The 70,728-nt window shown below is 32.4% G+C and overlaps 1 protein-coding gene and 1 pseudogene across 1 annotated transcript; both read left to right on the forward strand.

The window, feature by feature from the left end:
* The first annotated feature begins 3,750 nt into the window (after positions 1–3,750).
* LOC127712935 (NAD-dependent protein lipoamidase sirtuin-4, mitochondrial-like) lies at positions 3,751–17,602 on the forward strand (annotated as a pseudogene).
* A 4,049-nt stretch (positions 17,603–21,651) lies between these two features.
* Positions 21,652–59,247, forward strand: LOC127710754 (NAD-dependent protein lipoamidase sirtuin-4, mitochondrial-like). Its single transcript, XM_052216716.1, has 4 exons — positions 21,652–21,799; positions 49,162–49,792; positions 55,925–56,074; positions 57,496–59,247. The coding sequence occupies exons 2-4, from the start codon at positions 49,184–49,186 to the stop codon at positions 57,637–57,639; spliced, it is 903 nt and encodes a 300-aa protein (XP_052072676.1). The 5' UTR covers positions 21,652–21,799; positions 49,162–49,183; the 3' UTR covers positions 57,640–59,247.
* Positions 59,248–70,728: the final 11,481 nt, after the last annotated feature.

A 70,728-nucleotide genomic window follows, 5' to 3' on the forward strand; every position in this document is an offset into this window, starting at 1 on the left:
ATCTAAATATACTTAAATTCAGCATATCCAAGAACACAAAGCATTTATTATAATCAATTTGTCCAGTAATGAACAATATCAGCTAAGTTTTTAAAATGCTCCATAAAGGAAATTAGCTGTAATTGGTAGGAAAATTTTCATTAGATTAATTGATAATTTTTTGGTGTTTGGATAACGCTAAGTGGGGTACAAATGGATGTGTATGGTAGTTGAGGTTAAGGATTGCAACTTTGGATATATTGTGATTTTGGGCGATGGGAAAGAGTGGGAAATTCATTGTTCGTGACATTGTTTAATTGTTATCATTTAGAAATTAATATTGATGTTTTAGCGATTTTAGGAATGAATAATGTAGTGGACATGAAATTCTGTCTACGTTAAAGATAATAGACTTATTATAATGAACTAAAGATTTCGTTAAATAGTATGCAAAATAGGATAATAATATGGAATAAAAGTGAGGCATGAGTTGGTAATTTGTGGTGTATGGGATTGTAGTTATAAGTGGTTGGGATGTTATTTTAACTAGATTTGTGAATTTGTGGTTAGAGTTTTAATCCGAAAAGTGATATCAAAAGATGACAATAATGTTGTGTGTTTTAGAGAGGATTATCATTAAATTGTGGTTTGAGTTATTTCCCTTTGAAGAGAAATGTCAATATGGAGGAAAGGTTTCAGATTCAGGATATTGAATCCAATCAAATATTAATATTGCACCTTAATTTTGAACCTCTTGAAAACACGGCCTAAAATCTAAGTTCTAAATACACGATAAGATAAAGCATTTCAAAGAATCCCAATATTACAAGATTATTCAAATCCTTTTGCAATTGGTCAGAAATTAATCAATTCAAACAAAGTTTAAAACATTGCTTGTTTTTTTCCCTTTTTTTTACTTCTTATTCCTATGCGGATACGACCATAACTCATAATTGCAATCAACCCATTCATTTTGTGGTATGCAGTAGCGTAGCTTGCCTTCTGTTATGACCGAGGCAGGGGTTTTGGGGGGCTGCGCCCCCCAGAAGCTGTTGAAGTTTTGCAATTTGAAAAAAAAGAATCTATTAAAAATAAAAGCAGTAACTGTTGTTTTATTTTACTCATTAAAATAATGTTAATATGCCTTACACTAATTTATACTACAGATTTTTGAATTGATTACTGGTACCTACAACATTTTCAATGTTCGGATGAATACATAAATGTTCTCAATAACATTTACCACTTTTTTCAAATTGAATCCTTCCAGTGAACGTCCTAAATTTTAAATTCTTTACGAATAAAAGGAAATGAGTATGGGGTTTATTATAATGTTACAGATGGTCAACAATACAGCTGAGAATCCTCAAAGAAACCATATCAACTGACTAACAGAATAGTGGACTTAACAACAAGATTCAAAATGTGCGCTTTGCAATGCAGATATATGCTCTTGATTGGATTTGCTGTAAGCTGGTTTTAATACCAGAAACATTACCAGACATCACGCTTGCAGCATTTCTTGATTAACTAGGAAATAAACACATGCTACATGTGAAACGCACCACGGCACTTTTATTGGTTGTGTTTTGTCCTGATATTTTTTGGATGGTCTTCAAATTTTTATACGGTTTTGAACTTTTTCCCATTGTGAAAATCACAACCGGTGAAGTACTAACGGAAAAATTTACGTTTTTTTCTGAAGTCTTCATAATAAATGAAAACAGTATTCGGTTGAAAATTTTATATAGAAACTGATATATATTATTTATGTCGCTGGAATTAATGACTCCTTCAATTATTTAAAATTCCCTGCTAGTGAAAAAACTATAAATTTTAAATAGTGATAACAAGGATTTGTATAGTAAGACACTATACAAAACAATACTTGGTGAGAATAAAACTTTAGAACAACATAGCAAATTATTTTCTGTGCATGTTGATTAATATTAGTAATTTTTATTTCAATTGGTATCAAAGTTAAATGAAACTCAATGTACTAGCTGAAGTATTACACGTCGGGGGAAATGTCAACACACAACGAAATTTCAATTTTAAACGTTACCAATTATATATGAGGGTTGGTATGGGCGTCCTCAAATATTTATTTTTAATTCTTTTTGTCCATAATGTGATTTTCCTTTGTTTTATATTTATCGCCATTCAAATCTCTATTCTTTTACGTTTAAATCAATTTCAGGATATTTTTCTGTATTCTGTAAACCTCACCCAGACCCTCATATACTAGAAATTATTCTTGCAAAAAATTAATAATTTACCTGAATGGTCAAGTGATTCGATCGGAGAAGGCTTGTGAGTTGGGTAATCATCTATTCTACTGATTTTGCTTGGGGTAGGATTATATAGATGTGCCAGCTTCAATTGTGTCGATTTCTTTGACTTCGACATATTGAGATTACTGAAAACTATCGCAAAGGGATCGGGATTTCCAATTAGAGGAGGAAAATGTTTCCATAAGTCTTGAACTCGCAAAGGGTATGAATAAATAACGGTAACAAGACGATACAAGTCGGTACTTCAACGTTTAGTAGCGAGTCTGCTGCTGTGAAAATTGTTTAAAAGAAAAGTTTTTTGTTATTTTTTATTTTTTTTTACCGAAGCAACTGCCTCGGTTGCCTCAACGTAAGCTATGCCAATGGTATGGAACCTTGTGGTATAAATTCATACAAATCCATACACTTATACACAAGTTATTGTCCGGAAACAAAAACTATTTTTATATTTGGTTTCTTGAACAAAAATTCTTAAGCGGCTAGGGCAATAACCCCCAAAATCAATCCCAACCTTTATTTTGTATCATGGAACCTTGTGGTATAATTTCATATAGATTCATACCCTTATACTCAAGTTATTGTCTGAAAACCAAATGTCTTCGGTTGACAACGACAACAACATCGCCATACTATTATACAACCGCAATTTTTTTCGATGGCATAACATTTGTCATCTGCTACAAAAGCATGAATGAAACATTTTTTTTATTATCTGGTAACGATAAATCACAGTTTTTTTAATTTGTAATTGATAAGTGAATATGATTCATTCAATAATAAACCAAAGGAAAGTTTGGATATGGTATATCATATATAGTTTTCAGATGGTATATTATTTATCATAAAATTTGCTACAAAACACACACAAGTTAACATGATATTGTGGTGTTTGCTAATAAACGAAATGATGATTTTAGCAGACTGTTCAAACCTGGACAGTGTAGTCACCAGTATTTGAATTCGGTGTATGTCTTCTCCTATCAATTGGAGTGCTTGTATATTTTTGCATTGAAAAAGCTACAAGCCACACAAAATAAAACTGAATCAGATAAAAGGGTTATTGCCTTACAAACGCTGCAACCATAACGGCAATTAAAAATTGCTTCAGAAAATTAACCAAGACAATTTCAAAGGTCAATATTAATACAATAGAGAATGGAAACATTGTACCACAGACAACAATATATTGAAGTCAATGCTAACCCAAGTTCAGAAATCGAATCAAGCAATACAGCTGACTTGTTGAAGTAATTACTGAATAAATGATGAATTACTAAAACACAAAAAAACATTTATATTATCCTCTTTTATTAAAGGTTGCGACATACCTACTTGAAATTATACTTCAAAACTGTACTATAAGAGGAAACCTTAGCGACATTGGAAAATCATTAAAGTCATATTTTTTTGGCCATCCAATGACAACATGGTTAGGTTGAATCCAACATTGTTATGAGTAGCAATTCAAGTTAAGGGGATGTCAGCAAGGCAGCCAGTAGATGCTAAACAGAATGACATGGCCACAGTGATTAATTCTATGCAGAAGTGTCTAAACATGTCCAATGATGCTGGGTTTGATAACTCTATACATTTGACTAGCAACTGTATGAAATGTCAGAGCCTGACATTTTCAATCGCCAAATTCTCAGGCTTGTTGGTTTCTACAACTTGACGTATATTTTTTCTTAATCTCTATCGGGAAACTTTGAGCATGTGGCAGTGTTCGCGATTTGTTGGTTGACTCCAGTGTGTATGCTGGAAATCCAGCTGAACAGTGGTGAATGGTAAATAATTAAATAGGCTGTCATATGGTTCACACTTGTGTTTGAATCCCTTCAAGTTCTATTTATCTCGGCATTCATACACGGGTGTAGGACCTTTGATTACATCGATCAGATACCATCTACGTTCTGAAATGCGTTGAAAGAGTTCAATTCAAGTAACTGTGATCAACGTGATGAAACATCAGTACTTATAACTAGACTAGAAGGATTATTTGAAGACCATTTGCAGCCTCTAATCGATAGCATCAGAATATAGGGATACGATGTATATCCTACTTTCAAGTATTAGGACATGTTTCTGGTTGCTGTCCAAATTATTTTGTCAAATGTACGAGCTGAACAGGAAGGTAATTGGTCGGCACAATCGATGTTTCAATCTAATATGCTGCACTATTTTGTCATTTCCAACCTTGCAAATTAGTTTAATGGGCGCCTGTGAATATTCTTGACATGCTCGAACTTCCAGCAGAAATCGGTGTTTTTTTAACAAAGAAATTTTTCTATCAAACAAACATCAAGCACGTTCAAAACCTTCAAAAAGATTCAAGGTTCCCATGTGGTATCGTAGGAATAACGTTAACTCATCATAATTTGCTCTGGTAAGGTGAACCCTAACTCGTCATTTCTTAGTGTCCTTTAGTAATGCATTGAATGACAGATCAGCTTTTCATGACTGATTCCTCTGTGTAGATGTCCGACCTCCTTGTCTCATTATTATTTCTACAGGTATGCATGCTAATAGAGAAGAACAGGATTTCTTGCTTGCATTTGTCAACGAACGGGAAAATGTGTGCAATCATATTTTTTTACAGTGCCTTATGAAGGCCATTTTGGGAGCTTCTATATGCCTATTATCAAGTCCAGATTGAATATTTGAACACATGAATGCCGTGACAACCTTAAAGTGTAAATCTTGCGCAATCATTACCGGTCATATCAATGCAGAAATTGTTCTCGGGCGTGTACTGTTTTTAGTTAACAGAAGAGATAATGTCACGATCGACAGTATTCTTACACACCCTCTGATGTCTGTCCCTGTTTCTTTGTTCCATGAAGATGAAACAATAAGGAAATTGTGTACAAGTGTAAGTGCTCCCTTGGCATACTTATTTCATGACCGGTTCCTTGGAAGATCCCGAAAAAGCTAAAGTTATTTCTGATCTGGAAATAGTTGAATATCACAATATGCATGAAGTGTTCTTATTAATTTTGATTTGAGGAAAAATACATTGAAACAGTAAAAGATCTTCTAAAAACTTAAAAAGTTGTTATAATGGAAATTTTAGTGGCTATAATATATGCATGCATTTATGTAGAAACACCATGTAGAATTTGTTGGGGTTCTGAACGTACCAGTATATATTTGTTTTATTTACCATCCTCGTAACAAAATCAAGTCTTAATTGCTTTAAATTCATTTACACCTCACAAGAGAGAAGTATTGTATAGTACGTCACAAAATAAAGGTGGATAGAATAGAAATTAACTGGTGGAATATTGTTACGAATTTGTCAAAAAAAGGTTCAGACTTTTGTCAGATCTGGTTCAGACATTGATAATAGGTAAAGAACGGGTACAGGTCGAGGAGGGGTTAACGCTTTTTCAGATTCATTTAGCACTAGTTCAGAAATGAAGTATTTTCAAGATAAGAATCGATTACAAATCATTACAGCCAAGAATATTTGAGAAAATGATCAAGTAATTTACCGTAAAATTCAGACTAATTCAGAATGTTCGAGAAAGGATCACTACAATCGAGTATACATTCTACACATTTCAGGAAATAAAAGGATAAATGGAAATGTTTGACATGTAAACAAATCAATCTTCTACAAAACATAAAAGGTACAATAATGCTTTGCCATTGCAACAAAAAGGAACATGTAGCCCTCGAAAAAGAGCATGACGCTAACACGTTCACATTTCTGTAAATAACACACTCTATAGGGATCGAAATAGTTTCCCAACACAACCTTAAAGTAACCCAAAATAACCCCAAAACATACACAATATTTCACATTTCCTTAGCGTTTGCAAATTTGAAAACGAATAAAGATATTTTGTTAATTTCAAGCCCAACATTTTCATTTGATGTGTATTGAGTTCACCTCAAGGACAGTAACTCTGTCATGTGGTTTATGTATATATACCTACTATGTCATATGTTTTTTTTTTAATCAAAATATTTCAAAAGTAACTGCTCTCATCAGCATGATAAGAAAAACATAATAAAACTATATGTTACATTCAGTTTGGAAAATAGGAGAATATAACCAACATCTTATTATTCAAACAAAAAAGACATAGAAAAACTCGATGAATTCGGCATAGTATATTATAAACTGTAACATATAAGCTGTGGTATAAACAATGCTCAACTTGAATGCTACATGTTTGTGAATGTGAAAACAATTATTGAATCAACCCAATATATATCCTGGATAGAATCAAAATTTGGTAAATATAGATATTTAACTACATTTCTAATAAATGTCCGCAAAGTTTTGTCGTTTCCAAACAATATCAGAGGAATATTTCTAAATAAATTAACTGCGTTAGTATGGCTCTTTTAGCTACACGTATATATAATCTTGGTGCTATAAACATGTTGATTGCATGAAAGCAGTGACAAAACAATATACAGATGTTCAATACAAAACTCTTATTTCAACAAACTTAGTAATTGGTGTGCTTTTTTTTTCCAGCTAGAAATTGTATAACATATACAAACTACATGTAAGGAAAGAAGTCAGCTAATGGTATACACCAATTTCTAGATCTCCTATAAACAATATTAATATAACATACACGTAGAGTGAAAGAATTTATTCATAATTCTAAAGGACTGTTAGTTATAACAGGTGCTGGGATATCAACAGAAAGTGGTATTCCTGATCTGAAGAAGTTGGACTATACGCTATAAGTTTAAATAAACCAGATCAGTATGAAGACGTCAAAAACAAACTCAATAAAAGGAAAACATACTGGGCAAACAGTTTTGTAAGTTGGCCTAAATTTTTATCTTTTTCTCCTGATAAGACACACAAGATTTTGAGTGAATGGGAAAGAAAGGATAAGTTTCATTGGTTAGTTACTCAAAATGTCGATGGTCTACATTCCATAGCAGGAAGTCAAAATTAGACGGAACTAAATGGAAGTCTTTATAGAATTGATTGTTTAGAGTGTAAACATATGATACCTAGATCCCAACTTCAGGAAATGATGGAGAGACAAAATCCTATGTGGAATTCAGAATTAGTTGACATAGTACCTGATTTACATGGAAAAATCAGTGAGGAACAGGCAGAAATATTTGAAGTAGGTAACAAAAGACCTGGTATTAGATTACATTTGTATATCTCACTCTGTGTGCATATGTATTTCATATTTTATTTTTACACCAACCACATGCAAAGTTCCTAAAAAAATTTAAGGTTAGAACAGATGTTTGATAACTTTAACAATATCTTGCGTCAGGCTTTACATGTTTAGATATAAAAACTAAAATCAGCTTTCATAAGTATAGATAGTTAATGTGTTGTTCCGTTTCTGTCTTATTGATTTGTAACATACTCTCCTGTTATTCAAAACTAAATGATATAGTAAACCAAGTTATTTTGGAGGTTGACAATACTTGGTTTGTTTACAGTGTACGGGTGGTTAGAGCCAGTGACTGGACAAAACCTACCCTCAAAGGTTAAATTATGCACTGCATACTACATATCAGCATGTAGATGAATCAGGAGTGTTTCGGTTATATTTCGTATCATATATGGCCTTTTAACTTTTTTTATTCGAACGTCACTGATGAGTCATTAGTAAATGAGACGTGCGTTTGGCGTACATAATTTAATGAGTGTTTTTATATATATATATGATATTGACATGGCTTTTTAAAAACTTGTTCACATTTATAATACATGTAACAGAAATTTAGAAAGTTGACAAACAGTTTTTCTGTTTCTGGAAACATTGGTTCAAGATGAAGAATAAGACATTTGTCAAATAGAAACCGACAATGGAAACAGGACAATAATTTAACGTGTTTTAATGTTTCCGTACCCACTTTTTTATCCTTAAAAATACTGTAAAACAGAAAATATGGCGATGTTTTTATTAATGCGAAAAATGCGATAGTTATATCGCAACTATAACAACTCGCAATCATAATCTCAGTTGTGATTTTCCTGCAATCATTTTGCAACCTCATTACCTAAATTTCGCATTTTTTGCCAATGATCAATGACTCGCAAAAGTAAATGCACGCATTAATTTTGAATTGACAGTCATTATGATAAATTGTTATTGGTACTTTAGGTAGTGAATAATGTCGAAATTACAGGTGATCCCTCAATAAATATACTCAAAAAACATAACAAATTGAAAAAAATGCTGTCTGCCTACCTTCTTCTACTTGACATGATAAGGTTGGAGTCCTTGACATATATATTATTGTGTTTGGCCCTATTATCTTTATTAAGAAGACAACATTTCTGCGCTTTATTCATATTGCTTGTATACAAAAAGTCATCAAAGATACCGGGCTTATAATTTAGTACAGCAGACGAGCGTTTTGTCTTCATAAGACACACTGACAACGATCGAATAAACACAATTGGATTGTCAAATCAAATGCGAAGTTAAAGGAAAATAAAAAAAAACTGAAAAGTTGTTGCAAATATGGCGATAGCAATATATGCATGGGTTTGAAAAAAGCAATCTCTGAATGTGTGTAGAAAGACATTAGTCTTGAAAATAATTCAAAAATTTTTAAACAGTTAATTTACAAAACAAATAACATATCAATAATATTTCATGTCAACAAAAAAGGTTTGGACCGGTGACACCGGCGGGGAAAGAATTGAGTACACTAGACACGCGTTTCGTCCACATAAGAATCAGCGGTGGCCCTAACAATAAACCAATACTTCTGGAAAGCAATGGCACATACGGCTAAGCCAATTTATGCCTAGTGTACAAAAACCTAGGGGATTCGAATAACTCAACTATTACTTCTCTTATGTCAGGTCCCATCATTTTACCAGTGTGGTGGAATGTTAAAACCAGATATTGTATTTTTTGGAAACACGGTACCAGATAGTCGAACAAATTTTGTATTAAAAAAGGTAGAAGAATCAGACAGCCATCTTGTACTTGGATCATCACTTAAGGTAGGAATATGTTTTGTAGGAATAATTAAGTGGCACTACTTAACGTAAAAAAACATGCACATTTAAAACCTTGCAAGCAGACAATTTTTTTTTTTTTTCACCAACAAATTTCAATATTTTCGTATTCTCATTTTTTAATTTTCTCTAGTTGCATAATTGTTTGAAAAAAAGATAATTTCAATCAGTTGCATTTAGGTGTCAGACCATTAATCCAAAAACTCCGTTATAATCAACCAGACTTTTAAATTTTAAACAGCTTTCTTAATATTTCATCTTTCTATATGACAATTTTCAACCAATGTATAATGTCTTGCAATGAAACAACATTTTTCGGAAGGCAAGTTAGACGAAAAAAAAACGGGTTTTCTGGAAATCTCAAATAAGTATACCATGGAGAGCATTACTATTTAGTTTTAACTGCAAAATCATAGGCAAGTAAATTTTGGTTCAAAATGTATAACATGTATAACAAATCAAAATTGAAAACAACGTTCAAACATATGATTGCGTTGGATAAAAACCGCATTTTTTATAGGTGTGCATTTAAAACAAGTTTTTGGTAAAGGGGTCTATATACAACACAAACAACATTTTAGGAAAGACAAAAAAATTAAAAAAGTATATTTTAACAAAACGCATTTGACTAGCAGGTCGAACAACGGATGTTCCTAAACCTGCTGACTGCTATGGCGATTGCCAAATAAACGGTTCACCAGATGTAACAAAATGGATCTTAATTATAGATTTAATACCAAAAAGAAAACAATAAACTTGCGGAAAAGATGGTATACCGCAAACATGAGGTGCAAAAATTAGTACACCATATCCGGATTTCGACAATTACTCTCTCTTCAGTGATATTAGGAATCGAAACGGTATTCGGAAGGCCATATAATTTACCTCAATTTAGGATAGACTCTAGAATTTTGAAGAGTCGAAATAGAATGAACGGATTATATAAAACCGAAGGCAAATATAATACAAGCCCAAACGAAAAAGTATAAGCAAGTCTAAATTGAAAACAACGTTAAAAACTATGATTGCGTTGGATAAAAACCGCAATTTTTATACGTGTGCATGCAAAACTAATTTCTTGGTACAGGGGTCTAAATGCAGCACAAACAACATTTTTCAAAAGACCAAAACAGTGAAAAAGTATATTTTAACATGTACTGTGGATTCATTATTATTCGTTGGATACCAATTTTCGTGGATTTCGTGGTTATATGTTAACCACGAAATTAAAAGTTCAACTTTCTCTTTTACCAAAGTTTCATTTTTGCAAATTTGTTTGTTAGCTCAAATAAACAATGACACTACAGGCACTATCTTATGACAAGAGAAATTGAAGTAGGTGAATTGGTGGTCTGACACCTACAACCAATCCGTTGACAGCCTCGGATTTACTGTGATAATGAATGTTACCCAGAGAATGGATGAGGCTTGTTAAATAAATAGATTTGGTAAATCTCATTTTAAGATAGTGCTGTAAACTGCAGTTTCTAGGCGTAATTTTCAGCTGCTTTTTTAAAAATATTGTTTTCGACCGGACGTTATTGTTTGTTGTAATATTTCGGTTTTCAGATATATTGCCTTATTGTTCCCTTGATTATTGTTCGCTAGTTATTGTTCGTTAGCTTCATTTCGAACGACTGTTGTTCATGTTGTTGTTTGTTGTAATTTTTCGGTGTTTTTTTAGATACATCGCCTTATTGTTCGCTTGGTTATTGTTCGCGAACTATTGTTCGCTAGCTTCAGCCTGGTTAGCACTTGTTAGTAATCTACATTCTGAAATAGACATTACTATTTTACTATTATGCATCCATTATTTCCATAATATTGTTCAATAAAGAAAGACATATATTTCAAGGAAAGCGAAAGACGCGAGAAAATAATAAATGAAAAGATAACGAAATAATGATATAACCACAAAAAGTAAAGAATTAAAAAGGCACACTGAAACTTGGATTCTTGGCAAAATTTACTGTATGTTGGTCACATCGTCAATGTGTCTTACAATACACCATTTAACACACTTGGCAAGGATGATTTCTGTTGTAAAAATTCATACAAGTACAAACAGTTATTATAACATTCAAGTGGTTAAAAGCACAAAAAAGAACAAAAACACACAAAACAAACATGTAACAATATGATATATAAACATATATGGTGGTTGGGGAAGGCTAAACAATATACACAGTAATGCTACAAAAGGTACTGCTAAGTTATTTTAGTAAAAATTATTCTAGTAATAGAAGCCAGGGTTCCCAGCAGAGATTGTTTCAATACGTGAAAAGGCTTAATTCTAAAATATATATTCTTTTCTAGTATTATGGTTTTTTTTTTAAATAGTGTTTTAGTAATAGTAAAAGTTCAATGATAAGTTAATATTGACATTAAAAGACCTTCGAACAAAAAGGGATGTTGAGATTTGAACAGCCCATTTTGTGAGAAGGTCTTTTAATGTCAATATTAACTTAATCATTGAACTTTTACCGACTTACAAACCGTCAAAAACATACGAAAAGTACACACAAACGACTTGTAGAAATCTAATTACCCTGAATTGGACGAGTCTAAATATATTCAACTTAAATGATAGTTAAACAGTACTCAGACTGATATATACAAATAACAGTTAGCTAATTGCATTGGAAACAGACCGATAAAATGGCAGTACATCATTTAATTATTTATTTATTATAATTTGTTTAGCATTAGAATAACACCATTGGATAGTTTTATTAGATTAAGGAGTAACTTTATATTTTTTAATTCCAACTTTTCAAAATAACGATTTTTTATTTTATAAATGAGTAGATCAAAACCCTGGGCAGACCTCATTTACAACTGACCAACAAATGTTCTGCACAGAAACATTGATGTTGTTAATCTGTCAGTAATCATGAAATAGATTCATGAAAACCAGACCATATGAAAACAGTAAGTAAACTCTTCCAACAATTAGCTATTTAAACAACTTGTTTCACAACTTCTAATCGAACACACCTAGATGCATAAAGTATTTCACAATATTCAGGTAAATGTTTATTTTGGTTTTGATTCTGTAATTTTCCTACACTACGTTACATGCAAATGAAAATGGAAATAGTGTTGTCTGTTCAGTCCAATTAATTAATAAATCTTGTTTTGTTCGGTTTTCTTTTTAATAAAAAAAACTATGCCTGTAAACTTCAATGCATAACATCGTTTTAAATAGCCTAACTGTAACATCTTTAGCATCAAGTTATGTAAGTTTGAGTGGCTCGATCAAAACGTGCATAGATGAGATATTTTTGCAAGGTTGATCAGCCCTCTTTAATTGAAACACAATATATTATTACAAACACTTTTATTTTAGTCGTCCGTCATTCCCTTTTCCCGTCTAAATGAAGCATAAATACCTTGAAAAAACTTTTTACCTATCTCAGTTTTATAATCGCCTGAAATAATCATATATTATAAATCGTATTAAGACAGTAGATAAGAACCATAGTAAAAAAATATATTTTAAGAGTAAGAGCACAGACTGGTCGGCTCGGAGTCAGAAATGTGTCCTGGTAGGGTGACTTTTCTTCCTGCGAACAGTTAGCTAGTGAACTTGCACGTTAAAAATCCGGCTCTAAGTGTCGGTCTAGTACAACGCAGGGTTAATATTCATATTATATTTACATGTTATCGTCCTGAATATGCATTTGATTCGCCGCTGGACGTCATCCATTATCTTCATTTATTTTACCGCTACTATACAGTGAACTGTTTTTCCTCTACTGGTTTATATTACACCGATCGAAATTAAAAAAGGACAGGTGATATTTTTCAACCAAACACTTAGGCCTGTTGGGATATCTTTGACGGTAAATATTATTAAATTAAATCCGTTTTTTTTTAGTCATGGGCCGGTTTTGAGCTTATCATTCTGCATAGGCATCTTTCTGTTACAAAAGACTGTATGTTGACTCTTAATGGTTTGATTTGTCTATGTCGTTGTGTTGCTGTTGCATTAATGTATACCTTTTTCTCCCTTTGTTCAAAACCAAAGGACCGCTTCGGTGGTTTCGTGATAGCGTGTACGCCTCGAGTGCGAGAGGTCGTGGGTTCGAACTCCGGCCGGGTGAAACCAAAGACTTTAAAATTGGTATTTGCTGCTTCTCCACTAAGCATGCAGCATTAACGAGTAAGAGCAAAGACTGGTCGGCTCGGAGTCAGAATAATGTGTCCAGGTGAGGTGACATGTCTTCCTGTGGACTCTTACCTTGTGAACTAGCACGTTAAGAATCTGGCTCAGCGTGTCCGTCTAGTACAAAGCAGGATTAATATTCATATAACATAAGCATGTTCTCGTCCTGAATAAGCATATTAATTTGCTGCTGGACGTTAAGCATCTATCCATCATCATCATCCAAACCAAACGATTGACTTGGGTATAGAAATATTGACATCTCTGAACTTCTCCCGTCCGACAGGATATCCTTGATAAAGGAGTCGTCCGTTTGGCTGTTCGGATGTATAAATAAACAGCTTCGTCCGGTCGAAATAGAAATGTCGAATATCCAAAGCCTGTTGTAGTGATTCAACAGTTTCATGCTATCTATACGTGAAAGAACCATTTGAATAAGTCTTTGAGGGGGAAATACGGTCTACGCACAAGTTAAATGATTGAAATCTCTAAGCAACAACAAAGGTCATCTAAATCTTCAAATAAGTCTCATGGCTGCTTTTAACACATTTTTGCGCCTTTTGCTAGGACAATTGTATATGAAAAAAAACTAAAAAAACTTTAAATAACAAAACCGATCAGTAAGACAATATCTAAAAACTAAATGAAACGGCCAAAATAAATTGAATCCTTATATAAATTATTGTAAACATTTTTTTATCCATTTTTACTATACCAGATATAAAAAAAAACTTGAAACAGCAAATTTTGTCACCTAGACGAGACTGACGTCGTTGTACGCTTCAATACATGTATATGTGGTATGCCACTCAATGAAGATCTTTTTTTGTTCTACTCCCCTCCTCCTAGTTTGGCTGGATAGGATACAATGTAACCCCTGATGTGGACTACGTTATTTGATGTTAAAAAAAATAAATGCAAAGAGAAAAAATGAGGAAAGAAATGCTAAAATTTACGCTTAAAAAATCAAATATAAATAAAAATCAATGTATAAAAATTGGAAAACTGTTTGAGACAATTATCAACTGAAGACTACTTATTATACATCACTAAATGAAGCTGATTAATTGATTGCTCCCTTAATGTCCAGTGGCAAATATGTCATGCATATTCATGACGAGGTGCAAAGTGGATCGACCTGAAGCAAATGATAACAGCTTTAGAGTGACACTTTAATAAGATAGAGCGTTGGCTAGATGTAAAAGGTATACCATACTAGAATAAAGTTGAACCATGATCAAAGTTAAGCTATTAGCTCCCCTCCCCCCCCCCCCCCCCCCTTTTTTTTTCTCCATTATAGACGAATGCCAAAAACAAAACGACATGAATTTACAATCAATAACAGCTACAATAAGTAAATGAGATATGGACTTATTTAAAAAAAAATCCTATTGCAGCCATTATTTCCCGATTTCGGACAGGTTTGTATCTCCACTCAAATACCATCTGATTATTGACCGCCGATATGAAATTTTGATTCTCTGAAACTGTAAATTATGGTATTTCGCTGGCTGTTTTTTCCCGATCCTATTTTGGACCCCCTGAGTCTAAGTGGGCGTGTATAATTAGTCATGCCCGAATAACTTTTAGTAAATTGAACCTCAACTTAAAGACCTCCACCAGGTTAATAAGTTCGAGGTACAACAAGTAAACAAAAGAGATCCTTTGTGAAATGAGATCGTCCCAGGTGTCTTAGATAATTATTTTGCGATGAATAACAATGAAAAATGCACGAACAGGTTTGTAAGCCTTTTAAAAATTTACTTGATTTTTACATAGTTTTGTCCTATAGATAAAGAATTTGATAAGAGTATTTTTGATTTTCTTATTATTTTCTGTTTTTCCTACATTTCGAAATAAGCTTATATCCAAATTTAACGGAATTATTATTTGTGTTTGATTATAAATTTGCTATTTTATGGCATGTCCAAAATATGTACTCAATATCTTATTAGCTTTGTTACAGACAGTAAATTTATCGCTTTGCTTTATCTTAATCTTGAATAAAAATGTATGCGTGCCCTAGATTCAGTTTATTATTTTATTCTGGAACCAATGATGGTTTGAGTTTTTTGGTGAAATGAAAAGGCATATTATCGCTTTTTTTCAATCAAATTTTTTTTGTTCAGTCTTAAGGACTATTTACCTTCGCAGTTTAGTAAGTTTAACCTAATGAAAGATTACACTTATCTATCAAGCTTTGTTTGGTAAAATAATATTCTTATATTTTTTGAGTTAATCAAAGTTTGTCTAAAATAGATATTGTTACCGAGAGATTGTTTAAAAAGACTTTATTGTTGAAATTATTTCATTATGAGTAAGAAAGTTTGACCTAATTCTACAGAAATTTGGAATTGTTTAAAACGTCATTAGTTTACCCTCATCATCTAATAGATCATGTTTCAAAAAGATCCCTTTATATGCGAAGTTTCTATAGAAAATAGATGTTGTTCATAATTTAAAAATTTCACTTTTCCATGTCGAGTCTGATACGAAGTCTTGGACAAACTTATTTTGTAAATCTGTGCAAGCTTTAAAAATCTATTCCCAAACGGGGTTACTATATCTTTTGTTAAGCCTAAATGTATTAAAGCTTTCAAAACAATTTTTTCAGTATTTTCTAATTGATTAATATTCAGTTTTGGGATTGTCGAATCCATGTTAATTTCAACTCTTTAATATATTTGCAAATATCTAGCATTTTCAGCCCTACAAGTTTGTGTTCAAGTAAAAGTATTTCTCTTTTTATTTTGCCTGGTTTGTTTTCCTAAAAAAATGAAAACATTCTATCAAATAGTTGTTTTAAAGTATTTTGGCATGGTGCTTGTAATGTTAAAGAGATGGTTTTATTTTGAAATAATTGGTGTCTTGATAATTGATATTTTTCCAAGTGGTGTTAATGTTTGTTTAATCCGCGTTTTTATTTTATTTTTTCAATTTCCTTTATTCTTGAACCATAATTCAACAATTCCAATTCATGCAAATTGACATAAAGGTTTATGCCTATTAGTTCAACCTTTTGGAACCCCATTTCAATCCCCATCTTACATACATGATGTCTTGACTATATTTCTTATTGCCTATCCACACCACCTATGTTTTGTCCAGGTTCATATGGGGACCAGACATTTTTTTTTTTTGCAGTAAGCGAAGAAATGATGTACTTGGAATTTAATAAATTAAAACATGTCACAATTTGGTTAATAAAAATGGGTCTATTTCAAAAGCCTTATTGCTAGGTGAAACAAACCACTTCATATGAGTACATTGTCGGTTCTAATGCCAGCACAATCAGGATATTTTGTCAAGATATGCAGATGATTTTGCGCTAAAGATTCGCAACCCCGCAAATCACAAACAGGAACAGATTTCGTCACAGAAATACATATACATGGGTGAACGTTACATTAATAATCACAAATTTGGAAGTTTCATACTGTTTAAATTAAATAAACTTTTTACAAAATCGTTTTATTTTTTGCGACATACTAAGGATTTTCTACCCTTGAAATACATTGCATAAGCTGTTATAGGCAAAACATCTCGCAATGATGGGTCCTCAAACTGTTTTTATTCGAGCGTTACTGATGAGTCTTTTAAAAACAAAACGCGCGTCTGGAGTAAACCTTTTTTAAGCCTTGTATCGATGATGAGTTTTACTGTAAGAAGAAAACTGTTATACAAAATATTTCCCCTCTCTTCTAGAGCTTATAGACATCAAGAATTTTCCAAGATCTATTTATTTAGTTGTTTAATTAATTGTACATGTACATTTACATTGTACTTTCGAAAGTTAGAATCGATACATTAAAAAACTGCATTTACTGTAGACAAATCATAGTTACATAAAACTATGAAAAAATGGACCTGAGAAGAAGTGGTACTTAATATACTGGAAATTGGGTGCACATTTAATCTGTTTATGCTATGTATACTGGTAGTTAAATGATAATTTTTCTGAGATATCGATCTTTCTTTCAGGATATTTAATTGACTTTCTTTTCTGTTTTAAAGGTACACTCATGACACAGATTTGTAAAGAAAACCTACGAACAGAAAAAACCCATAGCTATTGTTAACATAGGACCCACAAAGGCAGATATACTGGCCGACATTAAAATAAACACTAAATGTAGTGAAATTCTGGACTGTATACATGATATGTGATTGAAAGTAAATAGATGATGATATTCTTTAAATCATTTTATTATTTTATTTTGAATATTGGTGGAAATTTTGTTGATATCCATATCTGCCAAGGGTATTACTTATACAAATCATTTTTAGATTATTGACGAAGATAGTTATACTATTTCTGTAAGAAATTTTGTAAGATAACATTTTTCTATTTTGTTCTTTCCATTTTTTTCTATTAGAACCAATGAACCATTAAGTCTGAAGATCTTGAGCTGTGAGGTCAAAACATGCCTAAAACATTTTTGTCTGAATTTTTAGTAGGTAATTTTTATAAGAGTGTAAAGTTTTATCTCAAGAACTAAATTAAGAAATCTACTGTACAAATCATGATTTTTTTTCTACACCATTTACAATAAGTCCGAAGTAAAGAGTTTCTTTTATATTCATGATATTCAAGATTCTAATATAAAGGTAATGAGATGTGGTCTGATTGCCAATGACAACTATTCACATAAGTCAAAGCTATTTGGATTTTAGCAGTACGGTGCACAAATGTTAGGTAACTTCATAAGGTCTTCACAAATTGCTTCCTGGGGGATTGTAAATAGGCAGTATTTTGACAATAGCTGACAGAAAAGATATTCACTTTTCATGAAATTATACCATTATGATTAGTAAAGACAATTAACACTCTATTAAAGCAATGTAGTGAAGAGATAATCAGAAAAAGAAGAAGAAATTATTTTTTTCTACTTGTACGATCAGCTATAATACCACAAACGTCAGCAATAAACAGGTGTTTATAATTTTGAAAAGTAAACGATTTACAGAACTGCCGACTGACCCCCTCCCCAACTTTAGCGGATATTTCTTTTCAAATTAATAAATTTTGCCAATTGCTTTTAGAACTATGTATAATAAACGAACAGAAACTATAAACAAAAAATGATAATTTAAGAAAACTGCATATACGATTGTCTACAATAAAGATATATGGTATGCAACCCTTCCCTTTTTAATTTCGATCAGTTGACTTATCAAAAGAACGAAATTCTCAAGTTGTTTTCTTATAATACCGTGCATCTTAAGCTGTGACTGCATGCTTAAGGTTTTTTGTTGTTGTCGTTTTATTGCATTTTCAACAAACACCATTTTCGATGCACAAAGCGTTTACTGACTTTCCTTCTGATCATGTAAAAAACTGTTTAAAACTATATTCTCACCAATTTTCTATATCATCCTTAAAGGCTATAAAAAAAGTGGGTGCCTTTGCTTTTTTTTTTATCTTAGCAGATACAAAAATCCTTGCCCATGACATACTGCTGCAGTAGGCTCACCTACAACATATAAAGAATATTTGTTTAATACAAACAGCCATGCAACATGACAGATGGATGCAGTAGGCTTATCTATAACATATAATGAATACTTGATTAATACAAAATTCCATGCCCCATGCAAGATGGGTGCAGTATGCCTACCTTAATCCTATTAAGAAAACTAGTGCAATAACTTTAAGATACATTTATGAGAAAGTATCCACTTTGAGCAATATTACTAGGAAAATATGCAGGAAACCAAAAGAAGAAATAAAACATTACCCTCATCACGGTTGATTGATTTTGAAAATTTTGCATAGTTTGCATGTTAAAGTTGGTGTTATGTTATAATTAAAGGGGTAAAGACATTTTATCAAAATATGTTAACTGTATTTAATTATGAGGGATCTTGAAACAATACAGTCTGTAAACAAAATTATGTACCAGTATATGTTCCGGACCATATGATTTGCACTTTACACGAATAGTCATGACAAAGATGTCATTGTTGCGTGATTTATCAAATAAAGTGAATTTCATTCATACGTTAAAATTTAAGATAGTAAACACATTTTTACATGGTAATTATCGATTTTTTCGTACAAAACATAATATGTCGAAGTCGACTTTTTAAAATAACTAAATAAAAAATGTCTAAATGAACCGTTAAACAAGAATTTCTGGGTTTTTTTTTTCACAGGTACTTGGGGCATTGTCCCTTTTTTTCTTCTTTATTTTGCTGTTTAAATTTGTTTTCAGTAAATTAAAAGTTATCAAATATTTCCATTTTTTAAAAGTTATTTAATTTATTCATGTTCCTATTCCTCCAGTGTTTTGTACGTGTTGTCCCTTTATTCTTATGTGGAAAATAAGAATAGATGGGCAACATGTCTAAATACAGTTAGTATAAGATATTTTGAGAAGGTACATGAACCTAACGCCAGTTGTTTCATCCACAGAAGGAAAATTCGACAGGATAAAGACGCTTTTATTGACTCTAGCAAAGACAATATAACAGATACATCATGCTGCGGACAATACCACTTTACAACATAAAATAACATAGAATCATGTTGGAAATCCATACAAATAATAACCATACACCATGCATAAAATCTCTGAAGAAACACTGTCAAAATAATGATTACTATCCATATTGATCTGTGTTCACACTTGTTTGAATAAGAATACAAAAGGTGCACAAAAGTAGTTTATGGTTAAGATTGTGACAAAGGTTCAATAAATTGTTACGATGATTTAGTAGGAATTGCACATACAAAATTGGTACCCTTAATAACACAATGGCACCAAAAAGTAAATCAAACCAAACAAAAAACAATATAAAAGGTGTATAATGTCATATATATGCATTATATGGTAAGGATTCTGAGAAAGATTCATTAAATGTTCATTAGGGGCTTATAAATGTGCTTTTTTGCCAGATAGTGTTAAGGTATGACAAAGCCCATATCATCACAAAGTAAACCCTCCAGAATCATTTAGATAATAAAATGAATCAGGAGCTGCAAGAAAACATCATGTGAGTTAGGTTCTTTGAAAGGTTCATATAATTATGTCCAGTGGTTCAGGAGCAGCTGTTGATTCAAAAAGAGGACAGAAGCATAAACAAACGACGGACGGACTAACTCATAACTATATACTATCAGCTTTAGAACGCGAATGTACAATGAAATAGATCTGTACTTTGATAACTGACGTAATATATTATTTAGTACATATGACGTACCTCTTAATAATGATAATTCGATAGGATTTGCTTTGGTCAATTTTTTTTCTCTTTTGCTATGTTGTTGAATATGGGCTTCCAACCCCGCCACTGAATTGAATTGTCGCATTTATCCAATATCGATAGTTGAATTATCGATAATTTAACTATCTCTATTAAATAAATCCAATAATTCACTTGTACCAATGCACGAATCTATATACATGTATATCATTTATATATCAATCAAAATCATAGGTAAGATTGTAAAAAATAACATGACTTTTGTAAAGGTGATGCATTAGGTAAAAATCTCTACATGGAGAATGTAAACATATCACAGTTATGTGTGACCCCTGTGTTTTACTATAAACATTCGTGTTGCTCAATCTTCAGTTTAATCTTGGCCGGTGTGTTCTCTAGTCGTTTTTTAAATCGTCGGTGTGTCTGTTTTTCCTGGAATAATTGTTGTTTATAGCCCACTTAATATCTTACCCGTCTCAATGTTTGTTCTGCTTATGGTTTGTAAAATATGCAAGTTGTTGATTAAATGCCTCTTCATTCATTTGTGTATTGTACAATAGGAATAAAATGGGTTAAAAATAATAAAAGCGAAGAATTATAATTTGCTTTACAATATATGTTGAACTAAGAAATATGTTGTCATTTTCTGAAATCTGCAAATGTAAAATCAACATGTCAAATAACCAGAGGAAAAAGAAGTTGTGATGCACTGCGACTGAGTTTCAACGAAACTCGTGATACATAGATAGGTAATGGTTGTAAATAAGCATACATACAATTGTACTTGCGTTTCTCATACATGTATGTTAGAGTGGACTATTATTCGTTTTTACAACAAACGAAAAATGAGGAAATATTTAAAGTTGCTAACTTTTCATAGTTACAGAAAATAACTCTTTATAAATAACATAGTGAAGTTTTTGTTGTAATGCTTTCAACAGTTCGTGGAAATTGACATTTTTTATAAATTACATAATTATACTTTTAAATGTTAAACACAACAATCTTTCAATGTAATAAAAGAGTTTCACAGTTCATTTATTTGATAAAGAAAAGATGGCCTTTACTAAAATTACGATATCGTTCACAGAATTTGTGGAGTAGAATTGAATCTATTGTGCATGGATGAAAAATCTTTCCATATATTTTGATATAAAAGTGATACAAGCAATCTTAGGATATGTAAGTATACGTAACAATAATAAACCTGATCTATTGGTATATGACTGGAATGCTTGTAACATTATCTGTCTATTTGATAATTTTGACTTAAAGGACAAGTTGTGTGTTGAATTTCCACTGCCTTCCATTACATCTTCTTCCTTGTAGACAAAACGCATGTTTATCATACCAAATGATAAGCATGGTACATTTGCTGATGTTCTTTACTAGTTTCGTAGAATAATATTATATATTGAATACAAAATAGTTATACAAATTCATATGTACAATTAATACATGTACAAAAATGTAGCTTTATTTATGCATTTGTGAATAACATGCAAATGGAAGATACTATTTTGACTTTTTAAAATAGAATTCATGAATAAGAATTCAGAGGACAGTACAAAATATCAAATGAGGCAAATCCGAACAAATGATACATGCATCTCAATTAGGGAACATTTGGAACTTAAACTTTGGGATATATATTTTCTTCTTATGTGGAATATATCTTAACGTCACTGCTCTAATAAATTGTTTACTTGCATGTCTTTCATTATTGTCTTTACTTTTCATAAACGTATAATTCTATGGAAAATGAAAATCTTATCTGTCCGTTATTTGAAAACAACGCTTATTTGGTAGCCTCATGGGATAAATTTTTGAAGGCCTGCAAGTTACTTTTTCTTGATTAAGTTCACGAGATACATGTTAAAGGTTTAATCGCAATTATAAAATAGTAAGCACACAAGAGTAAACTGTTTAGGGCATGTTTTGACTTCCTTAACCATGAGAATATCGGGGTTGTAAAAAGGGTACTTGTACATCCAGTGGAGATAATTCAACCCTAGAGAAGAAAACTTATATTTTACAAATTTATTTACCGGTTGAAGTAGATATAACTGTCATCTTCGAGTACATAAAAATTACTACAACAAGTATTTCCCATGACTGCATGATCAATTGATATAAAAACAAATGCATGTAACATATCAATATGATCACATTATGCTTAAAAAGAGAAGTTTCTTCTGCATAATAGGCCCAGCAAAACAATAACCAGTAAAATTTAAGTACTTGTATACGTATTTCGTCTGGCTGCCATGCCTTTTCAAATCCGGATATCTTGAAATCATGTTGCAGTATGAAGTATATAATATCCTACACAGTGGCTGCTTGGGAGTGATTAATCATACCGCACAACCAACCTGTATCATTTTTTTTCAAAACGCTATGGATGCCATCACCCACTGCTGTATACTTGATCAAATTAGTATGTACATCATTCTATATATTTTCTCTTTATCAAAATTCTTGAAATGACCCGAGTACTGTTTTACATTTTTGTATAAATGGAAATGGAAAGGTGTTGCAATTCAATGTAATATTTTCTTATTTTATTATCTAAAAGCTAATACATTTCTTGATCTTTGCTAAAGAGTTCCATTTATTTAGCAACCAGTTAAGAGGAATTTGATCAATGAGCTCTTAAGTATACATGACCAAAATATTTGTGAATACCTATTTGTTACAGTGTTATTTTAAATGCATACAGAGACTTTGATACATACACATTATATACTGTCGCATTCATGTATGACCCATGATGTATCATTGTCATCAAGTGTTACCTAAAAAGAATTCTTTCCTCAAACATAACGTCTTCAATCATTTTGAGAATATATATTTCAACGATAAAAGCATATTTGATTCAACATGTTCAAGAGATAACGGTGCGCGATCGTATCGGTTGCTTTGGCTTTCGATTAAAATGATGAAGGTAGTTTGTACGGTGTTTAATGTCCTACACAGCAACGCTATGGTCTAAGTCCGACAATAACTTCAAAAAAGTATATTAGTATAGGGCATTGCACTTGAAAAACCAACTTAATTCAATGAAAAAATGGTTGACTTGATTGTAATTATTTAATTCAACCAAAGGTATACTTCTTTTAAAATAGCCATCTACTAATCCATTCAAATATTCATCTCTAACAGTTTAAATATAGATTAGGCGTCAAATGTACTTAAACACATACCACGTGCAATTAGCATAATTAGTATAGTAGAAACAAACAACAACAATACCTATTTAATAAAAGCCTTAACTCTTTTACAACAATCTTGCTCTGCAGCATGGGGGTTTAATGGTGTTTCGTTTTGCTACACCTTTAACTTTCTCTATGGATTTTTTTTTTTATACTTTTCACAACAGTATTGTCTGTTTTTCTTATGAATTATGATTATTTATTGCCCCCTATATATCTTTTCCCTCTGTTTCCTTTTTATTGTTTGAAATTCTTTTAGATGCTGCTCAAAACTTCATCTCGAACCTTTGTATTGAACAATAGAGTGAAAATGGGTTGATATGTTTGAAGTGAGATAATATAAAAGCCAGTATTAGTTGCTTCGACGTACCCACTCCGATAATTTATCCTACAATGTGTGTTGACCTAAGAATATGCAAACCAAAAATTACACTTTATATATTTCGTGAGTCTGAAGCGATTTTCAGGATTTATTGTCACACGGAACGCTCAACCCCCAACATTTCAAATCTAAGGATGTATAAATATCTAAATAAAAAGTCCAAAGGTGCCGTAAAAATATAGACAAATTCATCTAAGGTTACCTTTGCTTGAGGAAAACGTGAAAAACATAATAAACAGGAAGAAAAAGTTTGTTTTCCAATATGAATGATCTTCCGTGAAAGGGTATATTTTATGGTTTTACATAAATAGGTAAAGGCTTTGAAATATACATATTATAATTCGCAAACATATGTATTTATCAGTTTTTAGATGTATCAACACAATTGTTTTTTAATAGGGAAACATTCATAGTGACCGACTTGCTTACAGTAAATGAAAATGAAATGTTATGCATACCATTTCAACATCTGTTGTAATATTTTTCAACAGTTCGTGGAAATTGAAAATGTTTTCATCATATTCATAAAATCCCTATTTATACTTTAACCTGTTTAACAACACAATTACTCTACAGTGCATAGGTTTCTATAAACTGTTTCACGTATCGTTTATTGATGAAGAGAAAAATAATTTTCAAAGTTTTAATCGTCTTTCTTTGAGATTATAATAGTTTTTATCCGAATTTGTGTATCTTATATAGTGTAGAAACGATAGTAATGTGTAACATATGCTCAGAATTTTTCAAAGAAAAGATTTTTTTATGTAAATGATAGTCTTTGGCTATGTAAGTATATTCAATAATATGAGCGCATGATACGCCCGTCGCTTTTTCAACGAATAAAGTTCCATAACTCCTCAATGTCATATCAGAAATTTATATGAAAAAAAAATAAAGGTAGCTTATTCTAATAAATATAAACCAGTGACCAAACTTTAATGAAAACTCCTCAAAGCATTTTTGAGTTATTTTCCGAAAACTGGAAAAATAAATTCCCTTAACTCAGAAACGTAAAATCTAAAATTTATAAAAATCGAAAGGGAGCTTACGTCAATAGATAAAACAATTCGCGAAAGCTTCATAAAAATTGGTTTAAGCCTTTTTGAGGTATTGTCCGACATGTTGACATGGCATATGGCCGCATACAAAGTTATGTTAGTTGTTATGTGCCTCGTACAGATCTTTTGAGTTCGTACCACATCTCCGTATTTTTATATTGATTTCTTGTACCAGTTTCTGTCGATAGTGTGACATGTAGGACAAGTGTTGTGTGTAAAATTACAAGCCTGGTATATTTGGCGAGCTTTTAAACTAGTACTGTAGTATACATCGAGAATATCATATGGCTTTTTTCAATATCGCAAATGTATCAACCCGAGACACCAATATAATCCCAAAATCTCTGTACGAGGGATTATATTGGTTGAAGGTTGATACGATATGTGATATTTAAAAAGCCATATCATATACACTTTATTATATACATGTACCGCGAGTGCAACTTATTTAGATATTTTTCACGAGACATGACGTAATACATATTATGGGTTTGATAAAGCCTGTGTAACCGTAACTGATATCGATTACGTGACGTCATACGGATTAGGGGTTTGCTAGAGGGGTTTGCAACCGTGGCTGATATCGATATTATCACGGATGGCTGATACAGCACGATTGTCATTGGTTGTATTTCACATACAATTTACCACTAAGTATATAATAGAACAATATATTAGATACAGAAAAATACTAAATATTTTACACTGTTGACGCTCATGTGAATTAAAGATGATATATTATTTTTCTTATAAAGAATATTCATAAATCAGAGGTCAAAGGACAGACACAAAATTAAATCAAACCAATAAAAACAAATTCTGCATGAATGTACAAACAACACAGGATGTATGCAAACTGGGAACATCTGAAACAAATTTTAAGAACGCATATAGAGTTATCTCCCTTAGTCAATAATTATTTTTTACTAATATATATGTTTTAGTGATAAAGTCATATTCTAGAGCTTTTCTTGAATGTCTCTTTGCATTGCTCTGATATAGTTTAGTTGAATGTCTTTCATAAGTGTCATTCCTAATCAAAAACGTACAATTTGATGAATAATGCAAACCTCATGTATCTTTTTTTTCCAAATACTATTTATTTGCCAGCCTCAACATGCTCAATGGATTAATTTTCGAAAGTCTTGCGTAGATAGTAAACATATGTGTGTCGAATTATCTGTGTTTAGTTCTTGTGATAAAAGATTGAACTATAATAAAAAAAAATAGTAAGCAATCCGAAAAAAAGTAATGCAAATCTGACAAATTTATTTATAGAAGTAACTATTATGACTTTTATCTTCGAGTACATAAAATAAATTGTTTAAGTATGAAACCTGACTGCATAGTCAAGAGATAACAGAAAACAAACGCATGTAACATACTGAGATGATAACGTTCGTATTCTATGAACATTTGTTTTCTGCACAATAGTCCTAGACAGAACCAGTATATACAAAATACGTGTATGACTATTACTCCTGACTGCTATGTCTTTATTCTAGTCATGACATGTTAGGTGACATACTAATGGTACGGTCTTTTATAGCTTGCTATGCGGTATGGCTTTTGCTTATTGTTGAAGGCCGCACAGTTGCTAAAAACTACAGAATTTTTTTCTCCAGCTGATATTTTTCTCATTCAATCTCACCACATCTTATCTTATAATGATCGTTTATAAAAGTGGTTCTGATATGATGTTTTTTTAATAAACTTCAGCAAAATCGTCCTATTTCTCAGCTACAAGTTCAGATATAGGCTAACACAAATTTGATTGATGACCTTTTAAATATACATGACCAAAATCTTTATAATTTCCACTCTATTACATTGAAATATGAAATACATACTGCGACTAGGATATTTGTACATCGCATTTACAGATAATCAATAACATATCATTATCATTATCATCAAGAGGCAATTTCCTACCTCCAACTTTGGATTATTTAACATCTGTATTATCCGTTTAGTAGTCATAGTAAACCTCCAAATTGAATAAGGAATGCAAAAGGGAAGTAAATAGACATTCTGTTCAAGACCCAAGATGCACTATTGTTAAACGTGGGGAAATGTACATAATCATCTATCGTGTCGAGTTATTTTTGATGATAATTAGAGAATAATACATAGTAAAATCCGTATCACATGCTGTATCAACCCGAGTAACCAATATTAGCCAGAGGGCCGAAGACCCGAGGGCTAATATTGGTCGATGGTGATACAGCATGTGATACGGATTTTACTATGTTTTAATCACTTTATCATATATTTATACATAGGACTTTAGGTTTTTTTTTAAATCGAAGTCTTCTTCCGAAAATTATATTGGTTGAGGATTGATATAGCACCATATATGGATTTGACATCACACATTAGGCAGACCTAGGGCTGACTTTTAAGTTTCACTCTTGGACCAGTACTGCAACATCACCACATTTTCATTAAGGCTCGTAAATGAATGTGCCAGTGAGTATGGTCCACCACCAAAATGACAATGTAAACAAGTTAAACTTGATGTATTAAACAGTATTAGTTCTCAGTACTTCATTTTAACTAAAATGTGTGCTTCGTTAGCAATAACGGTTCATCTAGTGTTGTTGATGTCTATTTACTGTTTAATGTTGATTGAATTGATAGTTTAAATAAATAGAATAAATGTGTAACATGTATTTTGTTATTTAACTAAAGATCCATGCATATCACCGTAGATAAAATTTACCAGTATACATTAACATACAAATTGTTGCATGCATGGTGAAAGATATCTGGTATCCCCTTCAACGAACATCATGTGTTAGAACAAACCTGTTTTCTTCTGGTTCTCATGCAACATTGAACATCTACACCTACTCCTCAAAATTACAATTTAAAAACACAAATAAGAATTCATAATATACTCTATAAATGATTTCATATTAAAAAATATTTTCTTTGACTGGCCCCCAAAAAACACAAAATTTCAAATGGAAAACATGTATTTAATTCTAAGAAATCTTACAGCAGTTTCAGGTCATTGTGGCCACACAATTAGTTGTTGATGATAAGGTCTGAAAGTTTAACAGTGGAATATAAAAAAAGTAGCATTATGAGGTGCCGATTTGTCTAGGTACTGATTTGTCGTTATACCAAACTGTGTTCTTGAGTGCCAAAATGTTTTTCACGGATGCCAAATTGTCTTGGCGCCGATTTGTCTCGGTGCAGCCAAAGTGTCTATAATTCGTCCATGTTATGCCGCAGTCCATTGATAGAGGAAATGTGAGGGAAAAAAACATTTTTATATCTCTGAGATGATCAGTCTTTTTTCTTTGTTTTAAATTATACAAACACAATCAGAATAAAACGAAGTCCGATACATGGATATGAACAAATTTCAGGAATGACTGAAATAAATTCTGTTTTTCTCCCATTCCCATCCCCACTGTTTGCAGACTGCGGATTAAACCTCTTGTTGTCGCTAATTAAACGTGGTTACTTTCATATCATGCAAGGAAATACAGCAACTGGACGTCATATGTCAATCCCTGATGACGTTACATTAGAGACCTATCGAAGAAAAACACTTTTCTCTATATTTTTCGGTGTTTTATTTGAAAGCGATGCGGAAATGAACAAGTGCTTGCATGAACAAGACATGATTGTAACAGGATGCTGTTACGAAGTCTCCCAAACGAAACTCCCATAATTCGTAATTATCAGGGTCGCCTGACATTGGGCAAAGTCCAGTGAAAATTTGTTTGGTCCAGTAAAGTTATATGCATTAGTGATGCCTGGGGACTAACCCTGTATATCATTCAAATCATCTTGGCATGACAAACCAGAATATATATGGTTTAGGGGTGGGGATCTCGACCATTTACAAGATACTAGATCATTGGGGGTGGGAAAAACCCCTGGGGACTGACCCTATACGTCATTCAAATGTTCAAGACATGACGAACAGGAATATATATGGTTTAGGGGTGGGGAACTCGACCATTTTCAAAAAAGTAGAACATTGGGGACGGGGGGAATTCCTGGGGACTGACCCTATACGTCATTCAAATGTTCGAAGACATGACAAACAGGAATATATATGGTTTGGGGGGGATCTCGACCATTTACAAGATATTAGAACATTGGGGGTGGGGAAACCCCTGGGGACGGACCATATATGTCATTCAAATGTTCGAGACATGACGAACAGGAATATATATGGTTTAGGGGTGGGGATCTCGACCATTTAAAAGATATTAGAACTTTCTCAAATGGCAGGGTGACCCCTGGGGACTAACTCTGTATATCATTCAAACCATCTTCGCATGACAAACCAGAATATATATGGTTTAGGGGTGAGGATCTTGACCACTTACAAGATATTAGAATTTTCTTAAATGGCAGGGGTTGGTGGTGACCCCTGGGGACCAACCCTGTATATCATTCAAAACATCTTTGCATGACAAACCAGAATATATATGGTTTAGGGGTGGGGGTCTTGACCACTTACAAGATATTAGAACTTTTTAAATGGCAGGGGGACTAACCCTGTATTTCATGTAATGTGCTTTATCATTTAGAACATTTTCAATTCAAAAGATTGTGTCTATCACAAACGGTTTTCAATTGATAATCATTTAAAAATTAAAAAAAAAATAAAATCCCATAGGGATCTATAGTAAAACCCTCCTTTCTTTTTGCCCCTAAAAGTACCCCTTTATAAACTTGTCAAGTTAAAATTTAAAAGTGGCGGAAGAAGAAGAAGAAGAAGAAGAAGAAGAAGAAGAACTGAGCAAAACCAATAAGTCTTCCCAAACTTCGTTTGGGAGACTTAATTAAATATATGCCACATGTGTTCCTCCTGTGGCAAGAGGGTTAACATGTCCGACATTGTCGTCTTCTGAAATTTCAAGCGGATAACGACTGAGAAGTTCGGAAAGGGGTAAGAAACTAGGTATGCGATACGATACGTGGTATGCGATACGGGTTTAGCTATGCGATACAGGGTATGCGATACAGGGTAGATGATACAGACTGGAGAAAAGAATCTTTACTAAATATACAAAATTTCTGTATTTAGTACTTAATTTATGATAAATGTATTTATTAATCTAAATCTACTAGTCTAGTATTTCATTCAGGAAGAGAAAATGGAATGAACAACGCAAAATATTCCTTCTTTGTGCTATTGATACAAAAACAAAGGTTCATGATCGTACCCGTTGGCTTTAATTCAAAATGATAAGGATCGATTGTACGGTAATGTTCTACACAGCAACGCAATGCTCTAAGTCCTACAGTATCTCTATCAATATATTTTGGTATAGAACATTGCATTTAATATGAGGAAGGCGCTACCTTAAATGCCAGCTAACCAAGCCAATAATTCACTATGTCCCTACATATAGTTTTTGTCTAAAATTGTAAAAAAAAAAAAGGCTTGTTGAGTGATATTTTCAAGTTTAGACTATCACTATTATATATATCTTACACTTTCTAATGCCCTAAAACAGAACTGTCAACAAATGAATTTTCCTCTGAGGAATTTTCGGTACTTTTAACATGCAGAAACAAAAAGTACTCACCATTCATTCATCAGTCCAGTTGAGCTTGTACAAATGCACATATTGTATCACCATTTCAGATTAGTGGTATTCTAGAAATCAAATAGCGTGAAATTAGAAAATGCATGTTAACTATAACACATATCTGTATCGCAATTGACTTGGAGATTTGCCTTTTTAAAATAACATCTCAAACATGTCAAAAAAGGAGCAAGTTCAAATAAGGATTTTTTCATATAATAAATTATAAAGTACCAAAATTACCTAAAATATTAGTATTGAATTGAATACCTCGTATAAAATATTCTCGACATAAAAATATTAGTATTGAATTGAATACCTCGTATAAAATATTCTCGACATAAAAATATTAGTATTGAATTGAATACCTCGTATAAAATATTCTCGACATAATATTGAACTGATTTAGTTGTAAATTATATAAATTGACAAAATTAACCTAAATAGTACTGTCAAGCTGCAAGTATAAAATAGTCTCGACATAATATTGAACTGATTTAGTTGTAAATTAGACAAAATATTAACCTAAATAGTACTGTCAAGCTGCAAGCTTTAATTCACGTTTCTCAAAACAAGTGTCAGATATTGCAAGAAAAGGAATTATGAATTTCAAATTTGTAGTATTTGTTTAATTCATGCTTTTGTCGTGACAGTAGCAAGAAGCAAAATATTAAAAGAATGGACTAAACATTAAAAAAAATAAACACCAGTAACAAGCAGTCATGAAAATTAAAATTCACAAACATTGTCTCGTGAATGGCATATCAGAACTTTAAATGCTGCCTGTCTAAAAAAATCATAATGGCAATACAACTCTTGTCTGTGTGTCAACTTCTGTAATGTATTAACATGATTTAGTCTGATATGCCTCAAATGTCTGAAACTGTTAAATTGTATCATGCAATGAAAATACTTCAAATGTTTCTTATAGGAACAAATTCAAACAAGGAACTGGATAATAGATTTTTGTTGGAGTTAAGCTACAATATTTATAAATGTACATTGAATAGACAACTTAATTGGATAGTGTTTTGAATGGTTAAATAAAAAAGATTACTGATTTTCTGCTTTTGAAGACTATTCTACTATAATATATATTGAAATTGAACTTTGTTTAACAAATGTTTAAGATTTAAGTTGATATGATATAAATGTTTTCTTCAAAAAAGTTGTTACATGAAGGTTATTATTTACTGAAGTTCAATGTACATTTTTAGTATTTGTATTGAGAACTCTAAAAAAAAAATCAGTTTTCACTTACTTTATAAATGGTTCATATTGGTGAATTAGCAAGGCAAGTTTTCTTTTTGATATCAGTAGGTCCTCAAGGTAGGGATGGTTTTTTTTACTTTTTAGTTTAAAGTAGTGGCTTTATATTACATGTATTACATGTATTTTTTCTTACATTGTATATTTTAAACAAATTCAAATCACTTTTTTACTGCAGTTTCAACGTTTTTTTTATCAATTACAAAAAGAGAGAATAATTAGTTTGATAAGGTTAGCGACTTTCATGTCACCCACCTTATGTTTAATAAATATTTATGGATTTATATTTTATTTTATTACAAACAGAGCTTTATTTTTTTTGTATTTTAAGGTTAAGCAATGTCACAATGCATAGTATACTTATCATTAAAAAAGTGGACTGTAAGATGGAAAGACCTTTAATTTTAAAACACAGTATACACAGCTAAGAATTATTTTTTCTATTAAAGAAAAAAATAATACAAATTCTGTTTTGCTTACATTAATTTTTTTTCAACTTTGAAAAAAAAAGATAAAACATTGTATAAGATAAGACCACACACATATCACAGACATAAATGTGTAAATGTTTTTTCTTAATTAACTATTTTCTCTTATCATATCAAAACACTAATTTCAGATTATATTTGAAAACAAAACAATAAGAAAACCAATAATTTTAACAAAACAACATCTTCCTGGAATATTTTAATGTTTTAACAACCCTTTTGAAATCCCAGCTTTCCATATTCTTCTCATCATCTTTCTCTACCTCAACATCTAAATATTGACTTGGCATGTCATTTGTATCATTCATAATGGACTGGCATAAGGCAAAATACTATTTGTATGCCAATTCCATATAAGGATGAACTCCATCATACTAATCCTTATAAATAAATCTGGACAATATTTTGAGGGTTTGATGTGTTCCTCCTTTCTTCATATGATTTTTATTATGTCCTTATCCCATCTTACAGTCCTGGTATTGTTCATTTGATTTATTGATGAAATAAAAGAATTTACAGTCATAACATCTTCTTCAAGTTTTTTTTTGTTCAGCATTTATTTGTGTACTATCTGCTTGACTGAATGAAATTGAAATGTTTTTTAATAGAGAAACAGGAAGTAAGGTGGCAAATTTCAACATTACATTATAATCTTGAAATTCAATCACTGTTTGTCTTTCAATTCAGTCTGCAAATTGTCAACCTTTTCTTCTGAGCTTGTTTCAATATTATAATTTAAAATGTAACCTGCAGAAGGAAGATTGGTTTTTGTGGTTAGGTTACATATTCCCCCAGCAATCATCACAATTATATTAGAGTCTTCTTCCACTGGAAGGACGTTTATTTGATTTATAAGTTTAATGCATATTTGGGAAATAGTTTTCCCTGGACAAATCTCAACATGTGTACTCCAGGTTGCAGGAAATATGTTATACTGTTCTACATACTCCTGCAAATACTTCCCTCCGGAATCTGTACCAATAAGGATATGATGCATTCTAGGGACAAAGAAAAAATGATTTTAAACCACAAATAAAGTTTTGCAAGAATTACCTTTCCTTCATTAATAAAAACTCAAATTTTAGACAGTCATTAGGGAATTTCAATAATTAATTGAGCATTATAAGATAATTCAATGTTACTGACTTCAGCAATAAACCTTATGCTGTGGGACCCGAGGGGATAATAAACCTGATGCTCTAGGATCTGACAGGGTAATAAACCTGATGCTTTGAGAAAATTAATGTGGTAAATATGCTTGATACAGAATTGTTTTGTTTATCTATTAAGAAATACTATTTTAGGTTAGCGATTGTCACATCACTCATCTTAATGAAACCTGACATATGGAAATAAATATGATGCTTTGAGAAACGACTTATAATAATGTGGTGTATATGACAGTCTAGATTTATTTGGTTTAGCTTTTACAAAATTATAAATACTACTTGAGGTTAGTGATTGTCACATCACCCACCTTAATAAAACATATTTTATACCTGATGCTCTGAGACCTGACATTGCAATAAACCTGATGCTTTGAGAAACGACTTATAATAATATGGTGTATATGACAGTTTAGAATTGTTTGGTTTAGCTTTTACGAAAATTAGAAATACTACTTTCGGTTAGTGTTTGTCCTATTGCCAACCTTAATGCCTAATATTATTTTATAACATAATGTTGTTTGAGTCAACAAATATCACAATTAAGACATATATCCTATATATGGAAAGTAGCTTGACCCAATAGAAATAAAATTATTTTGCTGCTGCCGTACCTTTTTATTTTTTCCGTATCTATGACAATTTGATGTAAAATTCAATTTACCAAAAAGAAATTCCTGTATATATATATATAGTCAAACAACTGTGTAAACTCAGTATTCACAGTTGTATTAATTGATTTATCTCTCTTTGTACCACTACTTACTAAATTAAAATTTAGATTTCAACTTAAAAACAGTAAAGACATAGTTATATGAAAATAACTTACATCTGAGATGCAATTATTTATGTTTCATTAAAATTATTATCAACACCAAGGATTTCAAAATGGTGAACTTAACGTATTTACCATAATATATTTTAGAGAATTTTTTTTTGCTTTCAAGCCTAAGTAGCATAACTTATACATGTTAAAAGGATATCAAAATTAATGTATTAAAATGCAGAAAAAGTTTTTAAAAATACTGTAATAAATCATTATACTTTCAAATTGAGTGTTTGTCAAAAATGTGTAAGTACTGATGAGGCTAGCGATTTTCACATCAGCCACCTCATACATGTGATGAACGATCAATAAATATAATTAAGAATATGTTAATAAAGCATCTCACCTTATATAAATGATACATTTTCATTAAGTTAGTAGCTGCATTGCCTATTATAGTTTCATAGAATATATAAGATGCACACAAAAACTCAATGGAACATGTTTAAGGTTAGCGATTAGCACATCACCCACCTTATTGGCTTATATTTATAATATACTGAAAAAGTTGTTTATCAACAAGTAAATGAACTATATACTCGTTCAGGGGTTTGAATGTCATTTTATCAGGATATGACACATTTCTATTAAGTTAGAAGCTGTATAACCTAATATAATTTCATAGAATATGAAAAGATGCACAAAAAAAATTAATGGAACATGTTTAAGGTTAGCGATTAGCACATCACCCACCTTATATTTATTACTGAATAAAGTTGGTTATTGAAAAGGACATGTTTGTAGCAACAAGTAAATGAACTAGATACTCACTCAGGGGTTTGGATGTCAGTTTATCACTATCAGAATATCTGCAATACAAGAAAGTGGAAAATCTAGATAAAAGCTCACCTATGACCACCATATTTAGTTATATAAATGTAAAATTAAGGCTTGGTTGAAATATTTATCTCATACATTTGGTTGAATATAAAAGCAATAGGAATATTATCATTGACGAAAACTTTTAAATTTTAAATTATAAAGTGATACAATGAGATACTATCTAAAGGTTAAACAAGGTTACACAAAGTTACTACTTCTTGATTTTCCACTTTGCTTCTAATTGCAAGTAACAGGACTGAAAGAAATTGAAAAGATCTAGACTATTATAAAAATGAATCAAAGTGTATGATCAAGATGACATAAGTGTTCAGATTAAAAAAAATTACATGATATATCTTGCTACCTCCATGACATCAGAATGTAAAAAGCAATTGTTCCAAAAAAAAATAAAAGGTTAGCGATTTTCATATCACCCACCTTTGTTAACTGTTAATGTTACAAAAAAAAGAATTCACTGCAATTGGTAAACATTAGTACATCATAAATATCCCCGATTCAATTCCCTAAAAGTTTTCTAGGTAATCAAGTCACATAGAAAAAAGATTACTTCACTAAAAATGTTTGAGATTATAATAAGTAGATATGGCATTCCCAAAAGACTACATGTATCAACCAAGAATCAAAAATATACACAACCCAATTCACTGTAGGGCCTTCAACAATGAAGACATACAACACCCCATGACAAACTGCTTAAGACCATAACAATAAGAAGCTCTTATTAAAAAAAGGAGATCATTTACATGTATGACAGCAATCATTAAATTAGAAAGTTGCATTGGTTTAGAAATAAGTGGTCTGACTCAATCATTACACTTTAGTAAAAGGTTAGCGATTTTCACATCACCCACATTTGTTGACTGGTGTGGATGTTACAAAAAAAATAGTTCACTACAATGAAGATTAAATGAAAATCAGAAGTATATCATAAATCTCAACCATTCATTTCAGTGATGAAAGTCTAAGAAAACAGAGTTTTCTAGTATATGTACTTTGTAATCACACATAGAAAAAAGACATACAGAATAACTTCACAAAAAAAATCATTGAATTTTATAAGGAGATTAGGCATGGTCGCCAAAGAGACAAATATAAACCGAGAAACAGAGAGATATATATACAACCCAAGTCATTGTAGGGACTTCAACAATGAAGAAATACCACATAAGAGAGGGACGAAAGATACCAGAGGGACAGTCAAACTCATAGATCGAAAACAAAATGACAACGCCATGGCCAAAAATAAAAAGACAAACAGACAAACAATAGTACAGATGACACAACATAGACAACTCAAGACTAGGCAACACGAACCCCACCAAAAACTGGGGTGATCTCAGGTGCTCCGGAAGGGTAAGCAGATCCTGCTCCACATGTGGAACCCGTCGTGTTGCTTATGTTATTACAAATCTGGTGAATAGTCTAATTCCATAGGTCACATTCGTGAAAAGGGAAGGGTATTGTAGTTACGACATAAGGAACATATCCGATATCATCTGTGAAACGGTTATTCCATAACGGTCAACCAACTCGTGATGGCGACCGTAAAATTTACGAAGGGATGATTTCAACTTCACCATTTGGAACTCTTGGTTTAATAGCTTCCTTGTGAGCAGCAATTCTCTATCAAGGAAATCATGATAGGAAATACAAGCCCGGGAATATCGTATCAATTGGGAGATATATACTCCGTATGCAGGCGCTGCTGGAATGTTGCTACATAGAAATGGAAAGTTCACAATTGGGAAGCTGAAATCATCTCTTTTGTCGTAAAGTTTTGTTTTCAACCGATCCTCATTGTCAATTTCTAGATGTAAGTCAAGATATTAGGCAGACTTAACTGTATCTGTAGTATCCTTTATCTCTAGTTCGATGTGATAGATTCGTTCAACATAGTCACCTAATTTTGTATTATTTAGTGAGAGAACATCATCTATATAGCGGAACGTAAAGTTAAAGGATATTGCTAACTTCTTATCTTTCTTCCTAAGAAGTTCCTGTATGAAGTCAGCCTCATAATAATAAAGAAACAAGTCGGCAAGAAGAGGGGCATAATTGGTTCCCATTGGAATTCCGACAGTCTGTTGAAAAACACGTCCTCCAAACGTAACAAATATGTTGTCAATCAAGAAATCAAGCATCTTGATAATGTCAGTTTCAGAGAATTTTTTGTTTGAATCAGAGTGATTCTTTACAAAGTAGGATTTCTCCCTCCCCAAGACAAGATACTTGTATCTACGTTCGCCATTCTTTTTAATGAAACAAAGTAATACCAACTCTTTCAATTTGTCTTTTAGTTTGGAATGGGGAATACTTGTGTAAAGTGCAGAAAAGTCAAATGTTTTAATACTATTGCAAGATGAGAGAGTCTTAGATTGTATGTACTCTAAAAGATCTTTGGAATTTTTTAGTATCCACATCTGATTCACGCCACCTCTAGAATAGGCGGTTTCACAATAACTCTGGAGCCCGGCTTTGATTGCTGATAAAATAGATGTTAATAATTTAGAAAGAGGTTTCGTGGAGCACAGACCCAGCAATATACCGTTGTTTGTTAGGACACTTATGTAGTTTAGGTATCCCATACAGTGATGGAAGATCCAGTTCTTCATCTTTGGTTGAAATTCCAAAGGAACATAGAACAGACCTATGATTATCCAGGATTTCCTCTTTGGTAAGTGTCGAGAGGGTATATGTTGGGTTTCCAAATGAATTGTCAATATATAATTCATTTATCAAGCAGTTTAGGTAATGATATTTACACACACAAACGATGTTGTTTGGGGCTTTATCTGCGGGGACAACAACATATTTGTCATGAAGGTAGAACAAGTGTTTTGCAACATTTGGGTCTTTAAAAATTGACGTAGCGTGGGTATTGATAGACCCATTTAGTTTCTTAATCCGGATTTGTATCAACGACCTCACAGCCTTGATCCATTCGGAAGGAGTATATACGTCTTCTTTCTAGCGTTTAGCCTATTGCCTGGCATAATCCTAGACTGAATCCATCAGTATTTTGAAGTTGTATTTCCAATTGATGGATTTAGGCTCACGATATTTCTGACCTTTGGATAACAAATTTCGCATGGAAGTTTTATTGACAATGTTGAGGTCTCCGGTAATAACGTGGCCAGCATATCTTACGAGAAGCTATTTGAGACCAACAAAATAAGAAAAATTCATTAGAAAAGGGAGATTATTAACTTGTAACTGGCTGCAATCATTTTAAAAAGAAGAAATAAAATTGCAGAGGACTTATAAGAAAATAATTCCAAAGATTTGAAGACTGATTTTCCTGTGTTCGAAATGAAAGGTTAGCGACTTTCACGTCACCCAACATTTGAAATTAGAACTGTTAGTAGTGTAGTAGATAATTCCTTGTTAAATATTAAGATGTAATGGTCAAGTTTCATTTAAAAGGTAAAATTCTACTTATCAATGTGTATAGGTGATCATTTTGGACTTTTATTATTCATTTTGGTCACAGAAAAGGAAAAATTATGAAAATTGAAAGAATAAAAAAGGTTAGCGACTATCATGTCACCCACCTTGTTTAATCTAATTTTCACTTCACTCTTCTAATGCCAAATTAAGAGATTTTTCAATAAAATATAACAGACCTTGATCTTTTTCTAAGATAGCATATATTTGTTATTTGTTTGAATACATAGGTCTTGAAATTCTTTCTATTGCATTATTTCTAGCCTTAACTGTAGGTGTAGTCACAACATGACATAGACGGTCTTCATTAACCAAGACAGAGGTATGCCATGCAAAATCTGGATCTAATTTATCATTCCCAGCAGATTTTGCCCTGGACAAAGCAACAAAAAGTGCACCCGGGGTTCTTGACTCAAATGCTCTTGTTCCAGGCTAATAATTATATATGAATTTGGTTCTCCTTTCCCAATTGTCATTCCTTGGCATCTGTGAATAGTTGAAGCCCAACCAAGTCTAAGGGGGATTTGTTTTCTTCTACAACTATTGCAGCTGCATTCTAACTTTCTTTCCTTTGGGACAATAGGAACTAATTTAGGATTATGTTCTATAAAAGCTGGACCTGTGTAACTGTGAAATTCAACCATTACTGCATCAGGTAAGGAATCATCTGGTCGTTTCCTATTTAAGTAAATAATATCTACAATATTACCAATAGCATCATTGAACAGACCAAATGGTACAGATATATTGACAGAAAGCATTACTTTTGCTGATTTACAGAGGTAAAGGGTTTGTTGTAGTCCACCAGCCCTATCGCCTAATCCTGAGCAATAGGAAATTGTGCATTCACTTCAATTAATTTTATTTTATTGTGTGCCCACAACTCCTGGTGGGTAGGAAACACAAAAAACCCATTAGCAGACATTCGTTTCAGTAAAGATTCACCATGGGAGTGTTTTAAATTGTGCCACTGAAACTGTTGCAACCAATGAGCATGTTCAGATGTAGTTTTGTATTCCCTCAAGGCAAGCAGCACATTTTTTAACTGTTGTTCATTATTTCCTTAGCGGACAATATTTTACAAATTAACTGCACAATTAAATTCATTCCAAACAAGAACCCCATGAAGTGATGCTGGTATTTTACTTGTTGAATTAAACACAGGAGAATCTAATACAGGTGGTAACTGAACACCATTCCCCCCCCCCCCCCCCCAAAAAAAAACAACTACAGGAAGTCCCCCCTAATTACTTTTCAAAATTTTCGCCATTCTGCATGCCATATCGACACATAAATTCCATCCAACCAAGTGTAGTTGCACCAATGAGCGACCTTTCATTTACCAAGAGAACTTTAACTCCATCACAGTTACTTTGCAAATATTCACCTAAAATGCCCTCAGGAGATTTCATTTCTTGTCCTTTCTTATGTGTAGGAGTTTTCAAAAAAATATGCAAGGTGACACCTGATAATGTGTTTGCACTATTTCCTGTGGGGCATAAAACTTGAACAGATTTATTAGATGAAAAAATATGTCTGATTGCTTTAACTAAACATTCAATAAGGAAAGACTTGCCAGAGCCAGCTGTACCAGAAACAATCATCTGATCAGATTTGTTAGTGTAACTCTGTATTGTTTTCATTTAATGTTAAAAGCAAATTTTTTATCATTTTTCATTTTCAATACATCAACATGTGGGATATTTAATTTTTTGTCATTTGTATCAATGTAAGACTGTAGGTTTTGACGCCAAATTAGGCGGATAATTGTATGTTGGTTGACAACATTTTATATTCAGGCCCCCTATTGTCATATTTAAGATCAGTATAAGTATCTTATTAGGCTGTACTAATTCCATCCATTCTGGCTGCTCACATTGTTCAGAACTGATAGGAATATCATCTTCCTGATTATCATCATTGATGTGTTTTCTATTTTTTCAATATCAGCATTTACAAAGTTTGGACAAACATCAGTTTGTAAAAATGATTCCATTTGGTGTACCCAAGAAGGTTGTCATTTGTAACATCCAAAAGTTGTCGCCAGTTTGGTGTGTGAGGAAGAAGCAAGTACGACAGTAATTTTCATCAAGTGGCCAAGATGCTTGAATATTACATCCAGTTAAAATAGGAACGTTACCACTTTTACAAATGAAATCATAAAAAGATGAAGTATCTTTTTCATTTCTCTGAAGATATCTATCTAGGGGAGTATTTTTTGTAACACAAATTCCATCACCATTTTTATTCAATAACCTTGAGACAGACAAACTTATATTTTGAAAAAAATGACTTGATCTATATAAAGGTAGACTTGAAAGTTCATAAGAAGCTTCTACAGCAGAAAGATCTCTTTTGACTGTACCAATCAGAAGCTTCGTACAGAGAGACTTAGCTGTTGAACCAGTAGATTCATCTGCACAATTACCTAAATCATTAACGACATCAACCACTGCGCCTGTAGGCTGATTATCCTTGCATGCATAACCACACACATACTTTTCAGTGGCAAGAACATCATCAAAAGATGGATTGTCTGCATCACTTTTCGAAATAATTAAAGAAATATCTCCATTGGCCCGCCAGCCCTGTGAATGAAATCTGGAATGCTGAACAAGCATTGGATAGTCTCTGGCCATTTCAAGACGTAAAGAGCCATTTATGTCTTTTACTATGGCAGGAGTCTCTCTTAACTGTTTACCAGCGGTTGATTCTGTACCAAATTCCATTCTACATTGTCTTTCTTTACCCTTTTTTGTCGAGCCTGCGACTTTTGTCGCAAAAGCGAGACATAGCGATCCTACATTCCGTCGGCGTCGTCGTCGGCGGCGGCGACGTCCACAAATATTCACTCTGTTGGTAAAGTTTTTTAAATTTTAATAACTTTCTTAAACTATCCTGGATTTCTACACAACTTGGACAGAAGCTTGTTTACGATCATAAGATAGTATCCAGAAGTAAATTTTGAAAAAAAAATCCTGTTTATCGGTATTTTACTCATAAATGGACTTATTTTTTCTGCCAGTTAACATTACATTCACTCTGTGGTTAAAGTTTTTCAAATTTTAATAACTTTCTAAAACTATCCTGGATTTGTACCATACTTGGACAGAAGCTTGTTTATGATCATAAGATAGTGTTCAAAAGTAAATTTTGTTAAAAAAAAATCCTGTTTATCCGTATTTTACTTATAAATGGACTTAGTTTTTCTTCCAGTTAACATTACATTCACTCTGTGGTTAAAGTTTTCAAAATTTTAATAACTTTCTTAAACTATCCTGGATTTCTACCAAACTTGGACAGAAGCTTTTTTATGATCAAAAGCTAGTATCTAGAAGGAAATTTTTTAAACAAAAATTCCTGTTTTTCCGTATATAACTTATAAATGGACTTAGTTTTTCTTCCAGTTTACATTACATACAGTCTGCAGTTAAAGTTTTTAAAATATTTATTAGATTCATAAACCATCCTGGATTCTTACCAAACTTAAACAGAAGCTTCTTACATTCAAAAGATAGTATCTAGAGGAAAATTTTTGATAATTATTTCCCCATTTTTGTTGAGCCTGCGACTAACAGCAAAAGTAGGCGAGACACTGGGTTCCGCGGAACCCTTACGAATTTTTTATGTTAAGCAATAATTTGAACACCTATGTATGTTAAACGGGTTTGTTAAAAGTAAGTGCATGGTCTTCTAACAATGATTCTTGTGATTAACTGACATCCTTTAATAACTTAACTAGGGTTTTTTTTTCATCTGGTGGTAAGGGAGCAGTACCTTCAGGAGGGGCCATAATTTTCTTTATAGAAAGGCCATTTTCATCCTCCCCTACTGGATGGAAACCTGTTAAACCAAAATGTATTGAAGCCCAACCAGACAATGTTGCAGCACATTCTGCATCTGATAAACCTTTCTCAATACATTCATTTATCAGATAATGTGGTTCCCTGTCAGATCTCCAGCAGAGACCATGCCGGTGCACCATTCCCCTAGACTTAGCAAATTCCTATCTATACCAGTATGTTGTAACACCAACTTTTGGAGACATAAAATCATGAAAATAATCATTAGTCCTCAAGTCAAAATATTTTGCCACAATATGTGTATTTTTTTGAAGGGCTTTAAATAGTTTTGAGCGGTCAGACAAATCTACATCTGTCCCATATGTTTCTTTTAAATAAATAGAAAGTAATCTTCTGAGTGGTTTGAAATGGTATTTGGCACAACTACCTGTGGTAAAAAAAGCAGGTAGGCTTTATTTGTCATTAATTTGAAATTGTATTAGTATCCAAAGTTCTTTAGCCCTCTGCGCCCAGTATTGTGATGTGCCACGTAATGATGTCCCAAAGTATAAATTTTTTTAGCTAGTGAATTGTCACCATTTTGAACTTGTTCTCGAAGTTCAGAAATAGATAAATGGTGTTCTCCTAGCTTTTGGTGTTCAACAAAATTGCTATTTTCAATAGCTCTCTTTCTCATAATCATGTTATGAACAACAAATTTGAAATAAGGATGATGGGCAAACCTTCCATCATCATACCAGAGCAGATGTTCCGCCTAATCACACATGGAGGAAACAGTTCTAGGTCTATTCATGTAAAAATCGCCTGTACCATAAGGAAACAAACAAGGAAAGGCAAGTGTAAAAAATGGTGTGTTGTAAATTCAGATACTGGTGTGTTTTCCCTATTTGGCCAAGGTAAAGTAATTGTACCCTTTTTTATTAATTATAACATCAACATGAACTTGTCCAAACAACATCAATCACAATATCTTCTACTTTCTTCCTGATATCAAAATTTGGGTCAGGCAAAATTACACTTGAATGTGTGTTACCTTCTATTTCACCAGGGTCTGTTTGGTCAGGGGCAGGGCCATTGTCAGAAATATGAACAGTATTGGCTTGGTATTTAACTTTTTGTATATCTGACAGTTCACCATCAATAGGCAATGCAGCTAACCTTTCTTTACTAATAATAATGTTAAAATAAGCTGGATTGTACTGTTTTTTTTAAAAAGAGCCGTTTGTATTTTTTACCTTCTTACTACAAAATCTTTAGATGTTCCTTTTTTGCCCTGCTTCGGTACACGAACAATAATAAATTCTTCAGGAAGTCTAGGAAATATTTTGGCTGGTTCATTTACTTCTTGTGGGAAAGTAACACAGTGCCCACCAGAAGCAATACCCCTATGACCTAACATGTGAACATTTATACAAGGTGAGATTCTACATATAAGTTGTTGTTCAACAATAGTTAAATCAGCAAGTTCAGATGGAATATGTTTAGGGTCCATATTGATTTCTGCTGAAAATAATTTTATTGGTGATTTATCTAAATGACAATGCTTACATTCATTATCTTGTGCCATTTCCATATCCATTTTTCTTTCTTTGCAAATATTACAAAATTTAAAACAATAAGACATTTGTTTAAATTCAAAACTACGAATACAATCCAAAAACTTTATCAAATTGTTGATTTTCATGAAGAGGTGGAGGATTTGGAATATCTTTTTCATCAATATTTAAAAGTTGTAGCTGTTTTTTTAATTTTGTATTGCAAATGACGCTTTCTGTTTGTTAAATTATTTTACTTTCTAAATTAGCTGGGTGTTCATATTGTATTCCCAGTTTCCTGCATCTCATATATACTTGATCAGCAAGAGGATCATACTGATTGTTAAAAGAACAGTTTGAACTTACAGTGAGCCTGTTTAGAATATTGTTTTGATCAGGTTTTTCATTTTCATCTAAGCCTCAGGAACCATAAATAGGATTGCTAAGTTGATGATCTAAAGATTTTGCTACTTTCTGGGATGCTATTTGAAATGCTCAGCAGTATAAATGTATTCATGATCATCTTTTGTTTGTGTTTTTTATACATCAATTTCATGTACTAATTCAGAGTCAGTTTTATGTAATTTCTTGCTTTTTGGGTTTGTAGCTGATTTTTTTGTGGTTAACTTTCTTTTCAAGTTTTTGCTTTTTGGTTGGTACTTTTTTTTCTTTTGGTCATGAAAATTAATTTGTAGTGGTGAAGTTGGTAAAGCCATATGTGTTGATTTATTTAAAGGCTTGAAATGTGCACCTGATAAAAGTATATCCACATCCGGTAGAGTAAAAATGTTTTGATCAGGTTTAAACTGATGCATAAAATATACAGGCGACTGCGGGAGCCAAATATTTATATTACATCCAAATAATGTGGCATCAGCTAGAATTTCACTATCCCACATACTTCCAAGTAACATGCCCTGTATATACCTACCAAAAGTCATGGTATTATCATGGGTTATCATAACTCTATCTGCCCATAAGATCCTATTTTGGACAATATGGGAGCATACAATATACCTATATGTATCACTCAGACTCAAGTATCCATTTATGATTAAACTTAGAGATTGAAAAAAAACAAAGTAAGAACATAATTAGCAGATTGTGAATTTGAATTTAAATTTTTTGTTTTGTTAACTTTTGAAAGCTTCTGTGAAGTTGGAGACTGCTGCTGAATAGAAATGTTATTGGGAATTTCACCTGCATTTGTCTGTGATCTACAGGAATAACCGTGATCACCTACGACAGTATAATCAACGTCATTATCACTGTTACTTGGTATGGGGAATTATGTATCAGATGAATAATAGTAGTCATGGTCAACCAGAGCACCGAATTTTACTACCTCTGCATATGACCTACGTTTCTCCCGAAAATTATTGCTTGCAGAGGGTTTTTCTGTGTTCCCATGGCTGGACGGAACTTTTACACTATAAATGTGATCATTCATTATGATATTATGACTTTTAAATGAAGTACCTGTAATTATTTTGGAAATTTGCTTTTGCTGTCACTGACAATGGAAAGATGAGGCAGACAATAAACATCACGTAAGATAGGTTAAAGGTTACTTTTTGGTCCAAACGTCGGTAATTTCCTTGGTACAATAAAATTTATATAAACTAAACAAGTTACCAAAATTTTTTTATTCTTGTTTTTGTAAACAAATAAAAATTCATGTCGTATTTAACATCGAATTTGTTCCGTTCTGTCCCGTTTTTTCAAGTGCGCGATTAAAACGAAAATCTGGCAGCCATTAAAATAAAATAATCGTACGAGATTTAACGAGAGTGACGAAACTTTTCAGATGGGTCATGTAGAGAGAGTTATCGTCCTTTATTCCTATCCGATGCTTCTACCATAAGTGCCAGCTGTTAGCTGGCATATTAGCATAACTTTAAATGTTCAAATAAAGTGTTGTTTAAAACAAAACAGAGGTATAAAAATTCAAATGATAATGAAACATTACCAATTTTACTGCACCTGTCCAGTAAACTTCAAACGTGTGTTGATATTTTGTAAGTTTCCAAAATTCTTCTTTTAGTTAGTTTCAATCGCAAATCCTTTCAAGCTGATGAATGTGCTTCGGTGAAGGAGTAGATCTTTGTAGAATTTCGTTGTTTTGAATTGTAAAAATTCAACTATATTTCTGAGAATTGTCTGCATAGTTATTGATTGTTTGTCTTTATGATACATGTTTTACACAATCATATTAGTTCAAATTTTAAATGTCATATAAAAGTACAAGAGGGATATGTTTTAAATAACTTTTCTGAGAAAGTAGGGCTGTTTTACGCGCTACCATTGGACTAGTATATAAACTCATTGAAAATTTTAACATTGATTGAATAAAAGTAGTGACAAAACATAATATACAGATGTTTAATACAATACTTATTTCAACAAAATCAGGTTTTTTTTCTTGAAGAAAGTTTTTGGTTTTTTTCTGATTATAAGCTCTTTCAACTTACCGTGGAAACCTTTTGATTTTGTTCCGAAGTTATTTTTATTTTTCATTTTCAATCGTCTGCCGTTTGAGATGATATTTGTTTGTTTATCCACACATCGAAAGGATTTTTGGCACATGATATCAGTAATTGTTTTACAATTGATCTTGCGTAACCGAACACTAATTCTTATCGGATTGATCTCCATACGATCTTTTTGTGTTGTTATCATTATTCCTCTGTAATCGTGAAAAATATCTTCAAACTTTTTGTTTCAAATTGTTTGTTCAATCTGGTTTTGCGGTCGATTTGACCGAAATGATCCAATGACATCTAATGGAATCTATTTCCCTTTTCAAATTTGACATAAGTGAGATGTCAAATTAACTCATACATGTACACCATTAGTCATCTAGAGAACAAAAAAGTTGCTCGATATGTAGTCAATTATTGGGGAATTGAGATCAAGGTAAAAGGTCAAAATCATGTTCTTAATTTTGAACTTTGATTGTTATCGTTATTCATCAGGAACGGTGACAGCTAAGAATAAATGGTGTCTGTTAAATAATGGGTAACGACATGGCGCGACTACGATATATTTGAGTCAAAGTGTGTCGGTGACTTTTTACAGGAGTTTTCTCCCCTTGTATATAAAACTTTTCCTGAACCCTTTATCTCGCCTGCGATTGCTGCTATCTGGTGAAATGTTGTCTGTAAAAAGTGAGTCCATTTATCAGTAAAATACAGAATAAAAAAAAATCTTTAGTTGTTATTTCCTGATCTTGAAGATCAGTTTCTGTCCAAGTTTCATAACAATTCATTAAGATTTACAAATTTAATCTTGTCAAACAATTTTAATCCCAGACTGTCTGTGCATGTTAACTGTAGAATACTAAGTCCATCTATCAGATAAATTATGGGTATGGGTGTTTGACAATGTTATTGATAATAAAAAACTTATAACCTTAGAATGAATCTGAAAGTTAACTGTATAATAGTCTTAATAAATCATATTAATAAAATACGGAAAAATGAAAATTAATATTTTAAAATTTGCTCTGGATACTGTCTTGTTGTTATAAACAAGCGTTTGTCCAAATATCATAAAATTTCATGAAGGTTTGACGAAGTTATTGATGTCTAAAAAAAAGATTTAACCGCAGACTGAAAATAACTGTTGACGACGCCGACGCCATCGACGGAATCTAAGATCGCTATGACATAAATATCGTAAGCTAAATTAATCGTACACCTCAACCATGCATGTGGAAGACCTTGGGTGTTTTGATTTGAGATCCATAACCTATTATTGTGAAATTAAGGTCAAGGTCAAATTGCCTCTCTAGATTTTTAACCTTTGCTATAACTTCATTCTAGTACATCATATAACCATTAGATCTTTTGGATTAGGTAAGTAGGCATATGACCTTGAGAAGTCATTCGGAAGTGAAATTATGAAAACCGGAAGAAGCCGTTTTTGATTGCATATAAAAATAGAAACTATATTTTTTTAGAATCAGTAAGAATAAAGCAGTCGTATGAGCCGAAAGGGATATTTTTCAAACCGGAAGTCGAAAAATTCTTTCTCTTTTCTCAAGAAAAAAGTATACAAAAACCCATATTCATTACTCAAATCATTGTAATGATAGCTATCATATGACACCAGAAGTTGCATTTTTTAGATCGGAAGTATCCAATTATCTCCCTTATTGCAACACAAAATGCATAGCAACCATATATCTCTGTAATCAGATAAAAGTAAGCTATCAGTTGGTACCGGAAGTGACTTATTTTTTACAGCGGATGTAGCTGATAATCTCCCTGATTTCAAGGAAAAGAAACTTCAAACTATATATATTTGGAATCTGCGAAAGACAAGTTATCTTCTGACACCGTTATTTTTTTAACGAAGGTAACGTTTTGAAATATGTAAGCATATCTGCTTAAAAAATCATTTAATCCTTTAGTGGCAACATTTGAGGTTGAAAGACCTTCATTTTGTTATCTAAACAGTTTGTTTTTCTTTCTTGTTTCATCCTCCGCTCTTTGATGTTGAGATTTTTTTGTTTCGCAGAATATGCGTGAGACGAGATATAACACAAAATAAGTAAACATTGAATAACAAAAATGCATGTTCTGTGAACAATTGATTTTAATTTGATATATTTTGTCTTTTCAGTTAAAAAAATGAAAATGCAAAATTATTATTTCAAATTAAAATTACGTTAATTCAATTCAATTCAAATCTTTATTGCCATTACACCATATATTTATAGCATGTGACACAACATTAAACTAATTAATGGTGTTAATGGAAAATCCTAATGTTAAAAACCTACACGTACATAGAAAAGAAATCTTATGTTATACATCGAGTGGCTCATAAAACTATACACCCTGAGAATTTCCTGATCTCCAATAAAACACATAGAAATAACATACATGTAGAATATCATAAAAATTTATATCATACAAATTAGAGATTTTGCTTTTATGTTTACCATCTTCAGATACTGATAGCTGATAGTAGACATGTATTCACCTAAGAAGTATGACTTGTTGATTAAACACCTCCGTCGGTATTCAGTATTAGGAACAGCTCATTATTCATGTGTTCCACCAAATTCACCTGCAAATGAGACTGATGTAAAAACATTTAAAGATTTTATTGAAAAATCTAAAAAACTGTTAGTTATAACAGGTGCTGGGGTATCAACAGAAAGTGGTCTTCCGGATTATAACACGAAAGGAGTCAAGTTTTATGCCGGTCTTCCATATGGCCCAGTCAAGCATCAAGACTTCATCGATCATGAAAAAACAAGGAGGGAATTCTGGGCATACCATTTTTTGGCTTGGCCTACGTTTTCATCTTTATTGCCTAATAGGACACACAAGATTTTGAGTGAATGGGAAAGAAAGGGGAAGCTTCATTGGTTGGTGACTCAAAATGTTGATGCTCTACACGCCAAAGCAGGAAGTAAACGTCTGACGGAACTACATGGAAGATTTTGCAGTGTGGAATGTTTAGACTGTAAAAATGTGATATCTAGACGAGAATTTCAAGAACTTATAAAGGAGGAGAATACTGATATCTCAGAGAAATATGTAAAACTCAATCAAGAACAGATTAATGGATTTAAAGTAAGTTACGGTTTTTACAGTATTTCACTACGCGATCATTTCGTCATGACATCTCAGTCAGGTCATAAGAAAAGCTTTTTTTTACACCAAAAAGACGAAAAGATACATTTTACATTGCACATATTCTATGATATCAAATATAAATGGCGTAGTTTCATGTGTAGGCTTACAAATACATAGTACTACTAAATGACATGAATCAGGAAAAACGCAAAGTTCACAAAATTACTATATGAAATACAGAGTGAGTACATATTTAACATAGAACTAATAAATAGACATACAAACTGCCCCAGCATTTGAAAAATAAACTTTATTTTACTGAACCATTAGTTATATTTTTTGCAAGATATTGTGTTTTTGGTCTGAATAATATCCATTTTCTACAAATTACCTGAAACTGTACAGGCAATTTGTTGAATTTTGTTAAAATTTCAGTCATTTTACAAAATGGCTAGGTATTTTTAGTCTTTTTATATAATGCCTGTTAAGGTTACACATTTTAAAAATTCGGTCATTTATAAAATGTCTAAATCTAGAAATGCCTGTAACATTAAAATTGAATGAGATACACCGGTCGACCTGAAGTCATCGAACAATCGGTTCTTATTGTGACGTAGTAAAATAAGCATTGTGATATAGGAAATTTACCGGGAAGTGCACGAATTCGAAAATCTTTTATACATAAGTGTTATAAAATAATTGATTGACGTTTACAGTAGTGTGACGTTAACAAATGAAATGCAAGGGAGACGTCTAATGTCATTCCGAAAGACTCTTTAAAATGAAACAGAAATATTATTTAAGGGGGTACCTAATACTTTGACTAAAATAGATTTGGCTCGTTTAATTTTCATAAAATTTAAAAAAAAACATTTATTTTGACCTGTTGCCAAAAATATGAAAATTTCAAGAAATTTGAACTACACAATTTACAGGAATAATTTCATTGGATATATAGCATTTTGACAAACACCAATTTTGATCATTGAGAAGCTTGATTTATCTTTACTAATAGTATGTGATGAAAAAGTACAGCTGACTTTTAAAGCGTTAACTCCCTTATGTGTTCTGTACCCCCTTTAGTAAATTAAAATGTCATTTATCATTAAATACAGAGCTGAAAATGTTTATGAATAATTCTTCTTTCTCCTTTAGGAGAAAATTATTTTGACGATTGTTTAAGAACATCAGTTGTTCGACCTGCTAGTCAAATGCGTTTTGTTAAAATATACTTTTTCACTCATTTGGTCTTTTGGAAAATGTTGTTTGTGCTGTTTTTAGACCCCTCTACCAAGAAATTTATTTTGCATGCACACGTATAAAAATTACGGTTTTTATCCAACGCAATCATAGGTTTGAACGTTGTTTTCAATTTAGACTTGTTTATATTTTTTCGTTTGGGCTTGTATTATATTTGCCTTCGGGATAATATGATCCGTTCATCCTGTTTTGACTCTTTCAAAATTCAAGAGTCTATCCTAAATTGAGGTAAATTATATGGCAATCCAAATACCGTTTCGATTCCTTACATCACTGAAGAGACATTTATTGTCGAAATCCGGATATAGTGTACAATTTTTTGCGCCTCATGTTTGCGGTATACCATCTTTTCCGCAAGTTTATTGTTTTCTGTTTGGTAATAAATTGATAATAAGATCTATTTTGTTACATCTTGTGATCCGTTTATTTGGCAATCGCCAATGGCAGTCAGCAGGGTCTAAGAAAATCAGTTGTTCGACCTGCTAGTCATATACTTTTTCACTCATTTGGTCTTTTGGAAAATGTTGTTAGTGCTGTATTCAGACCCCTCTACCAAGAAATTTATTTTGTATAAACATTGCGGTTTTTATCCAACGCAATCATAGGTTTGAACGTTGTTTTCAATTTAGTCTTGTATATATATATATATATATATATATATAAAATGACTGAATAATAGCCAACGATAAATCTTACGGGGCGATGGATCATATAAATATGATACAGTACACTACAAAATATAATATATAACCAATCTAAAAGGGTACAACATCACCAAAAAATGACAATAAACGAACAAATGTAACTATAAATATTTCGGATAACAGATATCGTATAGAATTCAAGATTGCTATAGTTTAATAATCAGAATAGATTGATCTGATTCATTTTTCTTCGTGCTCATACTGATGAAGGATATCTGTTATCCGAAATATTTATATACATCCCAAAATGAGTGAAAAATAAAACTAAGTATTTTTTATTGATGCCGTTTGGATGATGTACATTTAATTCCTTTATCCAAAAGCTTTCCCGAACCTGTCGCTGGGCATCACTCCAGTGAATGTTCTGTTCGATCACTAGGATCTTCATGCGGTTAAAGTCATCACGTTTGTGACCAGACTGTCTGAAATGCTGAGAAACTGGGAGAAGTGGCTTCTTAGAGATATCACTCCTATGGCCATTGAGGCGTTTGTGGAAAGGCTGCTTTGACTCACCAACATATTGAAGGCCACAAACCTAACATTCTAGAATGTAAATAACATTCATACTTTTGCAGTTAACATCGCAAAATATCTTATAGTTATTTTCGGTTGCCTTACTGTGAAAAGTTGATGAGTGATGCATCTGTAGGCAGCATTTGCAGCGTTTTTCATCACACGAACGACATTCTCCAGAAGTACTTCTATTATCAGACACTTCAGCCCGCACCAGCAGGTTACGCAGACTATTGGGTTGCCTAAAAGCTATCATGGGAGGCTCGGGAAAAATCTTGGATAGTTTGGAATTCTTTTCAACTGTTTTCCAATGCTCACGAATGACACCGAAGCTGTTTTTGAGAGACAACCAAGTCTATATAAAACGTCTGAATATTAGTCAACGATCTTTCCCACGAGGGCGCTGGATCGTTACAAGTAACGATACATGTACACAATAAATAAATTATATAAACGCCTTAAAAGTGTACAAAACAGCACCAATAACAAAAAAGGAAACATTAAATGTAATTATCTATAAATATTTCTGATAACAGATATCCTTCATCAGTATGATTATGATGTAAAATGAATCATATCAATCTATTCTGATTAAACTATAACAATCTTGAAATTTATACAATAAAACAGTTAAAACCGAACGTCATAGAGACGCTTGTACAATTCTTAAATTTCAAAAATGACTTAGGTTATATAGCTATTTACAACAGAGACTGCAAAGATATGCTTCAAATAAAAAGAGTAATGTGTGATATGAATTGATACAATTATTTCACAGGTGACGACAGTTAAGCTGTTACAACAACGATAGCGTGGAAATACATTTCCAATAAACAGCACTGACTGATCTACGCTGGTATGATATTTCAAATTTGACAACAGTAGAGTAGTAACAACAAAGGCTGCGTATTAAAACATCCAAAATAAATAGCAGTTTGATGATTAAAACAATAACAATAAATTTTGGCAAAGGTTAAATAATTTAACGTGACTGCGTACTTGTTCATCCCTCCAAAATGAATAGAACCAAGCAAATTTAAACTGGTATAATTACAAAAAATTAAGGAGTTGACAAAGGTAAAGAAATAGAAACAGAGACTGTGTAGTAATAAGTAATATAACCCAAATGTAAAGAACTGCGCGAATTCGAACTACGTCTTTTCATTTATCCCATTTGGTGCCAAAGTTTTTAATTTTCTTATCCAAAATCTTTCCGGAGTGAGTCTATCCTCCCTAGACCAAGCAGTGTTGTGGTCTATGATTGTAATGGGAGATCTGCCTTAGTGTGTCCAGGGGATCTCAAATGTCGACTGAGAGGGAGGTCTGGCTTGCATTCGTAGTCGCTACGATGGCCGTTCATTCGTTTGTGAAATGGCTGTTCTGACTCGCCAACATACTGTTTACTACATTTACACTGTAGAAGATACACAGCATTTGTAGTCTTGCAATTAAAATTGCAAAATATGGTGTATTCTGTACCTGTGGAGTAACTGTTAAAAGTCTATTCAGTATTTCTAAATTGAAAACAACGTTCAAACCTAAGACTGCGTTGGATAAAAACCGCAATTTTTATACGTGTGCATGCAAAACAAATTTCTTGGTAAAAAGGGTCTAAATACAGCACAAACAACATTTTCCAAAAGACCAAAAAAGTGACAAAGTAAATTTTAACAAAACGCATTTGACTAGCAGGTCGAACAACGGATGTTCTTAAACCCTGCTGACTGCCATTGGCGATTGCCAAATAAAATGATCACCAGATGTAACAAAATGGATCTTAAATATCAATTTAATATCAAACAGAAAACAATAAACTCGCGGAAAAGATGGTATACCGCGAACAAAAGGTGCAAAAATTAGTACACTATATCCGGATTTCGACAATTAATGTCTCTTCAGTGATGTTAGGAATCCAAACGGTATTTGGAAGGCAATATAATTTACCTGAATTTAGGATAGACTCTTGAATTTTAAAGAGTCGAAATAGGATGAACGGATCATATAAACCCGAAGGCTAATATAATACAAGCCCAAACGCAAAAAATATAAACAAGTCTAAATTGAAAACAACGTTCAAACCTATGATTGCGTTGGATAAAAACCGCAATTTTTATACGTGTGCATGCAAAAAAAATTTCTTGGTAAAAAGGGTCTAAATACAGCACAAACAACATTTTCCAAAAGACCAAAAAAGTGACAAAGTATATTTTAACAAAACGCATTTGACTAGCAGGTCGAACAACAGATGTTCTTAAACCCTGCTGACTGCCATTGGCGATTGCCAAATAAAATGATCACCAGATGTAACAAAATGGATCTTAAATATTAATTTAATATCAAACAGAAAACAATAAACTCGCGGAAAAGATGGTATACCGCGAACGAAAGGTGCAAAAATTAGTACACCATATCCGGATTTCGACAATTAATGTCTCTTCAGTGATGTTAGGAATCGAAACGGTATTTGGAAGGCCATATAATTTACCTCAATTTAGGATTGACTCTATATATTTACATAACATCTTCATATATATATATATATACATATATAAAGCAACATGAAAAAGCATGAAAAAAAACCCAGAAATTTAACGAAATATTTGTATTTTTTACGATGATTCAGTTACTGTGGTAATCTGAATTACTACCTTTATATATATATATATATCATAGGTGTATCTGTATTGATCTTTTACATAGACAATAATAGTGTCTTGACTTGACATGTCAACGATATAAGGATGAGGCTTAGAAACGGGGAAATGCGAGGCTCTGCCGAGCTTTTTCCCCGTTTCGGGCCGAATCCTTATATCGTTGATATGTCAAGTCAATACACTATTATTGTCTTTATACTGCAATCTAGAAAAACACATTTTTAATTGTTGTTTGTTGTGTTATTGTTATTTATTTGATATAAATATTGGAAAAAATCCACCATTAAAAAGGCCTCACATTGGCGGAGAAACATACAGCACAATGAAATGTACATTAATCTACCTGTTGAAACCAATCGTTGGTGAACGAATTCGTTTGAGTATGAGTATGGACTAAAATATCAACAATAAGCATAAAACATAATGACATAGGTTTTAAACAAAAAAAATAAACAAGTGAAATATGTTTTTCTAACAATTGTAAAAGAAACAAATTTGAGTCGTTCCACGCTTTGTTGTAAACATTGGAAACAAGGACAGATTGAAGCGCTCGTCATGAATATTTAAATATAGTTTTGAACTATTTGAATATTCATGAGGAAAAGTGATATCGGGTCAGTGACTGTATATGACATAGAAATATACAGTCAACGCATTTTGACTGCTCAAATAGAACGTTTGCAGTATAAAATCAGTTATAAACGCACCATTTCCCTACTCAACTTATTGTTCATGCTTAAAAATGGCTGACCAACTTTTTATTGAATCTTTTCGGTATAGTGAACTTTTACAAGAATACAGGTCCATGCAGTTGGTTCCTATGTATACATTTAAACTCAAAATAAAACAAATTAAAAAAAATGAAAAAAAAATCCTTATTTTCCTAAAGGCGGAAACCTTAAACACGTTATGTTTTTGCATGGCCCACTATCTTTATTGAGAAACAACCTTTCAGTAGTATATGTGTACTGCAAATATATGACTCTTCCCTTTTTCAGGTTCCATCTTGTAAGAATAAGAAGTGTGGTGGAGTATTAAAACCAGATATTGTATTCTATGGAGACTATGTACCGAAAGATCGAGTAGAGTTTGTGTCTAACAAGCTGACAGAGTCAGATAGTCTTCTTGTACTTGGATCATCACTGGAGGTAAGAACGTATCTTGGGGTATAACCAGTATAAATAAGTGTGTAGAGTGATTTATTAACCAAAAGCCAACATATTGTAAATGTGAAAAGCAGACAAGCTGAATACTTATTATTTTGCAGACAAGTAGACAAAGACGTAATCAATTATAATTCACTGTACTACCTTCAACCATGAGCAACTCCTATATCTTGTTATATTAAATCGAGAAATTTAAGCACTTCGGACGCATGAAATTTATAAAGTCCTATTTTCTTTTATTGTTAAGCTCTAAAAGGTCCAGCAGAACAAAATGTGAAATAATTCAAACAAAAGAACCAATGCCTTGATTTATTCTAAAGTAATAACTAGGAAAAAAAAATTTGCTAGACAGCAACCAACAACAACCACTGAATCACAGGATCCTGACTATGGACAGGCACATATAGAATATAGCTGGATTAAACATGCATGTGACCGCTGAATCCCTCATTTTTATGAGATAGTGTTGTAACAGACCAACACCAGAACAGACTGTATAAAAATCAGTTGGAAAGTGTTTGTTTCGTCAAATCTGTATAAAGCGCAAATATCAACTATCAACAAAAAGACAAAAGACATAAAGAAATGTTTACATGTCAACTTTGAGAATCCCATTTTTATTATTATAGCTTATTGTTATAAAAAGTATTAAAAAAGCAAGTCTTACGTATTAGCACACAACATTGTGATTATGAAATAATTCAAGCTGAAATACAATAAGATTGTACTGACTTCAGTCTTTGAATATCAACATATACAGTTTATTTGCTGAAACCGAGTCCAGTACAGTTCATTGGTAAAAAAAAATAAACATTTAAAATGTATTCAGTCATTCTCAGTCAAATAATTTTTACCATATAATTTATATTATCTCAGCTGATATTCTGCTCCCATGTTGAATCTGTAAAAGTTGATTATCCATACACTAAAAAACTGTATCTACAGTAGACCATTCGTGACATCATAAAACTATGAAAATAATATTATATACATGTTCCTGAGACAAGTGGTATACCTGATATACTAGAAATTACATGCTAATCTAATATGTTTATGCTATGTATAGCTAACTTGTATTTTTTTTCTGAAATATTTATCTTATCACTGTAATATCTAAATGACTGCCTTTTTAGATTAAGGTCTCGGTGGCCAAGTGGTCTAAGTAGTCGAACTTCTGTATCACTAGCCTGTCAACACTGAGGTTGTGAGTTAGACTCCAGCACATGGCAGGTGCGCTCGACTCCAATCTTAATTGACTATGACTGTTAGTTTTCCTACCGAAGGTCGGTGGTTTTATCTGGGCACTCCAGCTTCCTCCACCAATAAAAAAATGACCGCCACGAAATAGCACAATAATGATGAAAGTGGCGTTAAAAATCAATCAATCATTTTATGTTTTAAAGGTACCCTCAGCTTACAGATTTGTCGAAGCTGCTTACAAACAGGAGAAACCAATTGGTATTGTTAACATAGGACCAACAAAGGCAGATAAACTGGCCAACATTAAAATAAGCACAAAATGTAGTGAAATTCTGGACAAAATATGATACAGTATATAGATCATGTCATGCTTTTTAGATTATAATATTATTTTTGTTCCATATTGGTGTTGGTAACAATTTTATATACATATAATTAAAAGCTTCACAATGTGTAATGAAATATCCGATCAGGGCTAATGCTTGCTTATACATAATTATGTATTGCCTATATTTTTATAATCTTTAACATTAAAGGAGCATTGTTGTTAAATTCATGTTCACTGATTTGGTCCAAATCCTTATATTTAATTAATAACATACTAAAACGTATATCCAAATTATAAAAAGTCCAAAAGAAACAATTAACAATACACGGACTCGTTATAATGTATCAGCTTTTCGTGAGTATTTTCGACTAGACGCCATCTAATTTTCCATCAAGACATCCTAAGACTGCCGACGGTCATATAACCCGATATAAACATAAATATCAATAGACTGGCATATATGGGGGTCTACTTTTGTTTTATTTCATCGCTTATAATCGTTTTACCTGTATAAGAATGATTCTTTGTTTGCCATATCAGTCAACGAAATGGTTATTCCAGGTGTCTCCCTTGTTTCGTTTTTCATTAATGTTGACATTCTTTTCTTTTTTCTTTTTAATGAATGAACATGCTGACATTGTGCTGAAACACGTGCGCGACCCATCTCCACTAAATGTTTTTCAACTTATTTTGTCGAAATTGAACCAAACTGACTGGTAATAGTGATATATTTTTTTCTATATTCCGCTCTTATAAATGTTTGAAAAAAATTCACATTTTAATTTGTTTTGTCTAATTCGTAGCTAATGCCCCTTTAAGAATATTGGTGAACAATAGCACCTCAGTTAGTTTTGTTTTTAACACCTGAACATAAGATTAAGTTAAAACAAATATTTGTTCTACTTATACATTTTAGATAGAAATTTCATATTATATAGGGAAGACGGAGGTATGATAACAATTATTAATTAGCCCATAACTATGATTGCAAGAACGTTTCTTCAAGCCTTTCAAAATTTTGTTAATTATATTGACAAATTTAAAAGATAATAAAATTTTGGCACTTCAGTCCAGATTTATTTTGTGACGTCATTTTAGTGTTATCTTTCGCCTCTCTTTAAGAACATTTCGCAAATGTTCTAAAAATAGCCATTTGACACATCTACGTTTGTGTAAATTGTGTGATTCAGGTTCGATTGAAGACGAAACACATTAACTTTTCTATTGTGACCGTTATGATCCGTTATACTAATGGACGAAACAAACTGTTACATGAGTTATCATATATTCATTCAGAAAATATTGATGAACTCTCTTCAAACGAAGCCATTTCAGTAATTTTAATGCTAATATCAAACTTGTAGCAAACTTTATTTTATAGAATGCTCCAACGTTAGACTGGACTATCTATAACTGTCTATTGCAAATATCAAAGTTAAGACAATGCACATGTCTGCATTTCAATGTTATAATTTTGAACTCATTTTCTTATATCTGTTATATATAGAGTTAAAAGATGATAGTGCATCAAAGGCGTATTTGTCTGTCTGAATTATTTTGCTAATACTCAATGTACATTATATTGTATATATTCAGGTTGCACTCTAATAAACTGTTTATTCATTCATTCATTCATTCATTCATTCATTCATTCATTCATTCAATCATAAACTTTGAACAAATTTAAAATGAGCAAGGGACTTACAACGCCTCTCCTTAAAAACACAATAAAAAAATTACTCCCCCTCCAAAAAAACCCCAGCAGAATCCCTACATTAACATCTTTCATCTTTCAATAATAGAACTAGTAGCAAATATATCTGTGGATAGGTCTTAGCTCATATTCAATTATGAATGACTAGGTTTCACGGAACTGCTATTTTGACAGTTTTGTTTTCATTATATACTGAAAGTTTGAAGCCTTAATGCAAATATTTAAGATTTGTTGATTGTTAACACCCAGTGGCAAATTTTCAGGCATATTCAAGACAAAAACATATCAGTAGTAAATAGAATAAGGAGGTGCTTGGTCATCGGATAAAGGACAGATATTTCAGCTGCCACTGACAAATGAGGACATGTTATATATTTATTCAGAAAATGCACAACTTGAATACTAGTAAATAGTGAAACAATTAAGCATAACTCTAACACGAGGAAACTGTAATAAAATATATGACATCGTGTGTTTATTTTTCATTATATTGTTTATACAGTATAGGGGATATATATATTTTGATGCAGGAAATGTACTTTTGCATGGTAAATGAACCTTTATCGTAACAAAAATTTGTAACTTAATTTGTTGTTGTTGCAAAGTGTATTTGCAATGTGCTATACATTATCGTTCAGAATCCCGCTTTTCGTCTATATCAAAAGCATTCATGACAAATTTTTTTATAGAAAAATGAAGATGTAAACAAAGCCAGACCTATAATCTCAGTAAACACAGTAACTTTGTCAAAGTTGTACCTTAATCTAGGACAGAAACTTCTTCATGATCAGGAAATAGCATCTGAAGAACATGTTTGATATTCTATTTAAATTCTTTATAGTTAACAAGTAAATTGACTTAGCTTTTGGCAGCCAATATTAAAGTTTTTCACTGACAACAGCAATTATAGGCGAGAAACAATGGTTCGGTGGAATCCTATACGAATACTTACAATTAGCTCATCTGGCCAAAAAAACTTTGCCAGACGTTTGCCTTTAGTTTGCGTCTGTAGTCGTCCTTTATGTGTCGTTATTTTTTTTTTTCAAATATCTTCTCCATCGAAATTACTCAACCAATTCAAACCAAATTATTAGGGGTCTAGGTGATAGATAATGAATTATGACAGCTAGGTCAATCAACTAGCAGGTATTCGCAGCTAACAATAGAAAAAGTGGTAAAATGTAAGTAATTATCTAAGATCCTAACAACCACATAAGAGAGAGAGAGGAAATGCAATTTTCAAAAAAAAAAAAAGATATGTACGAAAAATATCAAATGATTTTTTATAGTTCTTGCGCTTAATGAATTTTTGTTTACTTACTTTAGAATATTTTCTATTGATTTTAAACAATCAATTGATCAACAGAAACTGTAAAAAGCAAAAATGTCCAGTAGAATCATGTGCAAAACAGTGTAGCCGAGACCATTGATTGGCGCGCTAAAATATCCCATTGACTGGGTCAGATTAGGTGAACGTTCGTCTGTAACGCCCACAACTTACGACGAATTTATATAGACATTTAAACTGTGGTGTCACCAAAGGGTCTCAACGCCTAAATAAAATAATTCGAAAAACTAATCAGGAATAACCTTTGTATTTTGATTTATATTGAATACTTAAACGTTCTTTACTTGTGTTTTCGTTATGTTTTGATAATCAATTTTTATGATATCGCACGTTCTTTCAGCAAAAAAAAAGGATTTAACTGGCTTTAAAAGTTAAAATGCATGTGTTGATTATTATCTTTTTTTTCGGACGTCAAGGCGATTTAACAATTGCGGTTGTCCAATTATGTCATCTTTTAACTTTTATCTGGTCAAAATTTTATTTTAGAACGAATGCATGATCAACTTTAAAAAGTGTGCGTACACAAAACATATAGACAAAATATACTTCTGTCCTGTCTTTTTCGTACTTGTAAGTTATTAGACAATAAAAAGGCTATTTGGATCAAGCCTTGTGGAATTTGCATTTACGTTTTTGAATAGGTAAAATCAGAAGTCCATGTCTAGTAATGGACTTCTGGTAAAATGTATAGTTTGGTGAACTTTTCTGCTAACTACTATACTTGTGAAAAACCATTGGCAACAGAAACATATTCAGCTTTTTTTTTGATCGACCCAATTTACATAGTAATGGACGACTTCGTACTTTTATGATCGCAAATAAAATATGTATATAATATACTGTGCACTGTAGTTCGTATATATACTGAGACCCTTTGGCAACCCCACAGTTTAAATGTTTATAATAAATACGTCGTGAGTTGTGGGCGTTACAGACGAACGTTCACCTAATCTGACCCAGTCAATGGGATATTTTAGCGCGCCAATCAATGGTCTCGGCTACACTGTTTTGCTCATGATTCTAATACAATATCTTCAAAAGAGGCGGAAGATACCAAAGGAGTAATCAAACTCATAATTCGACGACAAACTGACAACGCCATGGCAAACACTGAAAAACGACCAAAAGACAAGAAAACTAAAAACTGAGCAACACGCACCCAATGCAACAAAAAACCAGGGTGAGTTCATGCTCTCCGGAAGGGTAAGCAGGTCCTGCTACACATGTGACACCCGTCGTGTTGCTCATGAAAGTACAAATTCGTTGATAAGTCTATTTTGGTGATGTTACATTCAAAACAAGAGGACGTGATTGTGTTTAAGACAACTGGGGAAATATGGGAAAATATTTATGTAAGCATTGGTCGACGTATTTTAGGAGTTAGGTGATAATTTTTACAGAATGGTAGCCTATCATTTTGAAAAATTCGATAGACAAACTGCATACAGCAAACAGTAACAAATATCAGTAATAACAATCTACACAAATGACCATATAACAGAAGTTCTAAATTGACCAATTGAAGCAGTTAAACCTTAAATGCATAAAAAATTATACGCAATATAAGATCTTCTTTAAAGCCTATAATTATTGTTATTTAATTACCCCCTAATAGTGAGTTATTGCCCTTAAATGACTATTTGCTTTCAATTTTTTTGGTAAATGTTCGTACTATCTTTAAAACTATATCAAATACACAGAAACTGTAAACATAAAACATATCAGTAATTAAAGATCTTTAACAATGCCAAATAGCTTAAACCATATATAGACTACGTATAACAACTTACGAGTCAGTGCCCTTATAATAGATAGACAGAAACTGTGTAAGCAAAAATGATCAGCAATACAATGTTTTTAAAAATTGATCGACAATTGTTTTCCCCCCTGATTTTTATGTTATAAGTAATATGCCATATTTTACCAAATAAACAACATCGATTCTCCGAAGCCAGTTATAATAACTAGCAGGATAATTATATTTAACAAGACTGGTTGCAAGGTATGGTGCGATCAAGATGTATGTATGGTAGCCTTGATAGGGTTCATCTGATCTTACCTTCAATTTTAATGGTTTATTGGTCAAACTTATTTTTTGTGATTATGTCTGTTCCTCAAATATTATAAGAAATATGTCTATATTTCGTTCATTAAATGATTTTAAGGTGTGTATAGATATAAGAAGATGTGGTATGAGTGCCAATGAGTCAACTCTCCATCCAAGTCAAAATTTATAAAAGTTAACCATTATAGGTCACAGTACGGTCTTCAACACGGAGCCTTGGCTCACATCGAACAGTAAGCTATAAAAGGCCCCAAAAAATTACTAGTGTAAAACCATTCAAACGGGAAAACCAACGGTCTAATCTATATAAAAAACGAGAAACGAGAAACACTTATGAACCACATCAACAAACGACAACTACTGAACATCAGATTCCTCTCAGTATGTCCATCTGAAAGGATTCATCAGTCCTTCGCCTAATTTTATGGATCGTTGATAATGTTCAGTATGTGTGATACCTGCAGTAAGACAATGATCTTATAGACTTTCTACATAAGTTTACATCAATGTCAAAACAGTTGAGTTATTACAACGTGTGCATTTTTCTTTTTTTTTTTTTTTATGAAAGGGGACATAGTTTTCTCGTTTGAATTGTTTTACATTTGTCATTTCGGGACCTTTTATAGCTTGCTATGCGGTATGGGTTTTAGTCTCAAGATGACCATTCTTGCAGAGGCATATTTTGTGCATACTACAGCTGATATAAAAATAATTCACAAATACGTGTTTAAGTAACAAGAGCACAATTAATTCAAATACATTTTCCATAGGGTACCAGTGGTGTTCCATATTTTATTTCTTGAAGATTAACCAAAATAGATAAGTCGCCTGTAAAAACAATAGGAAGCGGTTAGCGGATACACATCTTTTTAAACCATTGTAATTGCATTTAATTTAGTTTTTCGTATTTCCTGTCTATTTGCATGAACTGTATTAAGAATTTTTCAGTATAAGGATATGGATAGTAATCTGAACATTGCTTATAAACAAACACATCTTGGTGCCAACGTTACTTTTTTGATACAATGCATGCAAATAAAGGAAATACGAAAAACTAATAATATTACAATGATTTAAAAATATACATATCCGCTAACCGAGTCCCTGTGGGTAAAATATAATTCTATTATAAAAATGATTATGACGTATTGCTTTCGCTCTGTTTAAGAACAGATCGGTGTACATAGATATGGCTGTTACAGGTTACCTCCCTTACTAAGGCTTTTTGATGATTTTGGCGGTTTTTTTTTCTCTTATTCTTTGAATTACATATCGGTCATGTCCCACCTGAACTTGGCTCGAGTGGAATGATTTAGAATGAAATTAAACATATTTCTTCTTCTAGTCTAGAATATACAGTGGTGGCCTTCGGCTGTTTTCTGCTCTTTGGTCGGGTTGTTGTCTCTTTGACACATTCCCCATTTCCATTCTCAATTTTAGTGTTTTGAAGTTGTTTAAATTTGACATTGAAAGTGTTTAATATTTGTTATGGCTTTTGTGTACATAAGAGGATTTTGGCAGGATATTCACATTAACACAAGTGATGCCGTCTAGTTGGATAATCTCTTTTGGAAGCTTGTCTTTTACGTTGGTATTTGAACTTTATGTAAAAATGTCTTGTCGAAAACCTCGCCTTAAATTTTAGAATACGCATGTCATACTGTTTCATTCACTACCTACATCTGCTTCCATTGCATACATAAGATAGAACATTTTACAGCTTACACTTAATAATTGACCACCATGTTTATATGCACTACACGAGGAATACATTTTCAATATTTGTGTTACTTTATTTTATATGTTTACGAAAATTGTTTGGTATAACAACTTTTGTATTTCAACCTTGTATAGGAACGGAGATAAATAAACATCTATTTACAATGGAAACATAATGCGAGTCACTCGTCCCAATTTGGCCGATTCCATTCCTCCAAGTATCGGAGTCACTCGTCTCAACTCGGCCGATTCCATTCCTCCAAGTATCGGAGTCACTCGTCTCAACTCGGCCGATTCCATTCCTCCTCACCCGAGGATTTCCGATTGATGTGTGAGTATGAGCGAGAAGAAGCTACTTGGTACTTTTCAAATCTACACAATAGAACTTTTTAGACTTATGATGGTCATTTTAAATTTAGAAATTCAGTGTAAATATGATGAAGCAATAAGTGTGAGACAGCCAATCAAGTTCGACGGACCGGAATCGCCGACAATTCAGAACTGTTACTTTGAAGATTACTATCATTACAATTTCCCACCAGGAGTTGATTCAGCGAAAACCAGTTTCAGTAATTTTATTATAACTACCTGTATTTTTGAATTTAGAGAATCAGCTTTTATTTGGCACTAAATCAATAATACTGAGAATCTGTTACAGCATGCACAATTTCTTCTAACAAGTACATAACCTATTTTTGTTGCGTTTGGACTTGCGTTTACTGAAAAAGGCGTTCGATATTGACAACAATATGTTCAATAGAAAATTTATCCACACACTGTCACACATACTATCCAAAAAGAAACTGTATACAGATATTAGTTTTTACAGAAAATATCTTGAAGTTTATATACATATCAAATAATATGTGCATCCGTATAGTGATAAAGATCCACAAAGTGTTTTTTTTTTCTCAGTCGTAAAAATCAATAAGCATGTTAAGTTAACAATTCCATACATCAGAATATTACTGAAAAATGCATAACTTGTGACGTAGTGTTCCAGATATTTTCCAAATACAAAGAGGTCTACAGACAGGCAATGAAAAAAAAATCGACATTAAGGAGGCAATGAGGGAGCACAAAACCTGTATGGCATTTATGGTGTAATATAGCTCAAAATCTGAAAACAAATGAGCAATACACATATTGAAGTAGAAAATTCACTTATCTCCCCTTTAACATAATAGACCGGAATTATATTTCTTTGTTAAGTTTCAACAATATTCGTCTAACTCTTTAGGAATTGCGCATACAAAGCACATTGACAGACAGAGTGATTCCCAGATACACACCAAAACTTTGTTAACGGGGTATAAAAAGTCACACATAAAAAAAAACATTTACAATATTCAACGTTATACCTCTAAGAAAGACAAACTTGGGTGTATAATTCATATAAGATTCATAAAAATCGTCTGTTTTTTATTAATCATGATAATACAGTAAATATCCACATCACACCATCAGGTAGATGGTTAGTGTCTAAACGTTCATCGATAAATATTGCAAACATGTATATATACCCAAGATGGGGATATTCATGAAACACGTTCTGAAAATATGTAAGAATCAAGAAAATATCCAGTGGCAAACATTATACATATAGTTATCTAATCAGTAGATTCTTCTGGCACTCTGACTAATTTTGGTACTTCCATAAGAAGGACAGAAGACATTACTATATATTTCGGAACAAATAATTAAGGGATCGATTCGTTCTGAAAGTATCTGTGTTCAATATACACATCTGGCAAAATTACTCACAAGATGAAACAAATAAAGGGTTATGATGATAGTTTAATAGTTAACATTATCTACGGTCCTAATTTTTTTTTTTTTAGCCTTTTAGAAACAAACTATTACAAGATAAAAGATAAGGTAAGCCCGAATGCAGACAGGCCCTAACCTGCATCAGAAAAGAGGTGTAGGTTGTGCACGGATAAACCTGTGTCTAGTCAGCGAGAGCTTATGTCAGTGTAAAAGGGTAACACATACTATCTCTTGGTCATAAAAAAGACAAAGTTTCGTAAAATTCCTTGGAGGTTTGACAAAGTTATTGATGCCTCAAAACCTTTAACCACAGATCTAGTCTGAACCAAAACGTTGACCCCGCCGATAAGGGACTGCAGGATCGCTATGTCATATTAAAAAAAATAAAGCTACGGAAACTGAGTACGCATGTCCCAGCAGATAACTGCTAAAAGAATGACGTCAGACATCTTACGCCATGAATTCATTTGTATATGTAGACATACATTAGAACAAGAATCAAACCAAAATATTCTGCAATATAAGGGTTCCCATGGAAACAAGATATAATAAACAGCTACGCCATGAGCGCATGATACGCCCGTCGTCTTGTGTGTGAATTTTTATGCAATAATCATAAATAGTTTCTGACATACGGCGCGACATGCGAAAACCCCCCCTTTTTTTTAAACAAAAAACTCAATATCTCTAAAATAAGATTTTGAATCAAAACCAAAAAGTATACAGATCTTTAGATTAATATAACTAAGAAGTGTGTAAAATTTTCAGCAATAATCATAAATCGTTTTTGAGATATGGCGCGACATGTGAAACCCCCCCCCCCCTTTTTTTTTTACAAAAAACTCAATATCTCTAAAATAAAATTTTGAATCAAAACCAAAAAGTATACAGATCTTTAGATTAATATAACTTAGAAGTGTGTAAAATTTTAAGCAATAATCATGAATCGTTTTTGAGATACGGCGCGACATGTGAAACCCCCCCCCCCCTTTTTTTTTACAAAAAACTCAATATCTCTAAAATAAAAATTTTGAATCAAAACCAAAAAGTATACAGATCTTTAGATTAATATAACTAAGAAGTGTGTAAAATTTTAAGCAATAATCATAAATCGTTTTTGAGATACGGCGCGACATGTGAAAACTCCCCTTTTTTTTACAAAAAACTCAATATCTCTAAAATAAAATTTGTAATCGAAACCAAAAAGTATAGAGATCTTTATATTAATATAACTAAAAAGTGTGTAAAATTTTAAGGAATAATCATAAATCGTTTTTGAGATACGGCGCGACATGTGAAAAACCCCTCCCCCTTTTTTTACAAATACTCAATAACTCAAAAATAAAATTTTGAATCATCACCAAAAAGTATACAGATCTTAAGAATAATATAACTAAGAAGTGTGTAAAGTTTTAAGCAATAATCATAAATCGTTTTTTGAGATACGGCGCGACATGTAAAAAAAAACACACATCTGTTTTAGTTACTAAGTCCTGTAACTCAAAATTTTTTTCTTATTTTCACCAAAAAGTATACAGATCGTTTGACAATCATAAGAAACAACTATATTAAGTTTCATGAAATTTGGATAAGTCGTTCTCAAGTTACGGTGCGACATGTTTACGCCGGACAGACAGACGGACGGACAGACGGACGGACAGACGACATTTGTATACCATAATACGGCCCGTCAAAAAACCTACCAATGTTTAACCCTGTCAGATTCTTTATGTGCATGTCCCAAGGCAGGAGCCTGTATTTCAATGGTTATCGTTGGTTGCTGTCTGCCATATTTATATTTCGTTTATTGTTTTAGCATACATCAGACCGTTAATTATCTCTTTTCAATTGTTTAATATTTTTTCATGCCGGGGATTTTCATAGCTTGCTACACGATACGGTATTTGCTCATTGTTGAAGCCCGGACGGTGGCCTATAGTTGCTTACATGAACGTTTTAGGGTCTCACGTGGATAATTGTCTTATTGGCAATCATACTTGATCTTCTTATTTTCATAAATATATATTATATACTTGAGTGTATTTGAAATATGTCATAATAAGAGTTAAGTGATTTTTAATTTCTCGTTATGTTCTTTAATGTCCGTTTTGTTAGAATTCTGATCGAAATCAAAAGGGGAGGGTTGAGAACTTATTGTTTCATATTTTTCATATCGGGGCCTTTAATAGCCGACTATACGGTATGGGTTTTTCCTCATTGTTGAACGCCGTACGGTTGCCTATAATTGTATACATCCACTTCATTTGAACTTTGGTGGATAGTTGTCTCATTGGCAATCATAATACATCTCCTTATTTTTATATTATACAAATTAATTTAACCCAGCAACATATTCATGCGCCTGTCAAAAGAAAACTCGTCAGTGTTTGTCTTGTTTCCAATCTTAATTTTAGTGTTATTTGGAGAATTCTGTTTTCATGACAGATCTTAGACGGTTTCTGCATGTTTGATTTTTATACAACATTTTAGACTCGGGACTTTTAGAGGTTGACTTATTGTATAGACATTTATATTTTGAGTCCCCATGCATCTAGATTTTCTTTTGTTACATGTGTTGTAGGGGTGCTCTCCCATTGACGTATACCATGCATCATCTCTTTTAATTGTTAGGAAACTTAGTAATGTACGATACGAAGATAGGGGTTATTATACACTGTTATGGACAACTGTTAACTTATCTAAAGTCGTGTAACAAACGATTGTCGGATTTTCTTTATTTCATTAAGTGGACGACGGCCTATATATAGGATATTTCTGTTTTGATGATTAAGTTTTTTTTTGGAACACGGTCATGCTGATAAAGGATACACATCGAAAGCCTCAGTTTATCAGTTTTTAAAATATTTCAATTAAAACGCAGTTTAGTTTTAAATGAGGACGTTTTAAATCAAGGTTGTTATGTGACTCATAATAAAAAAAATTCTGTTTTTATTGGACCACAAAAAACATACTAGTTACAATGTCAATGTCAATGTCAAAATACACCGCATTCTTGACTTTTAAAAAATACAGGTAAAGAAGCTTAACTGCACTTAGACTTAAAAGGCCCAATATTACTTATTGATGGCCGTTTCAATAACGAAAGTATTTACATATTGACACAATGATATTACAATTCAATAGCTCATGTGACCTTTAAAACATGGGACAAGTTATTTATATACCCAGATTTAATTTAAATTGCGTTGTTCCATGAAAGAAAATCGTGAACGCCTTGTATAAAGTGTGTTTATCAGCTTTATTGGCAAATGATATTTATATTAGCAAACTACATGTACCCAAGAGAATCATGCAAAGTCAACAGGCCTGAAGCTATCGTAACGATAAAGCAGAATATTTATATTTAACTTGAAACATTTTTGACATGTAGGTCTACTGTGTCATAAAACAGCTCGTTGAATATAGAGACACTACTAGTTCATATGGAAGTAAAAAATCAACTTTGTGATTGATTGTAGTTTGATTAACACCCAGTGGCAACTATTTCATATATACCCGGGGTATTCAACTTTGTGTATAAAAATTATATAACAATGCAAATTTACACAAAGATCGTATTTTGAAATACACAAGTGTAAAATGTAGAATTTAAACTATTTTACGATAATATTTATATCAAAGCTTTTAGTATAACTCCTTTATCATGATGACTAGTACGTGTTTATATAAATTCTGTCTGTATAGTGTCTGCATAGAGATATAAATGTATCATGATTCTACTAAGTATCCGAAAGTCAACTTAATATGAAAACAAGGACATCTAAAGTATATGCAACAAAAACCCAACGAAAAAAGCAAAGAGGAATAATGTGATCATCATAATGAGTCTGGTCCAACATCAGTCAGGAGTTTATCACACCGCGGATGCCGATCCAAAATCCACCGAGAGCAATTACACGAGGCCGCAAACGATGGGTAAATAAAATCTGGATTCGATTCCATCGGGGCATACTCACGGGCAATCGCCCGAGCCCACAAACGATGGGTAGGTAAAATCTGGATCCGATTCCATCGGAGCATACTCACGAGCAATTACACGAGGCCGCAAACGATGGGTAATTAAAATCTGGCTCCGATTCCATCGGGGCATACTCACGAGCAATTACACGAGGCCGCAAACGATGGCTAAGTATAATCTGGATCCGATTCCATCGGGGCATACTCACGAGCAATTACACGAGGCCGCAAACGATGGGTAAGTAAAATCTGGATCCGATTCCATCGGGGCATACTCACGAGCAATTACACGAGGCCGCAAACGATGGGTAAGTATAATCTGGCTCCGATTCCATCAGGGCATACTCACGAGCAATTACACGAGGCCGCAAACGATGGGTAAGTACAATCTGGATCCGACTCCATCGGGGCATACTCACGAGCAATTACACGAGGCCGCAAACGATGGGTAAGTAAAATTTGGATCCGATTCCATCGGGGCATACTCACGAGCAATTACACGAGGCCGCAAACG

Source organism: Mytilus californianus, unplaced genomic scaffold (genome assembly GCF_021869535.1).
Source record: "Mytilus californianus isolate M0D057914Y unplaced genomic scaffold, xbMytCali1.0.p SCAF_8, whole genome shotgun sequence".
Classification (NCBI taxonomy): Eukaryota; Metazoa; Mollusca; class Bivalvia; order Mytilida; family Mytilidae; genus Mytilus; species Mytilus californianus.

Bases quoted from the DNA above. Each gene is read 5' to 3' on its own strand.
- LOC127710754 (XM_052216716.1), top strand. From the start codon at position 49,184: ATGTATTCACCTAAGAAGTATGACTTGTTGATTAAACACCTCCGTCGG. The intron at 49,793-55,924 runs GTAAGTTACGGT...TCCCTTTTTCAG, and splicing joins AACAGATTAATGGATTTAAA to GTTCCATCTTGTAAGAATAA. The intron at 56,075-57,495 runs GTAAGAACGTAT...TATGTTTTAAAG, and splicing joins TACTTGGATCATCACTGGAG to GTACCCTCAGCTTACAGATT.